Raw genomic sequence first — 70,630 nt, forward strand, 5'->3', positions numbered from 1 at the left:
ACTATGCCCATTTTACAGTTATGGAACATGGGGGTCAGAGAGGTTAAGTAGCGTACCCAAAGTCACAAATGCAGTCTTGGCCCTTGCCACTGCCTAGGGATACTGCTTGTGGAAAAGGCAGTATTGGAGAGCCAGCACTCCAAGCTTTCCAAGGGGCTAGTTCATATGCTCCAGGGGTCACATTTGCAAACCCACAAGATGTGGAAAAAAAAGTGCTGTTTGTAAACAAAGTTCCTTTTGGTAGCTGTTCAATTAGCCAACATGCAGGCCTTGCCCCTTCCCTTGTGGGGACCTTGATCTGAACATGGGAGGAGGCTCAGCAAGAACAAGCTCTCTGCTCCGGGCATAGGCGGGTTGAGGAGCCCAAGAGGGCTCTAAGCCCAGGTTTCCTCTTGGATAAGTGAGCAAAATAAAATTCAACATATTAAAAGCTATCCCTTCTGGTCTTGGCCCTCACTCCATGCCCTGAATGGCCTGCGGAGTGATCTACTCTTTATGCCTAGCTCAGGGGGCTCCAGGAGACCTCTCCAGTCTTTGTTAACTGCAGACCGGGTGTAGCCAGCCGGCAACTGGCTGGAGTTCCTTATTCCAGCCCCGGGTGGGTGGAAGGTAGATAGTTCCAGAAGAAAAGAGCGGCATGGGGGTGGGGACCCATACTGCCACTTCAAAGCAACCCTCTCCCGGTGCCCTCCTAGACTGACTGAGAGCGCATCCCTCAGCCCTGGCCACTCAGCCGCCCAGGGAAAAGGGTGCCCACGTCCAGGTACTTGGCCTCCTGGAAGAGGTTCTCCTGGCTGTCGTGGGGCTACAGTGCCAACTAGGGCTGCGGGGAGGAAACTCCTTCCCTGGTCAGAGGGGCATTTGGGGTGGAGGGACAGCCAGTGTAGTCGTGGAAGATCGAGGAAAGCACCCAGGGGAACAGGCATGTCCGCTGCCTAACTCAGCGGGTGGACTGACCATCTTTGGTCTGAGGTTTCACAGAAATAGGACTAGGGCTCTGGAGAAGCTTGGGTCCGCGGCCCTGGCTTCTACAGAGAAGGAAGGTGTGCGCCTTCTCCCAGCGGGAGGCGGGAGCAAGGAGCAATAACCCTGGCAGACCCTCACATCACCCCTTCCTGGAGAATTAGGGCCGAGGCTTCCTGTTAAACCAGGACACCCAGCCCAGCCCAATCCATCCCACGGTGAGTCCCCGCCACCCCGAGTTTTTCTTGTTCCTTCCTTTTGACAGGTCAAAGCTGCTCAATTTTTCTGTAGACGCTACAAACTAAATGGGTGTCTCGGCCTCGGACTGATGGTGGTGGTGGTGGTGGTACGAAATACAGACTGGCCCATCTACATCACCGTCACTTTATTGTATCGTCACCGTTAACTTAACTATAAATACTACAGTGGGGAGCAAGATGCAGGCGGCCTCTGACCGCGCGGGGCTGCGAGAACCCGCGCGCCCCGCCAGTCCCCAGGCGCCGACCCTCTCGGCTCTGTACACTATTTACAGCTCCACGTTCCTCTTTCTCGACCCCCTCCCGCAAGGCAGCGCGTGTGCAAGAAGTAGCATCGTCTGACTGTGCAAGTCCTTGAGTCAGGCAAGCGCCACGGCCATCCCGCGGCCGTCAGCTGTCCGAGTCCAAATCGCTTTTACCTTCCTCTTCCCTCTTCTCCGGCGACGCCTTCGAGGACGTCTTGTTCCACTTCTCAGCATTTTCCGACTCCTCGGATGAGGACCGCTTCTGCCGCCTCCATTTGGCGCGGCGATTCTTAAACCAGACCTGTTGCGCAAGTGAGCACAGAAGGACAGTTAAGGGGCGCTTGTCCCACCGCCAGCTCACCCGGGGGCTCCGTGTGGCCGCGGGATGATCGGGCGTGGGATCGCGAGCGGGACACCGCGCGCACACCAACAAAAGGAGCGGAGCCACTAGCTCCGGCTTCCGCGTTTTCTCCCGACTTCCTGGGCCTAAAGCGCCCTCCAGCCTCCAGGCGGCCACCGGGAAGTTTTTAAAGTTTAGGGAGCTTGGAGGAGGGCTGGGCCAACCCGCCTGGGGCCAACCCGCCTGGGGCCCTGCTCCCTGCGAAGGACCACTAGACACCGCCGACGGGCTGGGCGCCTACCTCCACTTTCTCCTCTCGGAGATGCACCTTCCGGGCCAGCTGCTCGCGCGTGCCCACGTCCGGGTACTTGGTCTCCTGGAAGAGGTTCTCCAACGCTTCGAGCTGTTCGTCGGTGAAGATGGTGCGGTGCCGCCGCTTCCTGCGGCAGTGCAGCTGGTTGAGGAGCTGCAGCTCGGTGCGCGACAGCGTGCCCACGTTCATGTAGGGCAGCATCTGGTGCGGCACCGGCGACACCAGCACCGAGCCTGGGCCCTCGTAGCCTGCGGCAAGCGGGGCGCACAGTCAGCCTCCTCCCTCGTCACCGCGCGCACGCCCGCTGGCCAGCCCGAAATCCTCTCCCACTTAAAAAACAGCTACAAAGGGGTCGAGGTGCCGGGAAATGGGAGGGATCATCCCCCCTCAAGCCCCAGAGCCAGTCGGGGAATTTAAAAAAAACCACACTTTCCCCACGGCAGGCACTAAATTATGGCCTGGGCGTGGAATCCTAACCCGGACACTACGCGAGTTACTTTCGCTAACTCGCGAAAAGTTTGCAGTAAGGCGTGTGCAAACTCCGCCAAAAGAGGGTTTGCAAGAGGAAAAGTTTGTGCCAGGTGACCAAAGCAAGCGCCACCATCCCAGGGACTAACGACAGCGCTAGGTTGCGAAGGCCCGAGCGAGCGCGACCATACCTGAGGGCGTCGGGACGCAGGAGCACTGCTGGGCGCCCAGCGGCTGCACGGGCCCGCAGCAGGCCGGGCCCACGGGCGCCGCCTGCACGTGCAGCTGCCCGTAGAAGTAGTTGTTGTAGCCTAGGCGGGAGCCGCCGACCGCGGCCGGGAGGCCCGCGCCGCCGGGGGCCACCGGGCGCGGGTAGAAGGCGCCGTAGTCCGAGGAGGTGCCTCCGCTGGCGCCGTAGAGCGAGTCCCCGTGCAGGGCCGGGAAGACGACCGGAGCCGCGGCGCTGGGCGCCACCGGCAGCACCGAGTCCTTGCAGCGCGGCCGGGCGGCCAGGATGTTGTCGATGCTGAACATGCTGGCGGGCATCCCCGAGACCCGCGCCGGGACCAGAGGGCAGCGGGGACACGCAGAGGAAAATGCCTCAAAGTGGGGGTGTCCGCTCTCTTCCTACGGCCGACCAAACCGAAAGAGAGCGCCGGCGAGCGTGCAGCCCCGCGCCCCTCCCCGCCCCCTGCGTCCGCTCGCCCTCCTCCCGCCCGCCCCTCGCTGCAGCGCTCGCTGAACTCAACCCGCGGGTAGGACGAGCTCGGACCAGCTGAACCTCTAGTTGGTTTTATACGGAGTCGACGTCATCCTGGATTTAGTTCCTGGTAATATGCAGATGACAAACAGAACCAGATTTGGCCTTTTCTTCTCCTTTGGGTGGGGGGAGGTTTTCCAGGGGAGGGGGAGAGGTGCCAAGGGGAGGGGGTGACAGAGCCTGAGAAGAGATTGTGGATTGAGAATTAATGAAATTAACCTAATCTTTTCCATTCGGCAGCCCCGCCGCGGGCCGGTCGAGCTGGGCGGGCGGCCTAATTGCCCTGGTTAATCTCATTAATTCCATTGTACTGCCGCAGTTAACAACTCCCTCCGCCCGACCTCTCCGCCCCCACCTTTTTTTCTCAGATTGGGTCCTATTATTGGGTGCGATTTCCTCTGCCTTTAGCTCAAATTCATTGTGGTCGGTTTTACTTTGGGGCTACTTCTTTCGGAATTTGTTTTGTTTTAGAAAATGTGAGTGAGTGTGTCCTTCCTCAACTAGGATTGAAAATTCCGCTCCTCCTTGGGCCTCCGTGTACGAACGGCCTAATTTCAACTCCTTCTCTCTTTTTTAATCTTTAAAGTTCTCTTCCCAATCAGCTGGTTAATTCCCACCCCCACCCCAGCCTTTTGTTTTTGCAAAAGTCAAAATTTGTAAAGCAAAAACGATGAAAGAAAAGGTGCATTGTATTTTCTAAACTATCTCTCTCTCTCTCTCTCTCTCTCTCTCTCTCTCTCTCTCTCTCTCTCTCTCTCTCTCAGGCTTTGGGTCAGAAAACTACCATGACAGTCCCTAGGTCCTTACACAACGAAGACCGAATTCAGCCACTATTTAAAGTTCAAGCGTAGCACTCAGAAGCGATGCTTCCAGCTGCCCCCTGCGTGGGTGTCGGTAGGTTTTGCGCTTTTCCTTGTTGATTCTTATTTTTAGAAGTGGGGTGTCCTCTTCCCCTGTTTTGGGTTTGCAATCCAGATTGGAGCCTTTGGGGTTTCTCAGTCTTCCTCTGGAACAATTGAGTCGCATTTTCCCCTAGGACCTGCTCACTCCCGAAATGACAGGCCCCTTAACTTCAGCCTGGCAGGCCCAGGCTGGGTTCCCCGGGTCCCGGGGGCCTGTACCAAGGCCCTCCCTGCTTGCCAAAGGCAGCCGCAGTGACTTGCGGGTTTCTCCGCACAGCACGGAAGCCTGCTGGAGCCGCGGGAGGCGCAGCCAGTCCACTCTGCGCGCAGGCTGTTGAGCGCGCTCTTCGAGAAGGTAGGCGACAGTGTGCGCGGAACGAAAACAGCCCCTGAGGTCCTGCGGCCTGGGCGCAAGCCCCTGGACTCCAAAGCCGTCTTTCTTCGGGCCTTTGCGCCAGCAACGCCAGCCATTCCAGGGGGAAGGGCCAGCACCGACTGAGACGGGAGACCGCCCTGAGCGGGGAGGGCAGACCCCGCCAGAGTCCCGAAGGAAGGCCGCCTTTAACTCCTACCCATTTTTTCGCCTTTAACTCCTACCCGATTTTTCTGGAACTGATTAGCCAGAGGTTCCCGAAAAGTTGTCTAAAATCACCTCAGTAAGACTAAGTCAGCTACGCTGCCTCTTCCCAAGCACCCGGGAAATGCCACTTGTCAATTCCTTTCCCAAGTCAAAGAGCCGTTGAGCGGAGCTTCGGTCCTGCGGGGGCGCAGAACTCGGCAATGCGCTGGGGCCGCGGAATGAGGGCTAGCGCGCGCTTCTCCTCCTAGTTCCCCGGAGTTGAAGCCCCACATCCTAACGCCCACCGGCTCGTGTGGTCGGGAGACTTGGTTCTTTGCTGTGCAAACTAGAGGTTGTTGGGAGAGATTAAGGCCGGATGGAAATGGGTCTCAATTTGGGGGAAGCCATAGATTTAAAAATAATAATTATAACCTCCCAGGAAGGAGAGTGACCCTCTTCTTTCAGAGGTCAGGTCTACGGTAAGAAAACCTGCCTTCGCTCTCCTAGTAACCAGGGAGGGAAGCAGTTTTTCCATCCTGAGAGACAGCGAATGGGTCACTAGGTCCCAGAGCACACATACTGCCGCCAGCCTTTCTCAGGTTCCGTTGTACAGGGCAATGGATGGAAGAAAACTGGAGGCTGCAGTTTCAGCAGTGAATTTATCTGCATTTGTGCTGGTTGCTGGGCGGGCGAACTTCACGGGGGTGCGTCTTTTAAGATCTTTGCCTGCATCAGGGGGAGGCAGAAGCGAAATAGGATTCTACAGGCAGATTCCTAGTCCATTAGTTGTCGTGGAGAGTGCTCAAATCAGGACCCCCAACAAAACCTCAGTCTCAGACCTACAAACGTAGAACCAACTCGCTGGCCAAGTCCACCCCTCCTGTCTTCTTCCTCTTGATTCTTGTCCTTAATGATCAGGTTGAACAAAATCCTAGATTGTGCCTCACTTTCCTGAAGCCCTCTGGCTAACTACCCAACCACTAGAAGGAAGAGTATCCAGTCTGAACATCAGAGTTGGAATGAATGGAGACACTTTGTAAACTGCCCCTCTTTTGGAGGCCTCGAGATTTTAATTGATCAAACCTAATCCAACATTCATTGAGTCCCTTACAACCTTAATATTACGAAGGTAACTGGCCCAAGGAGGTTGGGGATGGACTAAAGAACATTTTCTTGTTCTTTTCATCGGGACAAAGGAGTGTGCTGTCTCCACCCCTGCCCCCAGCATTAGGGCAGGGTCTCGCGGAATCAGTTGAGTCTTAAGATAAGAGCAAATTTGCAAGCTCTATCCTCTAATGGAGGAGAATTTCAGGGAAGGGGTCACAGGGACCCAGAGCCACACACTACTGACTCTGCCACCTCTCACAGCAGCTCACCCCTGCCTGGCGTACCTCCCCCACCTGGGTGCCCCTCAATCTGTGGTCCTTCCTCTTTGTCCGCGGGGAGGCAGACGCCAGAAAGGCGTCGTCTTGGCCCGGTACCGCACCTCCTCTGAGGACGAAAACCCACAAGTGTCCACAACGCGCCAATCTTGCCCCTCATTGCCTGGCGCAATTGGAATAACAAATGCAACGCAAGCAAATGGTCCCCCTCGTGTTGCTAAGCGATTGTTTGTCGGCCCCACACGCACGGCTCAGCATGGGAGGACCCGGAGCGTCCAGCGGCAGCCGGGAGCGCTTCGGTGGGAAAGGCAGTAAACACGCCGCTGATTTTCCCTATTATCACCCAAACACGATTTCACACAAAGCAATCACCACGCAGAAGTCTATGAAAATGTGTTTGTTGAGGAGTCATTCGCCCCGGTAATAGCCCTCATTTTAAAAATATTAAAGAATAGATCAGTGGATTCCACATGCGTAAGGTATATTTGCTGTTTGGCCTCTGTGGAAGGCGTCTTGCGCTGCGGTCATCGCTAAATTGATTCAAAGAGTGTAGATTAAATTGCTTCTCTGATTTAAAACAGAGTACTCAAGTTTGGAGCGTGTATCTGGGCATATCTCCGCGCCCCGAGATATTTTCATCGTGGAAAAAGCTGTCCCCTTTCTCTTTGCACCCCACTCCTCACAGCTGTATTTTAAAATGCATACCCGGCCCCAACTTCTTAGGATTCGTTTCTTAATTCTCTCACTCTCTTGCCTGATCACAGAGCAGAGTTTATAATCCGATGCATGTAAGTAAGATTTTTCTTATCATGTGCAAAAGGCTGGTGTGTCCTTTTCAAAGATAACCTAGCCCTCAAGGCTGCATGGAGGTCAGAGGAATTAGGAACAATTCTAATGTCTCTGTAGGTCCCCAGTGCGCAGCAAGGAGACCTCAGTAGTTTTCACCGCGCAAATTGATATTCTCGTTGGTGTTTAGGCTTAAAAAAAAAAATCTAATGTTTCAAAATTGGTACGCCAAACAAGCACTACGGTTCTGCTGGTCCCTGAAGGACCCCTCCGATAGCTCTAGCCATATTCCAGGGAGGCTGGTCCCCAGTGGTGCTGACCCACCCGCGCAGCCTCCACCCGTTCAGTCTCTGCCCGCTAAAGCTAACCAGCGACGCATTTGTGCTGGGTCTCTTGCATTCAGCTAAACATAGGGAACTTACCAGATGATTTTTGATAGAAGTTTTGAAACATTCTAAAGAAAAACACCCGAAACCCTAAGAACAAGCTCATCAAGGTGTTAGGGAAAGCACGAAGCCCTGGGAGAGAAGAGGGTGTCGAAAAATGACGTGTTCCCAAGGCCTCAAGGGGGAAAAAATAGCTTCAGTTTTCCTGGGTTGCAGAAATCCACTTTCAAAGTTTGTTTCAAAGTGACTGCACCGTTGCTTTTGCAAATCGCAGAATGCAAATGATGATAATTTGTTCTCAGAGGAACTTTCTCTTGAAATGATTAAGCAAAGTCAGTCATTTGAAAATTAGAGCGAAGGCACAGACGGTCCTGAAGCCCCTTGCTAACCGATATCAGCTTCTAAAGTTTTCATTCATGTAAACCTCATTAATGAAGATCTTTTATTTAAACGTCAAGGGGATTTGAAATTTAGAGTAAATTATGAAGCTTGTATGTCTAGCCAAGTCATGGGTCAAATGCATTTGTGAAAAACTGCTAAAAGAGCATATGGTTTTGAATTTTTCTACAATGACTAGTGTTTAAATAAATTGCTTGTACTGCTTAACTTCATGTGTAATTTTGACAGAAATTGGCCTATAGCCTTTTGATATGTAAACATTTCAGTCTTTTATGCGGCATAAAAAAGACACTTGCTTTTTAGGACAGCTCAGGCAGTCACCCTGTAATTCAGAAAGCCGGCACCTACCATTACATTCTTGCTAGATTTCAACTTTCAAGTGGCAGCCTCAGGGGAAAAAAAAAAGAGAGAAAAGAAAAGAAAAGAAAGAAAGAGGATATTTCAAAAGCAATGTCCATTTGGGATTAAAAGCTGCAAATGAGGTGAGAACGTGCCACTTACTATCTGAAAGAAATGGATAAACCATAGTTATTAAAGAACATTTCTGTCACTTTTCTTTAAGCCAGCTCATCCAAGGGGACACTTAAGCAGGGTTCAGGGACTGATGGGCATGTCATTAAATGCTTGTCTTAGGGTGTTGCTGATCAGTCCAACATACAAATAGGTGTTAAAAATCTAGGTATCATTTCAGAATGTTACCAGCAAAATGGCTTCATATCACAGACCTATTAAGATGCAAACATCAGTCTCGGAGGAGAATCATCTGGGGCACAGAATCAGTGATCTGAGCCATGCGTGGATCTTTCTTGGTGGAAGGTGGTTGCTACTGATGTTGCACAGTTGGGGCAGAGGGTGCAGTTCAGAGCCCTCTGGGCTCCCAGAGTTTTGGGAAAAAAAAAGCATATAAATTTGTGTAAACCCATTTGTTACTAATGTATTTGTCTCCCCCAAATAAGTGCTATCATGAGAACTGGATGCCTTCACCCAGGGGGAGACAGCAGACCCCTGCGTGCGTGTGAGCAGGGACGGCATGTTCACTTCCTGCAGCATGTGCACTTCCAGGCAGCAGGCCTGGATCCTTTCCAGCTGCTCTGAGGTCGTGCCCATGTTTGTTGTGTCAGTCTTGTCAAGTGCAGACTTTTGAGTGACACGGTCCCTTTGTGAAGTTTTGGAGGAACTGGGGAAAAGAACTCTCACAAGGCAGGGGAGACCCTCATTTTTCTCATTTTTTCTTTTGCATAGTTGAGTGGCCTGACTTAACAAATTGAAATCCTCTTTCTAAAAAAAGAACTTGCTGGGACGAATCTAATTAAGGAGAAAAAAGAGGGAGAGAGAGAGAGAGAGAGAGAGAGAGAGAGAGTGAGAGAGTCTGTCTCTCTAGGAAAGACAGGAGGAGGAGGTGTTTTACGTATGGTTCTCAAGCATTCCAACTCATCCAACTGTGGTCAACAACCCCAAAACGGAAGGACCCATTTCATGACATAAAAGAAAGTTCTAGGATTTTTGTTTTGTCTTTTTTTTTCCTCCCCTAAATATTCAATACTCTAGCCTAACCTTTTAAGTCTATTTCAAAATGAATCAGGGTAAAAATTTGGGGGGTGTTACCTGTAAATTTTAAATTCTTAGAAAAATTAATTAGTTCTACAGCCTAGAACTGCTTAACTTTGAGAAACTGGACCCCCAAAGTGTGTTAGGGGTCAAAGTAAGCTGGGCAAGGGAAGTGTTTTGGATAAAAGAAAGACACTCAGTACTTTAAAAATACTTTGGAATGTTGAGTTTGTTTGGTTTCCTTTTAGCAAAAGAATATTATGAAGCAAAACTGAAAATTATAGCAAAAGCTAGCCATGGTGACAGGTAACCGTTAGGTGTCCAGAAAAGTTAACATCTGGAGATATGGGTAGTATATTCTTTTTTTTTTTTTTTTTTTTTTTGGATGGTGCTGGGATGGAACCCAGGGCCTCACACATTGCTACCAATGGCTTATAGCCCCAGCCCAGTGTACTCATTTTTTAAAATAGGACTTGATGAAATGGTTATTTGCTGGTGCATCATCTCGAGACTTCTCGGGGGTATAATTTACATCAGGTAGCATTATTGATGCTTTGGATACATCACAATGAAAAGCATATCCTCCCTCAGCACATTCTGTCCTCAGTACTCCAGCATCTCGGTAGAGCCCGGTTTTCGATAGTTTCCTGACCTCCTAGAGGGACACTTCCATAGGCCCTGAGTACATTTTAAAGAGGCAACTGCCCTGCTTTGTGTGTGTGTGTGCAGAATCCCAAACTTCAGAAGCAGGAGTCAGGCCAGTAATGGGAAATGGGGCCACCTTCAGAGGCCACAGGTACTTCACCTGCCCCATCCCACCATCACAGGACTGGGACTGGGACTCCGTGTTAGGCTGGCGTCACCATCTGCAGAGGAGGCTGGCCCCCTCCCAGCATTTCTGGGTAATTCTGGCCAGTTCCTTCCCACTTAGGCCTGTTTGATTCATGTTGGGGCTTCATTGTCTTTTCTTACCCAGGGGATCATGAAGTTTGGAATATACCAATAGGTGCACGTGTGCACACACACTCTCTCGCACACACACACACCCTCCCTCAACTCCATACTCCTTCATTGTCTACAGTGACTTGGTTCATTGTTTCTGGGCCTGTCAGCCTCAACACCAGCTCCGTGGCTGCCTCCTCTGGAGAGTTCATGTTTGTTACCTTATTAGGGTTGTTTACCTATAACCCAAGGACAAAAACTGAATGTTGCCTGACCTACCCTCTGGATTTGGTTTCATTTAGTGGTAAAATTCTTTCTGCAGACCAGAATTTCTTGGGTTTAAAAATCACAAGTGTCTATCACCCATGTCATGGGTTGTTGGTGATTTGTGTATTACAAGGGAAAGTCATCTGTTCATAGCAAGGACAGTTTGGGGAATTCAATATACTGAATGAGCAAAACCTACGACAGGCCGGGTGCAGTGGCACATGCCTGTGATTCCAGTGGCTCTGGAGGCTGAGGAGGGAAGATCGTGAGTTCAAAGCTAGCCTCAGCAAAAGTGAGGCGCTAAGCAACTCATTGAGACCCTGTCTCTAAATAAAATATAAAAAAGGGCTGAGGATGTGGCTTGGTGGTTAAGCATCCCTGGGTTCAATCCCTGTACCAAAAAAACCACATAGTACAGTTCAACTAAAAAGAACCTCTCTTGTCTACACGATACCATGCACATGCAGGCTTTTTTATTTTTTTTTTATTTTTTTAAATAGCTCTCTACACTTTTATTCCCCTCTTGTGAACTTTGTGGGTAAAGTCATTTCAACTCTGCCTGGAAGGTCAGTACATTATTTGCATGTGAAATGGGGACATCAATACCTGTTTGTGCCCAACTAGTGAGGATACTTCCTCTGAATCTCTAGAGTTCTGCAAGTGTTTGTATTTGAAAGTATCTCCAGTCAGCTTAGAGATGGGAACATAAGTTTTTGATGATGCTTTCCACATTCTGATTTAAGCCGTGGCCATTCTTTTTTCCAAAACCCTCAGAAAGCAGCTTTCCAAGTTAAACTAGGCTAGAGTGATCAAGTGAACGTTTGACTTGAAATAATTTTTAAAATAACTGGCTCACCATTCAAGTGCTTCTATGAGGCGGAGGGGGCAGAAAAAAGAGCTGCTTTTCAAAGCCCTCTGCCTGCCAGAGGTATTCCGCACTTCCGATCAAAGATGGATATTGAATATGTGTGGCGAATGCATACCACTCCGTGTTGCAGGGAAATTCTTTATTGAATATTTCTCGCTCACAAAGCTGGAGTCACTGTAAAATCTTGCTCTTTGGATCCGTGTCGGGTCTGACCTCGTCTTCCAGCATACTAACAAATTGCCTTTTTATTGGTTTGGGTTCTGAATGAGACACAGCGTCTGCATACTGTAGCAAGAAACAGTAGCATCTAGCATCGAGGGTGCGTCGTGACCATGGCTGAATTAGTCCACACCACTGGTCCCTTTATAGAAAATATAGCAAATGGACTTGGCATTAAGTTCTGAAGGTCTGGCCAAAAGGGAGAGAGAAGGAAAGGACCTTGTGCTCAGTGGATGGTCACGTTACTCAGGGAAGCTGGGCCTTGTTACTGTCTCCTGCTGCAGGTAAGGACGTCAAGACCAGGCAGGGGTGGCTGCCCAGCAGGTTGAGGCCTGGATTTGAACTTGACTCTCTTTGGCTCCCCTTAGCTATAATACTAAACAGATTCTTGAAAAGCACCGAGATGACCCATTCCTCAATCTGTCTGGCACTCAATTACCCTTTCCTCCTGCTCTGCCACCATCTCCCATAGGGGCTCTGGCCACGCGGTGCTTCCTGTTTTGTGCTGCTCAGCCCCTGGGCCTTTGCTAGCTCTGCAGACAGACCTGGAAGGATTGCAAGGGCCTTCTGTGGTCCAGGAGGAGCCCACGTAGAGTCAGAGGCATCTGAGCCAGGATCATGCAGGGGTGGCCTGTTCAGCATCTGATTCAGCCCCGCATTCGCATTCCCACCAGCTGACCGCAGGCCTTGGCACCAGGAGCAGGCTGAGGAACTAGTTTGAGGAAAGTGTAGATTCCCCTCCTGCTCCCCAAGTTCCAGGCCAAAGGCTCTTAGCAGCAGAGTGTTAATGAAACGCAGTGGGCACTCTGCTGAGAGAGAGGGCGGGGCTGCTCTGTGCATTTGTCAGCCAGGCAGCTCCTGGGGACTGTGAGTAGAGGAGTGGGTCACCTGCAGGTCCTCAGCCACACCTGTGCACACATGCAGACAACAGCTGCCTTCAAACCCGAGGACCCACGCGTCCCCAGGGAGTGTCCCACAGTTCTCCAGGTGGGTCCTGAAAGAAGAGAGCTGGAGGACTCACCTCCCTGCTTGGGCCCTGTCCCCTTCCTTTTTCCATCTGTGACATGGGAGAAGCAGCCAGGGAACAAAAGAAGTGCCCTCCTGGTTAGATACCTGCCATTCCCCAGTGGGAATTTGATCACTGGCCTTATTTGGGGGTGACACCTCCCCATCACCTACTCAGGTGGACCAGGGAGGAAAGGTGGGTACCTGGTCCAGTGCCCCCTGGGAGCTTCAGGAGCAGGGCTGCCCTACATCCCGCTGCTGCCCACTCCATGGTGTCTCTCTCCTGGCCTGGGACAGCTGGAAAAGGTGGACTCTTAGAGACCTTAGCAATGACATCTACTTCAAGTGGGTCCTCCTCCTCTTATAGAGGGTCTGTTTTGAGACTATGGTACCCATCTCCCTTTGTCTCTGTGTAGACAAAGCAAGTCCAGAAGTGCTCATTGCTTGGTCCAGTGAAAGAATGTCCCCAGTGGCAGAACTAGCCATTCATCCAGTGAGAGAAAGACCCGGGGCTCCAGGGAGCTCAGCCATCTCTGGAGCCAGAGCTCCCCGTTCCCATGGCAGCACCCCTTGGGAGAGTGACCTGAGCTGTGACTCCCATGGGTGACATGCTGGCCAGCAGGACAGGCTTTGCCCCCAGACCAGTTTCCCTCTCTGACACTCTGGAGCTGTGTGAGCTGGAAGTTCCCTGAGCCTCAGTCTTCTCCTCTGTGAAATGGGAGGTCTGCCCTGCTTCTTGGGCTACCCATACCAGGCACAGAGGGGTGCATGGTAAGAGCTCCCTAAATAGCTACATTTGTTTTTACAAGCTTAAGACCCTAGTCATTTCAGGACTTGTATCACAAAGGCCCCCAGCTCTGGCTTAGAAGGAAGTTGGAGTCTCCTGCTATCTGCATAACAAAAGGCTCAAATCCCACCCAGGAGAATTTCCAAGGAAAATACCACTTCACCTTGGAATTTCGACTGTAGTACTTCACTTAGTTCCCAGATTAGAGCCATAGCGGCCCCAGGGTGTTTTCCAGGAACATAGCTTTGCTGATGAAGAAACTCAGGGCCAGAGAAGTCCAGTGACTTGCTCAAGGGCTCAGAGTTGGAGGTGCTAGCCTTGACATGCCTTGCCTGGCATCCTGGCAGCCCTGGGGTCAGGTCCACCAGACCCCCTCCTGGCCTGCCTCAGCTTTGGCCTGCTGCTCCTTCCAAAAGCAAGCCACTTTGCTTTGTTAAGAAGCAAGAGGCTTCCATGGTGCATATCTGGAAGCCAAGGGCCAGGCACTGGGGAGGCTGGGGGTCCTGAGCAAGCTGTGCCCCCTCCCAAAGCAGAGGTCACTCCGCAGCCCAGCCCTGCCTTCCTCTGCTCTCCACACCCTCCTCTCCTCTTCTCCACCCTCTGTCCCAAGCCTGGGCTTGGCAGAGATCAACCTTCTCAGGGTTAAGATTCAAGGTCCCCCAAGAACATCCCCCTGGAAATTCTGCTCCTACCATTCGCAGATCTGGAAGGATATCCATGGTAACGTGGCTTGAAATTTATTTTTTTTAAAGGATACAATTTAAATGTGCCTCGGTAGGGTATTAATTAATTAATTAAATAACCCCACCACAGCCACCGGAGGAGTCAGGCCACCTTATTATACGCACCGATGTGGACAGATCACCAAGACATATGCTTGGTGACAACCACATTCTAGCACAGTGTGATCATGCGTGCGTATTTGTATGTATCCCTGTTCTCGTTCACGTGACGTGGGCTCATAAATATAAATGAGTTACTATTTGGAAGGCCATGAGAATAATGCTCGGCTCATAGTAAGTCCCATATCGTGTTGGAATAAACTCAAGTACGAGAGGAAAAAGTGTCGCGTCTATTGGACTCACAGCAGTGGGCGCCAGTTGTCGGGGAGGCCTGGGACTGGGGCTGATGATGAAGGGGGGGCTGAGCACCCTGTATCTCTAATGCTTTACCTTGGCACAGAAACACCCCATCATGTTTTACTTGTGAAATTTAAATTAAATATACCTCCAAGCCTAAAAAGTCCTCTTCAAAATAAGGAATGCCTTTCCTTCTCCACACAGGCAGTGTGAGAGGGAGCGAGCGCCAGGGGTCAAACAAATAACCTGGAGTCAGGGGCCCACCTGCCCGGCCTCATTTCCTCCACTCGCACCTCATCCCAGCAAATAGTGCTTGGAAATGAGTCCCCTTGCTGATGACTGGCTCCCCTGGGCTCCTGGATAGCAGCTGGGGCTGCGGGAGGGGGGGCTGCCCCCGTGGACAAGTCATGGTTTTAAAGTCTTAAAACCAACCAGATCAGGTTTCAAGCCTTGTCCTTTAAGTGGGTGACAACTTCTTGTCTCTTCAATGGAATCCCAATCTTTACCTTAAGTCCCTTTCAATGCTTGAGAAGCACATGAGGTGTTCGTGAGCATAATGATAAATATTTTCATTGCCGGGTACGGTGGTGCCCACCTGTCATCTTAGCCACTTGGGAGGCTGAGGCAGGAGGATCGCAAGTTCAAATCCAGCCTCAGCCACTTAGCGAGACCCTAAACAGCTTAGCGAAACCCTGTCTCGAAATAGAAAATACAAAGGTCTGGGAACGTGACTCAGTGGTTAAACGCTCCTGGGTTCAATCCCCAGTACCAAAGAAAATAAATAAATAAATATGGTCATCTTTGTGTCTCGGCACCACTAAACAATGCCTGACATGTTGTAGTTATACAGTGCATGACTACGAAACTGGACTGAAAATAGTTTGTAAGGAGTTAAAATAATAACAAAAGTGTTCCCTTCTGTGGTTGTTTTTATGCTGGGGTCTACCTCCGGCCTTGTGCGTGCAGGCACTTTACCACTGAGCTCTGTCCCCAGCTGGCATTGGTTTTCCAATTGTGAGAGTCCCATTTTGATCTTTCAGCCAGGTACCCTGGCACATGCCTGTCATCCCAGGGCCTCCCAAGGCTGAGGCAGGAGGATCGCAACTTCCAGGCCAGCCTCAGCGTTAAGTGAGGCTCTCGGCAATTGCTTGAGACCCTGTCTCAAAAATAAAAATTAAAGGGGCTGGGGATGTGGCTTGGGGGTGGTAAAGCACGCCCGGATTCAACCCCCTTTAGTCCCCTTCCCCCAAATCGATTTTTGGAGTGCATGTTCACAGGGCATCCCACCAGCAGACTGTGCTCTCCTTTGGTGTGTTAGGCATAGTGCTCCCTCCTAGAGAAGAGCATGGCGAGTGAGAAAAAGTCCCTGACCCCATGGAGCTTACACTTGAACAAGGGGGAGGGCCGGGACACACCTGTGTTCAGGCAGGCTGGCCCCTGGGTGTTCAAAGGCAGCATTTCCCAGTGCCCCCTTCTAAGAACTGAGTCATTCTGTGGACCCTCCATTTGATTCAGAAGATTAACCCTTTCGAGGAAAACCGTGAAAAGACAAGGGGGCTCTGGTGCATTAATAGCGTGAATGTCGTGCTGTCGTCAACATTTGTATGTGAGGAAACGAGGCCCCGGGACTTTGGAAGCAAGGACCCAGGTATATGAAGCAGCCGAGCTAGTGTGCGGCCCGAGTCTGCTGGATCCCGGGGCCTGAGTTATTTTCCTTTTTTCCCTTTTTTTCAGGGCCTCAAGCTTGCTGGGCCAGTCCTCTAGCCCTGAGCCACGTCCCCAGCCCTGCTGCGTTCTTTTCACTCAAGCGGAAGCGGTAGCCAGTTGAGGAAGCGATGCAGCACAAGGACCATTTCCAGAAAGGGCTGTCAAGTGGGCGAGACAGGCCTGTGTTCAGCTGGACAAGTTCCCCTGCCTCAGTTTTTGCATCTGTAAAATGGGGTCAATAGTGGTCCTGTGGGGGGTTATAAGGACTGACGGATGTGACCGTGGGTGACTTAGTGGCTCAGCAAATGACGCTGCATGGAGAGGCATGGATCTGCCTCACGAAAGTCAGACTCGAAGGTGACGCCAGAGGGAAACGAGTTGTGTTGCTTGTGTTTAACGTCATGCCCACGGCAGACTCGAGGGGACTCTTCTGTGGCTACATAAGCCTGAAAATCTCTTTATGTAAATGTGGTGATGCTGCAGTGCTTCAGGCCTGTGTTGTCTACGCAGACACTCGTGGATTCTCAGGTGTCTCTCTCTCTCTCTCTCTCTCTCTCTCTCTCTCTCCAGTACTAGGGCTTGAACCTAAGGGTCTTCTCCCACTGAGCTGTATATCGCCCAGCCCTCTTTATTTATGTTGAGGCAGGGTCTCTCTAAATTACTGAGGCTGGCTTCAAATTTGTGATCCTCCTGCTTCAGACTCCCAAACCACTGGGAGTTTAGGCAAGAGAAACTGAGCTAGGTACAGAGGCACACCCTTATAATCCCAGCAACTTGGGAGGCTCAGGCAGAAGGGTCACAAGGTCCAGGCCAGGCTTGGCAACTTAGCAAGACCCTGTCTCAAAATAAGAAATAAAAACAACTGCTGGGCCTGCAATCCCAGCAACTTTGAGAGGCTGAGGCAGGAGGATCGAAAGTTCAAAGCCAGCCTCGGCAACTTAGTGATACCCTAAGCGACTTAGTGAGAGCCTGTCTCAAAATAAATAAAAAGGGCTGGGGATGTGGCTGGGTGAAACACCCCCTGAGTTCAATTCCCAGTACCAAAAAAAATAAACCCAAATGAAACCTGGCATCAACCATTCCTGGGTCAAGTGAGAAATAGTATCTAGCATGATCAGGAAGCCAGGGAGACTCATTTGGACTGGTGAGGTATTTTCCCCAGGCCTTTTCAAGTTAACAGAGTGAAGAACTACAAATTTGGGGCCCCGGGGTGCAGTGTCATGGTCCAATGCTCCCCTGGCATAGCGGGAAGCCCTGGGTTCCATCCAAGTATGAAAGAGGAGAGAGAGAGAGAGAGAGAGAGAGGGAGAGAGAAAGGGAATTTTAACATAAAACATATCATGAGTCTGTGCTGAAGCTTTTAATTCTAAGTTAGGAGATATTTAACCTTTTCAAACTTAGATGTCTATCTCTGTTTCCTACACCAAGAATCCTGGCTCCTAATGATAAGGGAGGATAAGCTGATGAGTCAAGTGCTAGTAAATAAACACAGCTGACGTTTACCCAGGGAGTTGGAAGTGCCAGGCCCATCTGATCTCTCACACACCTACATCACTTATTATCCTTATCTCCCTGGGGAACTAGAGACAGAGAAGTTGAGGAGTTGCCCCAGGCCACACAGCTAGTTAAGGACAAAGCCAAGGTGTAGTCTCAGGCCCTTGGCCCCAGGGCAAGCTACCCCTGTACCTGCCTCCGGTACCATTTTCCCTTGCTCAGGACACGGGCCAGGGGAAGGCAGCTGGGGCCTCTAGGCTACAGCAAGAGTAGAGCTAAAAGTCAAGTGGACAGTGCAGGGCTGGGGAGGCCAGGAAGGCTCCCTGATGGCCCAGGGCTCATCGTGTGGGCTGTGCCCGTTGCAGATGAGGATGTGGATCCCGTTACACACCAGAAGGCTCAGCCTACCCCGGCCTCTACTAAGGCGAGCCTAAGTGGGCCAGGGACCTGATTTGGGCCGTCTTGTGCTGTCTCAAGCCAGCCATCTTTAAGTGTGAACTAGAACTTGAGGGTGAACTGCTGCATGCCTGTGAGGGAAACTCAGGTGAAACCGTCCTGCACCAGCAGAGGACTGGACCAGGTGAGGCTGGCCCTGCCTGGCCCACATGATGGGAGACCGCCAGTGTCCTCCTGTCTGTTGATAAAGGGGAAATCAGGCGAGAGAGAGAGAGAGAGAGAGAGAGAGAGAGAGGGAGAGAGAGAAGGATGTGTTCCCAGGCTCTCGAAGCTACTAGATGGTAAAAATTGGGCCTGGACTTCAAGGTGCTGACTCAGCTTAGGGCCTTTTTTTCAGTATATATATATTTTTTTTTGGTACTGGCCATTGAACCCAGGGGCACTTAACCACTGAGCCACATCCCCAGCCCTTTTTATTTTTTATTTTGAGACAGGGTCTCAGTTGCTGAGGGCCTTCTAAGTTGCTGGGGCTGGCTTTGAACTTGTGATCCTCCTGCCTCAGCCTCCCAAGCCTCTGGGATTACAGGCATGTGCCACTGCATTGGGCTCTTTCAGGTTTTGTAGCCCAAGAACCATGCAGCCAACACAGTGTGTGCCTGAGTTTCTTGAGGTTGCTGCACTGAGGTACGGCAGGCTGGGTGGCTTCTGGTGGCCTCAGGCATCCTTAGGCTCAGGGCATGGAACCTTCAGATGCACCAGTGAGCAGCCTGTCCCCAGCGTTCCCAACCCCCCTTGCCCTGTACTTACTGGGTGTCCCTGCCTTTCTCCCTTTCCTGTCTCCTCTTCTTCACTGGACTTATTACCTGCAAGCATGTTATGTCCCCTAGTTATATGCCACGTCCCACCACTGTGAGCACCACAAAGATGAGCAAGGACTTGTTTCGGTTTTGCTCACCGGCATGCCTAGAATTGTGCTTGACACACAGCAGGCACCCAGCAAATAGTCACCGGATGCACAAATGGTGCACCTCTCTGCTCACAGGGTGCTGTGCCGGGCGGCTTTGGATCTGCATGCTCCCGTGCAGTCCCCAAGAAGGGCCCTGGGTGCGGATACAGAGACTCTGGTCCACAGCCCAGCACAATTCTAGCCTCCCACGCTGATCAGCCCTGTAACCACAGAAGGCCTCCCAGAAGCCATCCAGCCCAACCCCTCTGATTGACAGATGGAAAAACTGAGGTTTGGTGAACAAGACCCCCATTGGCAGCCCAGTCACCAGCTGGCAGACGGCAGCTCGAGCTCAGACCACTGGCTCGGATCCCACTCTTTTCTGTCACATCCTCTGTGGACTGGGTACTGCAGTGACCAAGGGCATGTTAACAGACCCGATTTGTGCTGTCCTGCGCTGTCCCACACCAGCCGACCTTGAGCGCCAAGTTCAGCCCAGGGACTTAATTATTCCAGCTGTTCACTCAGCATGTGTCCTCCATGAATAATCCAGCCAGGACTTAAGGGGATGTGGGTGATGGGGAGAGGCTACGACAGGGACCCTGGCCAGGAGGCTAGAGATGGGCTGTGGGAGCCCGGTGAGATGGAGGGGAGAGTGAGGGCACCCGAGCCCACAGTGAGGGTGAGGGAACAGTCCCCACCCGGGGACCAAGTGAGTGCGCAGGGGGGAGACAGAGCTCCCTGTTCAGGTGCCTGGGTAGCGAGTGGCATCTCACACAGACAAGAGTAGAGGAGGGGGGTCGGGAGCAGCTCCCTGGTAGAGGGACCTGGGTTCCCTCCTCAGCAGCAGATGACATTTCTGAGAGAAAAAAACTGCTGATGCAAAGGTAACATACAAGAAAGGGGCCAGGAGTCCCCTGGGGACTGGGCCAGGCTGGGGTTGGGGTCAGATGGGGAGAGGTCAGAGGCAGAGGTGGACTGTGGGGGAAAGGTGGAAGGGAGTTGCAATTTTTACCTAAGGGCTTTAGAAAGGGGTTAAATGGTTCCAGTCTCTAGGAGGGAAAGGAGGCCCTTGGGATGGGAGGAGGTGGGCCACTCTGAGGAGCCAAGGACCGAGCTGAGGTCCAAGAGAAACGGTCCATTCTCCTTCTCCGGAACTCACTCTAGGTCTTAGCTGGAGAGCCCAAGAGCCAGCCCCAGCCCTGTCCTTTCCTGGAAACCAGCCCAGTGGGGCAGACCAGGGCAGAATCGGTGTGACCTCCAGCCTGGATTTCAGAGATAACGGAGAACCCAGCTGCACTGGCACTGGGGAGGAGGACAGAACTGGTGAGTGTTTTGGAAGAGGCTTAATTAATTTCCTGACTGACCAAGATAATTTCACTCTTATCGCAAGTACTTCGCACCACTGACCCCTCCCGGGCGCTAAGGCAGGAGTGTGCAGGAGGCCCCTCTCCCCTCTGCCCAGAGGTCCTGCGCAGATTCCACCTAGGAGAGGCCTGTTCCATTTCTTTTCTTTCTTTCCTTCACTTTCTTTGTTCTTTTTTTTTTGTTTGGGATTGAACCCAGAGGTGCCTCTACCTCTGCGTTACACCTCCAGCCCTTTTAAAAATTTTTGTTTTGAGACAGGGCTTCGCTGAGTTCTGTATAATTTTAAGAAGCATAGATAAAACCAAGAAAATTTAAAAAAGTTTATAGGTAAAGGATAAAACATCCTCCAGACAAATAATAATGACCATCAAATAAAAGAACTTCTCATGGGAAAAAAATCTGTTGTTAAAGAGAGCCCGGCACAGAGGCCCAGGCGGAAGGATCTCTGCAGCCCAGGAGTTCAAGGCCAGCCCGGGCAATACGGAGAGACTCCATTGCAAAAGCAGCAACCACCAAAAGATAAAGGGCGTCCAGGTGGATAAGTCCGATTCACCAGTTAAACATGGCGTTATAAACTCGTATTCATTTTTACAAAACTGGAAATAACTACAGAAAGAAGTGGTTTAAATCTACTGAGAGGATGAGCACAGGGTTGCACACGCCCATAATCCCAGCTACTTGGGAGGCTGAGGCAGGAGGATCACACGTTGGAGGGCAGCGAGTGCAACTTTACTAGACCCAGTCTCAAAATTAAAAAAGGTCCACGCGCGGTGGTGCACATCTGCAATCCCAGCGACTCTGGAGGCTGAAGCAGGAGGATCCTAAATGCAAAGTCAGCCTCAGCAACTTAGTGATATCCTAAGCAACTTGGACCGTCTCTAAGTAGAAAATAAAAAAAGCATTGGGGATTTAACTCACTGGTTAAGCACCCCTGGGTTCAGTCCCTGGTACCAAAAATAGGGCTGGAGTAGCTCAGAGGTAGAGCACTCCTGAAGTCAATCCCTAGTACCTCAATAAATACCTTCTCTTTAGAAAATAGAGATTTTTTTGTTTGTTTGTTTTGTTTTAATTAAGAGTGTTTATCATTACTATTGCCCTTTTGTATCCAGGGCAATAAAGCAAGGAGAGGATGTAAATAATATAATGGTTGGTAAAGAAGAAATAAAACTGCCATTTATTCAGAGCAGATATGATCATTTACATAAGAAATCCAAAGCATCTGTAAATAATCAAGATTAGTGAGAGTTGAGCAAAGTATGGGTACAAAGTCAGTAAGAAAAACCGCTAACTGCCTCTGCGCATGGATCCTGAAATTGGAGGGATACAGCGATTATCGCGGCCCTGCGGCCACGCCGCCGCGCACGTTCATGAAGGGGTTCCTATTAGAGAAAGAAGAAAAGTGCATTTCTATACACCAGCGACAAGCGGTTAGCCATGTAACTTACAAAACTGTATATATCATTTATAATAGCAAGAAAAGATAAAAGGCTTCTAGGGATTTTTTCCTCCATACTGAGGATTGAACCCAGGACTAGTACCACTGAGCCACATTCCCAGCCCATTTTAGTTTTTACCTCGAGTTGGGGGGGTCTCACTAAATTGCCGAAGCCGGCCTTGAGCTGAATCCTCCTGCCTCAGCCTCCAGAGTCACTGGGATTATTGGAATGCGCTATCGTACATCGTAATCATCCTGGAACAGGATGATTATTTTTAAACATGGAAGACCTTTGGGAAGAAAATAAATGGAGAAACATTTTCAGTTCCTGGCTAGGAAGACTTGCTAATGTTAGCAATCTCAAGTATCTCCAAATTGAGCTATAGACTTAACACAAATTCAATCAAAATCCTGACTGGAATGTTCCAGAAACTCAACAGGCTGAGTCTAAAATTTGTACGGAAGAACAAAGACCCAAGAATAGCCAGAACATTCCGGAGAAGCATGAAGTGGGGCGATTTGCCCAGAAAATTTTGGAACTCCTTGCAGAGGTCTTTGGATTATGGTGGTATGTTGGCACAAGAAACTGACCAGGGAAGCAGGGTCCAGAGCTCAGAAGCAACCCCAGCACCTTAGCCAACTTAGTGGGCAGTCCTGGGTGCTAAAGTGAGGAGCAGCAGCTTATCACAGAGGGTGCTAGGACTTTTTTTTTTTAATTGAATCCAGAGGCTCTTATTCCTAGCCCTTTTTATTTTTATTTTGAGACAGTCTCTTGCTAATTGATCAGGACCTCACTAAATTGCTGGGGCTGGCTTTGAACTTGACATCCGCCTGCCTCAGCCTTCAAAACTGTTGGGATTACAGGCATGTACCACCACGCCGGCTTCAAAGCTTTATAAGAAAGTATAAGGTCATAATATTAGACCTCCAATAAAGAGGTATTTTTCTAAGTAGGAAAATCATGGGAGCTTAGTAAATATAACACCAGAAAATTAGGAACTATTTAACAAATATAAAGATTGGTAAATATAACACCAGAAAATTAGGAACTATTTAACAAATATAAAGATTGGTAAATATAACAACAGAAAATTAGGAACTGTTTAACAAATCCAGCTTCCACCAAATGAACCACCAACCAGGAGAAGGCCGTAGCAACACTCAAACCAAAGATTACAATCCAGGACACACAGACAGTTCCTGCCATCCAGACAGAAGACAGACAGAACCATAGGACAGTTTTTTAGAGGGGATGGGTACCGGGGATTGAGCTCAGGGGCACTCCACTACTGAACCACATCCCCAGCCCATTTTTAAAATTTTAATTTTGAGATAGGGTCTCTCACTAAATTGTGGAGACTGGCTTCAAATTCATGATCCTTCTGCCTCAGACTCCAGAGTATCTGGGATTATGGGTAGGGGAGCAGTGCACCAGGGACTCACCCAGAATTTTCCTTTTTGGTACTAGGAATTGAACCTGGGGTACTTAACCACTGAGCCACATCCCCAGCCCACTGGGTATTTTATTTAGAAACAAGGGTCTCACTGAGTTGCTTAAGGCCTCACTAAGTTGCCAAATGCTTTGAATTTACGATCCTCAGCCTCAGCCTCTGGAGCATCTGGGCCAACAGGCAGGGTCTGCTGTGGCGGCCGTGTCCCTATGTCTGGGTCACCTAGCATTCTTGAGTATGGGTGGTTTACTGGAAATGGGTGGATTACTTGAGATAAGCCCAAAAGTGTTTTGTAAATAGGAAAATAAAAATTCTAGTTTTATGATTACCCTCTAGATAAAGGAATGGGATTAAGATACGGTAAAGGATCTTCCAAACAAATGGAGATTTTATCAGTGGAGGTGAGGCCCATCCCAGTGAGTTCTCCTGCACCATGTAGCTTGGTCTGGCTGTGAGGTGAAAGCCCCCAGAAAGAAGTGGCCCGTGAGTCCCCTAGGCAGGACTTTTATAATCCCACATCTGCCAGCCCGCAGGCTGAGATGGCCGAGAAGCAGGCTGGGAAGTGGGGGAGCAGGGCGCCAGTTTCTGTCTCCTACTGCTTTGGGAGGCATCTCAGACGAAGTTTCAGTCCCTTCCTGTCATTAGTCTCCTCTGCTGTCCTCTTCTTCCTGGGATTCTCCTTCCCACCCCCCTTAGCTAGCAGTTTCCAGGAATATCATGATTTCCAAGCCCCAAATGGGTTTGCAGATGAATCCATCAGAAAGCATCCGCTCTGGGGAGACAGTGTATCTTTGTTGTTTTAGCATTGCTGGGGACTGAACCCAGGGCACTTTGCCAATGAGCGACGTGCCCTCTGGAGTTGCGGGGATTACAGGCATGTGCCACCATGTCCGCTGAGAGGGGTTATGTACTTGGCTGGAGGTCACAAGTTTGTAGGGGCGGGAGTGCATGTTCTCTGTGGATCAGGTCAGGGTTCACAGCGTAGGGAGCAGGGATCGGGTTTGAGTCCACCCTCACCAGCATTCAGACTCCAGACGGGTCCTCTGAGGGCTAGGAGACTCGACTGCTGTCATATGTGAACCGAGGCTAACAGCCAACACTAGGGCATTTTTGGTACCAGGGATTGAACCCACAGCAGTTAACCACTGAGTCACATCCCCAGCCCTTTTTATATTTTATTTTGAGACCAGGTCTCACTGAGTTGCTTAGGGCCTCACTAAATTGCTGAGGCTGGCTTTGAACTTTCTATCCTCCTGCCTCAGCCTCCTGAGCCCTAGGATGCAAGGTTTCTAGTGGATAAAAATTCCTAGAGAGCTGAGCCCAGTTTATGAGGATTAAATTAGTTAATTCATGTAAAGCTCTCAAGGGTTGGGCCTGGCATGGGTAGCTGCTATCTCAGTGATTGTTATTATTCTTGTTGTCATTGATGATGGTGATCCTAGATCATCCAGAGTGGAGATAAACCCCTCCTTTGAGCACCTCAGAGTGCGTACCTGGTCCATGTGAACAGGTCATTCACCATCTGAACCAGAGTTTCACCCCTACACAAACCCCTTTCAACCCATATATGTTTTTGAGGGAAAAAAAAATAGATCTTTTTATAAAAATCTGAATATCCTGCTTCCCTTGAAAAACTAGGTCTGGTGGCCCTGGGCACCTGTAGGTGACAATCAGCCATCTCTTTATTGCTAGCACATGTGGGTCTCCCCACCAGCCTCAGTGTGGGGGGGGTGTCACTTGCTGGTCCCATAGCATTATGGCTTGTGACTCCTGTTAGAAGTGCCCCAGGAACATGCAAGAGAGCATGGATTGCATGGGTCTGAGAAGAGTAAGCAGGATTCTAAGGGAAGGTGACATTTTAGCAGGTCTTTTTTTTTTTCTTTTAATATTATGAGCAGCATATGTACTTAAAAGTATAAAAGGCATACCATAATTTAAATAATAATAAGAAGTGCACACCCATTTACCTCCTATCCAGATGGAGAAATTGAACACTAGCAGGAACTCAGCCTTGTACTAGTGAGGTCCCTGGGCTGCCAGACCGGCCTCACCTGGGGACTGGCTGGACATGCAGCATCTCTGCCCCATCACCAAGTGACATGCACAGCTTGGGCCTGGAGAAGGGCTGCCTTTGAAGTCCCATGTGTAATTCTCACTTGTACCTCTGTGAGAATAATAATTTTTCCAGTTCACAGATTCTTTATGATCCCTCCCTAAAGTCACAAAGTAAAACTTCCTTCTAAATATGCTGCTGTCTTAGCAGACACAAGAAAGGCGGTGCCTCTGAAGAGCTGCGCACCCCGTGTCCCGTGTCCTGGGCCGATCCCACCGGCCTTACCTTCCTGCCAGCAGCCCGCGTCCAGCCGCCTGCCGAGCCCGGTTTGCAGCTCTCCTTTGATGACAGGTCCCGCCTTTCCAAGACAAGGCACAGTCATAAAATCAACTGTCCGCAGCCATTTAGGTCTAGGCATGGTTAATGCCAAAATTGGCTTCCAAATTGACAGTTAATGAGGAAAAATGACGAGAGGGGTGTGTTAACAGATGCAGACTCGGGGTAATAAACAGGCCATTAAAACCAGGTAGTAAACAGCTTGCCAAGGACCATTTATGAATTTATTTTTCTGAAGGGGGAAAAAAATTAACCAACAAGTCATGTCTCTTTGGTGACCAAGTCCAACCAGCAGCAGGAAGAAGTCAGATTCTTGGGGAGGCAGAGAGATCCTAGGAGGGCCCTCGGGCTGGGGGTCCAAGTGGATGGGAGGGCTGGGGTCTGGGTGGTGGGCTGGCTGTGGACGCTCCTGGACGGCACTGGGGTCCCAGCTGCTTCTCATGCCCTTGGAGGTGGGTGTAGGCTGAGACCAGTCCTGGCTCTGCCTCTGGCTAATGCTGACACCTGGAAGACATACGCTGATTTCCCAGGTCCTCCTGCAAAGACAGGGATAGACCCCACTTCTCTGCAGGATCTTGTACCGAGTTTATTTTTATTTTATTTTATTTATTTCTTTGGTACTGGGGATTGAATCCAGGGATGTTTAGTAGCCACAGAGCCACATTCCCAGCCCTTTTGATTTTCTGTTTTGACACAGGGTTTTCACTAAGTTGCTGAGGCTGGCTTTGAACTTGAGATCCTCCTCCCTCAACCTCCCAAGTTGCTGAGGTTACAGGCGTGCACCACCACGCCCAGCTGTGCTAAATTTACTTGTACCCCTCACCCCCCAATATTCATGTCCTTCCTAGAACCTCTGAATGTGGGTTTATTTGGAAACAGTCTTTGCAGTTGTAATCAGGGAAGGTGAGGTGATGCTGGAGCTGGGCCTTCATCCAGCATGACTGGGGGCCTTAGGGGAAGGGCCGAGGCATGGGGAGGGCGCACGGGATGACAGAGACTGGAGCGCTGCAGGCACGTGCTGCCACTTCCAATAGCCAAGAAGAGGTGGGAAGGATCTGCCTGGGCCATCAGGGGCCATGGCCCAGCGGGCACCTGGAATGCAGACCTCCGGCCTCCAGAAAGCAGGAGTGCACATTTCTGTTGTCTTAAGTCATGGCGGCAGAGAGTGGCAGTTTGTTACAGCCACCCCAGGAAGTGCGCCCAGCCTCAGCACTAAAGTCCTCCACCTGTGTGTGTCCCCAGATCAAAGGGATTTCTGGCGGGGGGGCAGGCATGAAGCATTCACATAAGCCAGGGACTCTCAATCAGGGCTCATCTTGCCTCAGGGACAAGTGCAACATTTTTGGTTGTCACAGCGAAGGCATGGGAGGGTTAAGAGCTGTGATATGCCTGGCATCTAGTAGGTAGAGGCCAGGGAGGCTGCCAAACATCCCAGAATGCTCAGGAGAGCCCCAAGCACAAACAATTACCAGGACCAAAGTACCAGTAGTGCAGAAGTGGAGAGCCCCTGGCGTATGTGAATTTTTTTGAAGGGGTGCTGGGGATTAAACCTGGGGTGCTTAACCACTGAGCCACCTGCCCAGCCCTTTTTGTATTTTATTTAGAGACAGGGTCTCGCTGAGTTGCTTAGGGCCTTGCAAAATTGCTGAGCCTGCCTTGGTCTCCTGAGCCACTGGGATTACAGGTATGTGCCACCCCACCCAGCTGGCACATGTGAGTTAAGACTCTAAACCCAGATCTGTGCCTTATCACAATCAACCCCAGAGCCCCACCCACAGATACCACAGTTATCAGAGTCAAAAGCTGCAGGATGATCAACTCAACAGTGTGAAGTGATCTAATCTTTCAAGGCTACCCCTCCCCTGAGTCTTGTATATGAATGTGATCAGGGCCAACTTATCACGGTTTGCCTCGGGTCCACCTACAGGTCAACAGAGTTAGCCTGGCACTAATCTGCTTGAGGACCAACACATTAGATTCAATAAGTATAAAGACCCCAAGATTCAACAGCTGAAAGCCACTTGTGGGGTTGTGCGCCTCTCACCTGTCCTCTGATGCTGGGTCCCTCTAGCTCTGGTCCACAGGGATGCAGCCATTCCCACCAGGCCACTGTGCTGGGCCCCCCGCAGGCCCTGGGAAGGTACCATAAGAGCACACGAGGGGGTGTGGGTGTTAAAAGGCCTAGTTGAGGTAGATTAGATCATTTTATATTGCTGAGCTGGATCATTCTATAATAATATAGGGAATTGGGAAGGTCACCCCTGGTTGGTCCCAGGGTGTCAAAACTAGTGGTGTCTCCTATGGCTCCTGCTTCTCCTTTACCACCCCCTGCACCTGGTGGGAAAGTGCCTCCCACCTCAGGGTCTCCTGAAGGGGCAGTGCAGGTCCAGCAAGTTCCTCTTTTCCTTAAACATTGCTGCCAACTTTTTCAGCCAGAGCTGTGACCTCTAGGATCAGGCCCTGCAGAGGGACCTGCAAAGAAGAAGATTCCACAGTGGGTCGAACCATGGGTGTCTTTAGGTGGGGGTCTTTGTACCTGTGATTAAGTCGTGAATCTTAAGATTATCCAGGTGGATCTAAGTTCAACGTCCAGTTGTCTTTCTAGGAGATGGAAGAAGAAAGAAGAGCAGGCCATGTGCTATTGCAGACAGAGCCTGGAGCCATGAGGCCACAAGGATTCTCCCTGGGGCCTCCAGAGGGAGCACCTGAACTTGGGACTTCCTGCTGTAGAACTGTGAGAAAATAAGTTCCTCTTGTTTTAAGCCACCAAGTCTTTTCAAATTGTAGTTTGAGACAGGGTCTTGCTAAGTTGCCCAGGCTGGCGTTGAACTTGACTTGTGATCCTCCAGCCTCAGCCTCCTGAGTAACTGGGATGACAAGTGTGTGCAGCATCCTCTGTGGGTCTTAGAACGTGGAGGAGCGATCAGCTGTTTTATCACTATTCTTCCTCACACACTAGAATGGAACCTCCCTGGGGACAGGGAGCAGCCTGGGTGGTACTGAGGCGGAGCTCAGTCACAGTGGAGGAGGGCTGGGGTGTGGCTCAGGACCTGAGTGCTCACCCGGCAGGCGTGGGGCCCTGGGCTCCGTGCCAGCCTGAAGAAAAATAAAAATAAGAAAGCAATTGGTGGAATGGTCAGGTGGCTCTGTGTCTCCCACCAGACTTGGAGCTTTCTGGGGACAGCCTCTGTGCCAAGACCCCAGGGTCTAGCAGGGATCAAGACTGAGCCTGCAGAAACCATGTCCTCAAAGCAACAGTGGAAACAAAAACAGGGGGCGGCAGGAGCCCCCCGGGAAGTCTTCCTAGGACCGTACCCCCTTTCTGGGCTTGACGTACGTGAATAAAGATGCCCTTAACAGCAAAACGCAGAGATGTTGTCACCAGACCAGAGAGCCTGAAAATAGAATGTGGGTCCCCTGTGCTTCTGCTCACGAGAGATGGTGCAGCCACCCTGGGGGACGAGGCTGTTGTGTGTCCCAGGAGCAGTTCCACCAGGGAGTCCTCAGCCCCGGGGACACATCGGGTGCAAAGGAACCTGCATTTCCCATCAAGCCAGCACCCCCATTGGTCACTTTGGCCTGAAGGACAGTCCCCATTGTTCTCTTGAGTCCACGGGTTTCACATTTCGAGACCTCCCTGTGAGTCCAGGGAGGGGTCAGGCACCCCGGGCTTGTCACCCCAGGATCTGGGTCAGGGAATGGGGCTCAGGTGGGGCAGGGTCACATGTGGCTGGAGGTCTCCTCCGCCTCCTCGCAGCGCTGTCTTCAGAGGTCAGTGCCCTTGTCAGGACTCCCCACTGACTCGGGACCTGACTCAGGTCACCGCGGGCCCCATGTGGCTTCTGCTCATCCTTCCTGGCCACCCCTTTCCTTCCTCCCCCAGCTGGGCTCCCTGGGACCCAGGGTGTCTGCTTGCTGGGTGCGCAGCCGGGTATCCAGGGGCCTGCACCCACTCTCCTCCCTGACTCCTCCAGCTCAGGAATCACCCCGTCCAGGGAGCTGCTCCGACCCTCCAGGCCGATGGAGTGACTTTCCTCGAACTTACACAGCCAGACCCCTGAGGCCACCCCCAGGGCAGGCGGAGGTGGAGGTGGACCACCCTTCACACAGATGGAGGGCTGCCGGGTTGGGACACTGGGAGCAAGTGGATGCATACACAGCAGGGGCGGGGGCTCGCTGAAGGTTCTAGAAAGAAGAGGCAGAGACATGGGCAAAGCTCGGAGGATGGGGTGGTGGGGGTGAGATTCCAGGGCTAGCAGTGGAGGGGAGCTGTTTCTACTGACAGAGGGCTGCACCCGTGGCCCTGCCCAGCTGGCCCAGCAGTAAGGGAGCAGGAGCAAACCAACCAGAAGCCACAGGTGGGGGGAGAAGGCTGGTGACACCATCTATGCAAATCAGCACAGGGCACCAGGAAGGGGAACAAATGAGGAGTGACCTGGGGACCAGAGGAGAAAACCTAGCACAGAGGAGTAGAGTAGCACAGGTCACGGTATCGGAGTCACTGCCTGGAGTGGCTTTAAGTTTTCTTATTTTTTTAAATGGTGGCATCTTGCTAAGTTGCTCAAGCTGGCCTCAAACTCGCCATCCTCCTATCTAAGCCTCCCAAGTAGCTGGGCTTACTGGTACAGGCCCCTCATCTGGTGGTTTGCATTTTCAAACTCAGGGGCAGGGGGTTTAGACACTTGCTTAGCAGGTATGAGGCCCTGGGTTCCATCCCAGCACCTAAAAAAAACAAAGCAAAACAATAACAACAAAATCCTGAGATGCCCCGGCCCTCCCCCACCTCAGATAGTCTGATTTAGGTTTGTGGGAGATGTGAGCTCTGGTCCCTTCCCAGTTTTGCTGTGACCTTGGGTCAGTCAATTCCATATTCCAGGCCTTAGTTATAGGGGTATGGAATCATCCATCCCAAGTGGACTGGGCTGGCCTCCAGGCTCTACCACCCGCATGGCTAGCTCACCTAAGCCCCAAAGGCAGCAGAGGAAGCTTGGTGACCAGCGGTGACCGTCCATTGCCCAACCCCTGACATCCCTCAGCTCTTTGCAGTTGGCAAATGTGATGAGATCAAGTCCCCTGCCCAGAGCCACTGACTGCCCTCCAGGTCAGCCTATGAATTGATGTTCTCCTGACACTAAGGGAGGGCCTCTCTGGAGCCAGGTTTGGGGGATGGGATCATGGTCCTTCGGGCTCATTATTCCCGAGTTGTCACTGTTGATAAGCCACCACTGTGCCCCTAGAGGTTAGGGAACTTGCCCACATTCACATGGGCAGCCTCTTCCTTCTGGCATCTCTGCCAGCACTGGACACCTCCACCCCCAGGCCAACTAGCTCCCCACCCTGCGGCTGGCTCTGTTATCCTCGGTTACCTTCTGAGACGACTCTCCCTTCCCACCGTCGCCACCTTCTCACGGTATCTGCCGCAGTCCTGCTTCTGACTCCCTGTCTCTGGGTTATACTCCTCCTGCCTCCAACTGCGGGTGCCCTGAGGACTCTAAGAGCCCCCCCACCCCACCCCCGGGCACCTGGCCATCTCGATGAACTGAGCCATGGTGCTCTAAGCCAGGCTGGCTGGTGGCTGGCAAAACTCTGAGCTCAACCCTTGGAGCGACGCATCACCCTGGCAGACTCCAAATTGAAAAGCCCCTTGTAGGGTGCTCTGGAATCCATCCCCTTCCCACCTTCCCGATGCTGCTGTTGGTTAGAGGTGTTGATCCTGAGCCTCAGGCCACTGGGGACAGGAGCAGGTAGGTCTACACTTGAACCCAGGTTGGTCTGAATCCGAAGCCCAAGTGCTCAAGCTAACCATTCCATGAGAGGGCCAAAGCAATGGTGAGGAGCATATTGTGCTTTAAACCTGTGTGTGTGTGTGTGTGTGTGTGATTTTTAATACTTTCCATCCCCCAAGCCACAGCTTCTCCCACAGTCATGCTGCGGTGTCCCCACTGATGTTCTCAGAGGCCACTACAAAGAGCAGCCTCATGTTGGAAGCACAGTACTGAGTCACCCAGCCCTTGGACCCTGGTATTCATCTGAGTCAGGCCAAGTTGTAAGTTTCCAAAGCACTGAGACGCTCCTTGGTTGGCATGGCCACCCCTGGGGACAGAGCCTCCGGCCTTCAGAGCTGGGGTTGCCCCCTGCATTGCGTGTGTGTGTGTGTGTGTGTGTGTGTGTGTGTACACACGTGCATGTGTGTAGGGCGGAATACTGGAGTCTGAGCCCAGGGGCATTTTATCACTGAGCCACATCCCCAGCCTTTTTTACTTTTAATTTTGAGACAGGGTGTCCCTATGTTGCTGAGACTGGCTTCAAAGTTGGGATCCTCCTGCCTCAGTGCCTCAAATCGCTGGGATTATAGGTGATCACCAGTGTGCCTGGACCGCATTGCATTTCTGTGTTCCTGTGTGTGTGTGTGTGGTGGGGCTAGGGATAGGGCCCAGAGCCTTGCACATGCCACACAAATGCTCTATTACTGAGCCACGCCCCCAGCCCTTCCCCAGGTATTTACTTAGAATCTAGGCTCTGTGAGTAGAGCCGGGAGCGTGGCTGGTGATGTTCAGCCCTCTTGCAGGTGACAGGAGAAAACATATTACAAAGGAAAGATAACTTATGAATGTGATAACATTTGAAAAGAATCCAACATACATGACATAATGATGCATATGGGGAAGAAACTGGCCAGGCACAGTGGCACACACCTGTCATCCAAGTGGCTAGGAAGGCTGAGGCAGGAGGATCACAAGTTCAAAGCCAGCCTAAGCAACTTAGGGATACCCTGAGCAACTAAGCAAGACTCGGTCTTAAAATAAAAAGGGCTGAGGATATGGCTCATTGGTTAAGCACCTCTGGGTTCAATCCCTTGTACCAAAAAGAAAAAAACAAGTGGTTGTAGATGGCTTCCTGGAGGAGGTGACATTTAAAGGTGCAAAGGAGCAAGTCAGGTGAAGGAATGGGGGAGGCCAGAGCAAAGGGCCTGAGGGCAGGAGGCAGGAGGAGGCCAGTGCAAAGGGACAAGGTGACTGGGTTTGGGCAGGGAGGGGAGAAAGGCAGGCGGGAGCCTGGTCACTCTGAGCCTTGAGAGTCGTGTTAAGTGTTTGGATTTTGTTTGAGGTGGACGCATTCATCTTACTAAGTAGCCACAAATGCACAACTCTGAGTGCTCGTTACTTGCGTCATTACTCAGGGTTGTTTTTGCAGCAGGCAAGTCGAATGGATGAGGTCCTCCTTCCATAACGGGAGGAGGTTTGTTTCCTGCTTGCTAAAGTAGTGGTTCCCTAAGCCACAGACACACACACACACACACACACACACACTCAGTCACTCACTCACTCAGGAACACAGAAATGCAGTGCAGGTCCAAGCACACTGGTGATCACCTATAATCCCAGCGATTTGAGACACTGAGCTCCTCTTCCATGATGCAGACGGGCCTGTCCACCTGTGAGAACTGGGAAAGGAAACCAGGGGACCATGCTCAAAAAAAGTAGCACACTCTGCCTGCTACTTTTGCTCGAGTAACGGGCCTTTTGTCTCTGACCCCAGAGTCTTCTGTCTTTCCATCTGTTCCTCTTAGCAGACATGAAACAGAGATGTTAATTTGTTAGCCTGAAAGCACAGCGAATCCTCAGATGGCTTTTGGAAGGGGTGTGTGTGTGGGGGGGGGTGGGGGCACAGGGCAGGCAGGTAGAGGGCACAAGTGGAAAGGACGCAGTGAAACAGTCAGAAGGCTCCTATAGAGGTCCAGATGGAAGAAGGCAAATCGGCCTAGAATGCGAGCCGGGGAAATGGAGGGCAGCAGGTTGATCTGGGATTTACTCTGGAGGTAGAGTTGTCAGTTCTTGCGAAGGATGTAAGAGATGAGGGAGGGAGGACTGGGAGTAACCCCTGGGAGTGTGGACTGAGCAGCTATGTGGATAGTCGGGCCACGAGTGAGCCGGGGAAGATGGAGGACGAGCTGTGTCTGATGGACTCTGTTTTGGCCATAGGAAGCCTGAGATCCCTACGGGGTATTCGAGGAGGCTTTGACGGTCTGGAGCTTGTGGGGAGGCCTGGGACGGAGATGTGGAGTTGGTGACATGGAAAACCACGTGCTGGTATATTGGCCCCACCCAGCTAGGAGCTAGCCCATTTGCGTGTTCTGCAGAACCTCCTAAGCTTTCCAAGTGGAACCAACAGCTAGAGCTGGGGGCCCTTTTCTGGTCCCGGTGGCCATCCGTGTTCTCACGTCCAATGTCAGTACAGAGAGAGGCTCTGGAGCCAAATAGCCAGCCTTCAGGATGCTGAACTCTGAGCTTCACCGGCTGCTCTTAGTGCGCCAATGAGCAGATGGCTCAGCTGCTTTACACTCCAGCTGTCAATCTCTCTAACAAGGATACTGGTGCCCACCTCTGGGTTTTCACAGGTATTAAACGCAATAGCTCATACTCTTTTTTTTTATTTTTTAATATTTATTATTTTTTAGTTCTCGGCGGACACAACATCTTTGTTGGTATGTGGTGCTGAGGATCGAACCCGGGCCGCACGCATGCCAGGCGAGCGCGCTACCGCTTGAGCCACATCCCCAGCCCCGCTCATACTCTTTAGTACCATGCTGACCATAATAAGCACAATCCACATTAGCTGGTATTACTGCTGGGGATTGAATTCTTTCCCCCGAAAACATCTATATTGAAGCCCTTACCCCAATACCTTAGCACATGACTGTATTTGGAGGTTAAAGAGATAATTTGGGTTGAAATGAGGCCACTCAGGTGGACCCTAATCCAATGTAAGTGGTGTTTTTATAAGAGAAGAGATTAGGGGCAGCCTGGGTGTTCACGCACAGAGCAAAGGCCACAGGAGGACACAGTGAGAAGACACACATCGGTTGGCCAAGGAGACAGGAGGCAGAGTTTGGGTTTGAGGGTCCCCAGAAGCTCCTGTGTGGATGCAGGAATACTCAGAGTGAAATTATTGGGTTGCTGGACCCATGACCTACTCAGTCCATCCCAGTCTGAATGGTCGGACCGGGTGGTAACTGTAGGCAGGCGGGGCATGGCCGGAGGAGGTGGGTCACTGGGGGCTGCCCTGACAGGGTTGGTCTTCCTGCAGCCCCCTCCCCGCTCTCTCTTTTCTGGCTGTCTGAAATGGAGCAGTACCCTCGGCCACACCCTTTCACTTTGCGCTCAGAGCCTTGGAGTCGGCCATCTGTGGACTGAGACTTCTAAAACCATGAGCCCTAAATAAAATCTTTCTCCTTCAAGTTGTTCTTGTGGTACCTGGCACATTGCTACACATTTGTAATTCCAATGTCTCTGTCTCAAAATTAAAAATAAAAAGGGCTAGGGATGTAACTTAGTAGTAAAATGTCCCTGGGTTCCATTCCCAGTAACCCTCACCCCTCACACCCTCCTCCCCCCCAAAAAAAAGTTCTTGTTGAGTATTCTGGTCACAGTGACACAAAGCTGGCAAAAATCCACAGGAAACCAAACCTGCCTGTACCTTGATCTTGAATTTCCTACCTCCTGAATAATGAGAAATCAATCTGTGGTACCTGTTACAACGACCTGAGCAAACCAACACTCGGTCTCTTCCTCCAGTTTGTGATCTCTTACTCTACTCTGGGTCAGCCACTGATCCAGGCTCTGTAGACAAAGTAGTAAACAAAACCAAGTCTCTGTCTTCATGGAGCTTGTATTCTGATGTGTGGGGGGGCAGATAGTGGACAAAGAATCAAATGGAAAACAGCGAAACAGGGTATCCTGGGGACAGTGTTGTGCCACCAAGGACCTGTTCTTCAGAATAGTAACCCCCATCCTCCGGGGAATGTTGACTGTCAGTGAATTTCAGGCAAGTCTCTCTGCTAAAGGCTCTCAACTGGCTGGTTTATGTGGTGATATAAAGGTGGTGCCTCAATTTGGGACAATTCTGAAGGATTGTCCCATCTCTAAAGCTTCCTGTGGGAAGCTGAGGCTCTCGTGTAGTAAGAGTTAGAAAGTGTTGGCTGGCTGGCTGGCTGGATAGATGGATGGATTGGTGGATGGATGGATGGGTGGGTGGGTAGATGAGTGGGTGGGTGGATGGGTGGGTAGGTGGATGGATTCATGGTAGGATGGATGGTTTAATGGCCAAATGGACAAATGAACACCTGTTCACACTCTCTTTGGACCTCCCAGTTGACATCAGCCAAACCTGTTGTGCCCGTAGGCACGTGGGTTGTGCTTTTCCTATGCATATCTTGCTACTGCCTGGCCTCTTCCCCTTCGCTGTCTGAAGAGCATCCTGATAGTATGGAGCCCACACTAGCTCTGGAGCCAGACATTCGGCCCCAAGTTTGACTTGGCCATCTCACCTCAGAGGATTTGTTGTACAGATTAAATTGAAAAAAATGAAAGTTTATGTAAAATAGGCCAGGCCTGGTGGCACACACCTGTAATTCTAGAGGCTTGGGAGGTGGAGGTAGGAGGATCGCAAGTTCAAAGCCAGTCTTAGCAATGGTGAGGTGCTAAGCGCCTCAGTGAGACCCCGTCTCTAATAAAAATTACAAAATAGGGCTGGGGATGTGGTTCAGTGGTCGAGTGTCCCTGAGTTCAATCCCCAGTCCCTCCACCAAAAAAAAAGTTTATGTAAAATACTTACATCATACAGAGCACATAACCCATGCCTGCTGAGGGTCATTTCTCTCCTCTCCTTCTCTCTATCCTATTTTTTTACACATCTTGTGCCTCATGCAGCCTGAGAGCAGCAGTCACTAAGAATTAAAAACTGTTCAAACTTTTTTTTTTTTTTTTTTTTTTGGTGCTGAGGATGGAACCCTTGCACAGCTAGGCGGGTGCTCTACCACTCATACAACAAGTCTCACTGAAACTAGTCTCAGTAAAGATAATCAAAGGTGAAATCAGCAACTAGGAAAACAGAGGACTTACAGGTACTAACCATAGGCAGATGCAGTTGCTGGTGCTGAGCTTCCTGGCAGACTAGGTACAACGGGATCACCTGTGTGCATAGCTCTTATCAGGAAAGGAAGAATCCACTGGTCATTCCAGGAGACCAAAAATGGATTGTTCTACGTGCAATGGAAGAAATCAAATCGCGGACTTCTCAATGTCTTGCACTGATAGAGCTTTGGAATGCTGTGCTCGCCTGATCCTAGGCAGAATTTCTCCATGTAGCCCAGACTGAGGCAGGGGGAAGGGAGGGTTGGGAAGAGAGGAAGTGGGCTTTGAGAAGAAATTATTATTATTACACATAGCAGTGGACTTAAACTAACATCTCTATCTGACGTGCCGCTTGTGGAGAAATGAAACTCATATGCACACTGGTTGGAAAAATGCTTCCACTTAACTGCTTGTGGACAAAACGCTTTATTTATAGACATCAGAAGGAAATTTGGCTTCCTTGCTCTATAATACGGCAGGGAACGGGGCCAGGTAGCTGCTGGCTCCAGGATGCTCTGTGTTCCTTCCATCCGGCAGGAATGTGGAACCACTTTCCCTGGAAACATGGGGGTTCTTCTCTTTTACTTTCTTAAACACTTTAAATTTTTTTTTAGAACACTGAAGAACCTGCTTAGTCATGAACATAAGGGGTCAGTAGCCCCCGGTGTGGCTCAAAGGTGAGGGACCCTGCCAGACTGTAGTGCTCTGGCTTTAATTAACCCTCAAGGACATAAGATGGATAGATTATGGCCCCTCTGCTCCCAGACTCTGGACACACTGCAGAAGGCCACGTGATGTTCCCATGCATTTTCTGGGTTAGAGGGGAAGGGGAACTTAGGACATAGCAGAGAATGTGATTACTGCCCAATCCACAGGCGCTGTGCAACGAGACTGTCCCCTAGGAGGGTGGCCTTGGCTCCACTGTGCTCGGAGGAGGTCACGGGAAGCCAGAGAGAATTGTTGAATGTGGGCCACGGCAAACCCCGTTCCAAGATGGAAATGGGATTCAGGCCACAGCTACAGTTTCCTCAAAGGGTGCATCGGATCAAGGAGAGGGGGCTGGCCAGAGGGGTCTGGGGGGGGGGGCAAGGGAGGCCATATCCACAGTGCTCTAGAGTTTGCACAGAATGTATGGACAGGACTTTACAGTTTGCAAAATGCTCTGAGCCACTCATTTTTTCATTCATTTCTTGTCAGTAAACATTGATTGTGCAGCTGCTGTGGGCAAGGCCTGAGGTACAATGGGCCGGTTTCTGGGAGGACAGGAGTCAAGGGCACCTGCCAGTTCCACCTTCCTATGGGAGCCACATGCCACGTCACCACCCAGGTCCAGGCCCCTTTCCCGGCAGCCTCCCCAGGTGCTGGCCGTGACTCCTTCCTAACAGTCTCCCTGGTAGCAGCAATGAATTCCCATCAGGCTGTTCTCCACAAGGAAGCCAGAGGGACCCATTTCAAGCAAGCCAGCTCATGTCCCTTAAAGTAATTCAGAAATACACCAGGTGAGAAAATAGCGTGTCCTCTGCGTAGACCTCCCGGAGCCTGGTGACGGCTGGCCCCTGGTCCCAGCTATTGAGTCAAGTGTGGTGCTCAATGATGCTGAGGAGTTTTTTTGTTTTGTTTTGTTTTGTTTTTTTGGTACTAGGGATTGAATCTAGGGGTGCTCTACCACTGAGCTCCATCTCCAGCCCTTTTGCTTTTCTTAAATTTTGAGACAATAAGACTGTCCTTGAACTTGTGACCCTCCTGTCTCCACCTTTTGAGTCACTGAGATTACAGGCGTCACCACCACGCCCAGCTGTGGAGGTTCAGATGTGGTTTAACACTTTAAGTAAAGGGCTTTACCCTTCATCACGTGTGTGGGCCTCGGCCAATTGATGGCGGCCTGAGAGCAAAAACTAAGGATTCCAGGAAAGAGAGAGATCCACCCCAAGGAGGCAGCACCAATTCCTGCCTTAGTTTGCAGCCATGTGGTGTCTCCTGTGAAGTTTGTACAACATATGGACCAGTTCCTTGAAAAAAATCTCTACATATATATGCACACACGCATGTGCACACTCATGCATACTCACAAACACACACATGCACATACACACACACACACACACCTACCTTGTTGATTCTGCTTTTTTGGGGAACCCTGACTGATACAAGCTTCCTATTTGATTTACAATAAATGTCCCAGCCTTAGTACATTCCGGGAACACACTTCCCAGAGGTCTACCACGGCCCCCTCCTTCCCTTCTCCTGATGGCCACTACTAAAATATTGCTTTCCCTGACATCTAAATACTGCACCCTGCCACTCCCCACACCCGCACCCCTTCTCTTCCTCTTGAACTCATTACCCTCGGATGGAATACGTATTTACTGTCATTTCCCCTTGTTTTCTTTCTCCCCTTTGAGAATGGAAGCAAGCTGAGGGCAAAGTCTCATCTGTCTTGATGGATGCTCAGCCCCAGCCCCAAGCTCCGTGTGGCATCTGGTCAGCCGAGCCTGCCACACAGAAATCCCATTGACTGGGTGTCTTGAACATCAGGACCCTCTCTCATTTCCGGGGCCTGGGGTCTGGGGTCAAGTTTCCAACAGCCTCCCTTCGGGGGTCTCCCTCCTGCCCCATAGACGGCCCTCCTCACGTGGCCCTTCCTGGGTGCAGACTAAGGCAGTAGAGAGACAGCGCTCTCTGGTGTCTAATGGAGAGAAACCAGTCTCACCAGGCTGCAGGCTTATGACCTTGGTTGACCTCAATCACCTCTCATGACCTTATCTCCAGGTGCAGTCACACTGGGGGTGGGGGCTGGAACATACGAATTTGGGGGTACATGATTCAGTCCATCACTGTTACCAACAACTTCTTATTGAACAGATAAAAGGGCAAAGTGTTTGGAGCCGTGTGATCACAAAAATAAGGGATGTGGGGAATGTGAGCTGGAGGGACCCCCCTCAAAAGGCAAGGGCAGAACCGACGAAAGCTGAATGCAGGCCATCCTTGACCCTACAGGTGCAGCCAGGTTTATGATACCAAGAGAAGAGTGTTCACGGGACCTTGATCCATAGTTGTCCCCAATTGGAAACGCCCAGTGTACATTGACCAGAGAATGGCTCATCACACTGTGGAATGTATACATAATTAAATATTCTACAGTAATAAGAAAGAAAAATTATTTATTTTCGGCACTGGGGATTCCTCTACCATTGAGCCTCAACCCTGGTCCTTTTCATTTTTTTTGTGGTATTGGGGATCGAACCCAGGGCCTTGTGCATGTGAGGCAAGCACTCTGCCAACTGAGCTATATCTCCAGCCTTCCTTTTTCATTTTTTATTTGGAGACAAGGTCTCACTAACTACTAAGCCTAAGTTGCCAAGCCTGTCCTTGAACTTGCCATCCTCCTGCTTCAGCCTCCTGAGGAGCTGGTCACATCGCATGGGGCTCCAAGAACACACTGGGGTGCATGCAGCAACACAGAGGAATGTCACAAGCAATGGTGACCAGAGTAAGTTCTGCCCAGGTTTGAAGTCCCGGAAATGGAGCCGTGCTATGAATGGAAGCACGCAGTTCTTCCCTGTCTACACTTGGTGTGATTTCATTTAAACGCGGGTAGAAGGGATGGAGAGAAATCAGAGCCACATAACAACGCTTATCTCCATGGGGTAGATGCCACTGGGTGGGGTGGGGGGACCCTGGGGGCCCACACATGTGCTTGGTCTTACTCATAGTGGAGAATTCACACACACACACACACACACACACACACACACACAGTACCTGTCACGGTGTGTCCCTGAGGTCTGGGTACCTCACTGGACTGGGGTCACACCTCCCTTGAAGCTTAGTCTAAATAATAAGTCAAGAGCTGGGACTGCAAATCCGAGTGTGGACCAGGGACGGGGCAATCGCTTTCTTGCCCTGGCACTGAGGCAGTTGCCTGGCGCACAAGCTACCTCAGTGCATTGTGGCTAGAGGAATGGATGGAAGAATGGCATCCCTGACCTCCTGTGACAAGAAGCACGGAGTGGAAGAGGAAGCAGACCAAACGTTCAGGTTAATAAGCCACAAATACCCATTTATCTATCCAATTTGGGGACAGTAGCAGAGTGCTAGGTGGCCATGATTACAATTCCGGCCCCTGTTTTGGTTGACAAATTAATCTGCCCAGGGTTTGGAAAGTCTGTCCTCTCTCAGGCCGGCAGCCTCCTCTGACTTCCAGGGAATAGACGAGGCCACCTGATTTCCATGTAGATTGCTGAGAGCCCGATGTAAATTGATGTAAATCAGGGAAACCCATCAGCAGCCACGGCAGCTCATTCCGCATGGCGGGGTCTCTCCCGGGCACGCACCGGCCGGCGGCTCCTGGGTACCCTCCCAATTGGCGCAGGCAGCCTTTGGGGGTGGGGGTGGGGGCCCCCGAGGAAGCCAAAGGGGAGGCTCAGGGGCTCCTGAGCCCTTGAGGAAATAGCGTTTCCCAGGAAGGATGCAGTGACAAGTCTCCAGCTGAGCAGCCGGTGTCCCCAACAGAGCTGGGCTCTAATGGACGATCCGCCTGCTGCCCGCGAAGACAGTTAGGGTTCTTATGAAGGCAATATGCGCTCCCAGTCGCAGGACTAGGCTATGTGGACAAGCAGAAAGGAAAACAAAGGTCCACAACAGGCTCCCTCGACTCCTGGGCCATAAGAAAATGAGCTGACATTTACATACGTGTCCTTCAGATCTATTGTCCTGTACAGAGAACATCAGATCTGTACAAATGTACGCTTCAGTGGTTTGTCTTCCCCTCTCTCTTTTTTAATTTTTTATTTTGTGGCACAGAGGGTTGAACCCAGGACCCCAAACACACACACATGCTAGGTGAGTGCTCTACCTCTGAGCTCCACCCCAGTCCTTCTGAAAATTGATCGTGGCTCAGAGGTACAGCGCTTGCCTAGCACGCGTAAGGCACTGGGTGCAATCCCCAGCACCACATTAAAAAAATAAATAAAATAAAACAAAATAAAGGTATCATGTCTATTAATAATGCCCAGGCTAGCCTCCAACTGGCTATCCTCCTGCCTCAGCCTCCCAGGAGCTGGGACTACAGGGTGCACTCTGCTTGTCATCTGTAACTGTCTCATCCCTCCAGCTTCATGTCATGATTGTTGTTGTTGTTGATTGTTTTGGTTTTGTTGTTTGCAGTGCTGCTCATGGAAACCAGAGCCTCGTGTGTGCCAGGCCCGTGCCCTACCACTGAGCCACGCCCTCCACCACTGATGAATGTAGAAATTGAACCAGGATAAATGAGGTTTATCCAGGGGCAAATTTGCAGAAACTTAAACTCTAGGACACCTCACTGGCTCAGCCCTTTGCCTAAGCTGACATTCACTAGAAGAGGCACCTTGATTTCCAGCTTCCAGTCCCAACAGCTGTTAGAAAATCAGTTTCTGTCATTTTGAGCCCTTCTGTTATGGCAGCCCTCCGGGGATCAGGGGCCCTCAAAGCTCACCACCATGCACAGGAACTACTGGGGAGACTGAGGTGATCTTCAGGAACAGGGGGGTGAGTGAGGTCCCAGATCAGCCAGAAGGAGCTTGCTGGTGGCCTCTTGCTGGCCCACAGCAGAGGCCCCCTCCCCAGTCTGCCAACATCCCCGCAGGCCGTGCTGGATTAAAAAGAAATGCCGATTCTCGTTATTTTGACTTCTCTTTCTCCCCCACGTCCCTATGTATGTTAATTACGTGTCTATATATGTATGTATATGTATAAATGGGATGGAACCCAGGAGAGACCCTCCACCACTGACCTACACCCCCAGTATTTTTATTTTGAGATGGGGTCTTGCTAAGTTGTTGAGGCTGACCTCAAACTTGCCATCCTCCCCCCTCAGCCTCCCGAGCTGCCAGTATTACAGGCGGGTGCTGTGATGCTGGCTGGAAGCCGTTTGCTGAGTGTCCATTCAGGGTTGGGCACTGTGCCCGATCTTCACCTTGGTCATTTGTCTGCTTCTCACAGTAACTCCAGGTAAGTAATGGGATCCTCATTTTACTGGCAGGAAAGCTGAAGGAGGTTCAGTACCTCATTGGAGGGCCCAGCCAGCAGGCCACAGGGCCAGGGCTTCTGCCTAGAGGACACTGATGCCAAAGTCCAGGCTCTTGTCCTTCTTGCTGACCTCCAACAGAGGCTTGAGGGCTTCATGTTGAGATTCAGGTCTCACCAGAGATAAGACTGGAGCTCTCAATGTCCAGGACAGAGTCTGGAAGGTTCTCCCAGAGTCCAGCTTTCCCATGGCCCTATAATGCTATGCATTCCCAGAGGGCAAGGCCAGGCCTGTCCACTCCCCGCTGTTACGCCACCACCCAGTGGGCATCTGCAGGGCACTCAACAGGAGAAAAAGGAATCTGTTCTTAAAAAGAAAGGTACTTCAATTTTTTTGTGTGTGAGGGGGTGGGGGTCCTGGGGGTTGAACCCAGGAGTGTTCCACCATTGAGCCCCATCCTGGCCCTTTTTATTTTTTATGTTGAAACAAGGTCCGGCTAAGTTGCGGAGGCTGGCTTTGAACTTGTGATCCTCCTGCCTCTGCCTCCTACATCGCTGGGGTTACAGATGTGCAGCACCGTGCCTGGCTCAATTTATTTAAAAAATTGGAAAGTAGTAAAGTGTTCACAAAGGTGTGGGGAAGTGGGAGAGTTCCTACAGGGCTGCGGGGAACACAAACACATCAGGCGGTTCCCCAGCCAGCTCATCCCAGTGGTGGCACTCCTAGGTACAGACCCAGAGGAATGACAACAGGTGTTAACAAAACAAAGGCCTGGTACATGAATGTTCACAGCAGCTCACAACAGGGTAGCTGAAGGATGCATCCCCACATCCAGCTAGTGAGTGACAGGCGGAACCAGGGACCATTGTTTGGCCATAAAATGACAAATCAGAGACTGAGCTACTACGTGGAAGAACTTGAAAACATTATGGTAAATGAAAGAAGCCAGGGACAACCAGCCCCGCGGTGTAGGATACTGGAGTGTGAGATATCCAGCCCAGGCAGATGCAGCAGCCAGAACACAGCTGGTCTTCGCCAGAGTTGGGGAGGGGGGAATGGGGGGTGACTGCTTAATAGGCATGAGGTCTCTTTTGGGGCGATGATGAAACTGTTTTGGAACTAGTTGGTGGTGTCATTGCACAACCCTGTGAACGTGTGCAATGCCATTAGAACTGTTCACTTTACAACAATGGGTTTTAGGTATATTTTGTCACAATAAAAAAAACCTTCCAAAAAATCCTCAATGGGTTTCTCCTGCACTGCCCTCTCTCCCCTCCCTGTCACAGGTGACTGCTGGGAAGCATGTCACCTGCTCAGTCCCCAAGCCCCAGCCCTCTAGTGTGGCTTCCATTGTGGTGGCTCTGAGGTTGCCCTGGTAGGTCACTCTTGACCCTCCCAGTTTCCCTGGCCTCTGACCCCTCACACCACACAGTGTTCACCAAGAACCACACACACACACCTTCTGTTCCTGCTGGGACTCATTGGGCATTGGAAACTTGCAGATCGACACCTTGACATTGACCTTGAGCAAGGTTTCACTTTCTTGGTGGGAGAGACAGGAGAAGCCCAGCAATTAGGTGCTGATGGCCATCAACTAACTCATCGGGGAGACAGGGCCTCTTGCTCAGGCGGGCATCTGATGCAAATGGAATGTATATTCACGAGAGTCAAAAGGTAATTTGTACATGTCTTAGATTGTACCCTGCCTTCCCCCCATCAATTTTCCTCTCCTGCGAAAGGTAAAATTAAAGGCTTCAGAATATTACACCTTTTACTAGTTACCAGGTGACTGAGAATCATGGTGTCAAAGTTATTGACAGGTTGGCAAGTTGAACTTGGGCTTGGAATATCATTTATCACAGCTATAATCAGGGCGCTTTGTAACCATGTTCAGAGACAACAGCGATTGGTTTAGGGAAAACATGGCGAGGTGAAAACTCTTGTGAATAATTTTCGCCGCGTGTCTGCTGAACACTCTCAGCTCTGGGGTTCAGCTCCAGGGGAAACCTGAGCACTCAGGAAGCCTCAGAACTTCGCAGCCTTTCTCCCCAAGGCAAACAGGGCTCAGGTCCCACTCTGCCACCAGCCAAGGCTGGGTGGCCTGCTCTGAGGTTTGCTTTCCTGATCCGTAACGTGAGGAGAGTGACGGTTCCTGTAACACGGGCTGTTGTGACAGAGGAGCACATTTCTTTATTTGACATATCTTTGTTTTGTGCTAGGCACTGGGGGCAGGATGGAGACCAAGGCTGCCAAGCCCTTTTCCTTGCGCCATTCTAGAAATACTAATGGCAGAGTCCAGGGCCGGGGCTGGCTGCCCACTGTGTTTAGGAAATGCCAGTTAATATGATGATGAGGGGGGCGGGTTGTTTCCCTCTTGATTGCATCGTGCACAAAGTCTAGAGCTCAATCATTTATAGGGAAATAGACTTTATTTTTTAGAGCAGCTTTAGGGTCACAGCAAAATTGGGTCAGAAATACAAGGAATCCCTGGGTCCCCCACCGACACATTCCCAGCCTTCCCAGTGAGCAACGTCCCTCACCAGAGTGGCACCTCTGTTTCAACAAAGGCCACAGTTTACTTTTGGGTTCACTGTGGGTGTTGTGCTCTGGGTGGGGCAAATGACTTGTATCTGCCATTATAGTATCATGCAGAGCAGGCTCACTGCCCTAAAAATCCACTCTGCTTCAATTCCTGCCTTTCTCCTCCCAACCTTGGCAACCCAGGACCTTTTTTTTTTTTTTTTTTAAACTGTCTTCTTAGTTTTGCCTTTTGTAACCTTTTTCTATCAGCGTCTTTCACCTGATGATGTGCATTTAAGCCTCTGCCACTTCTTCTCGTGGCTCAATATTCATTCTTTTTGGCACTGAATTATATTCCACTGTCTGGATGGACCACAATTGAAAGATCGGTTCCTTTTTCACGTGTGCACAGCTGTGTAATCACCGTCCAGATCAAGAGAAAGGACAACTCCAGCCACCCATGCTTCCCTGTGCTCCCTGCAAAAGGGTGACCCCTCTTCTCACCTCCGCCACCAAGTTCTGTCATTTTGAACCTTATATAAATGGAGTTTTACATAACCACTGCTTTTATTCACCTTAGATCTGAGAGGTTCCTTCACAGCACAGAGCATGGTTCAATTCTTCAAGCCTGCATTTCATGAAAACCTGTTGATTCTACATTATATCCTAAAATAAAAGCACGTACCCTGGATCAGACTCTGCCTGAGGGACCACAGATGTGCCCAGAGGTGGCTTTATGCCCAAGGAGCACAGAGTATAAGAGTTAGAAGTGAAACATCACAACTTTCCCCAATAGTGAACTGTCTCATCACATATAAAACAAGAAGTAAATGATACTTTATGGGAGAACCACTAGGAAGGAAATGTCTTCGTTCATTTAAACTGACTTCAAGCTTCTGGGAGGTGGGTAGAATATGCTTCCTGCTCCTGGGGAGCTTGCGGCCTGGGGCAGGAGGCAGGTGCAAAGTGAGGTGTCCTATAATGAAGGAGAGAACAGGCTGTGGGGATCTGGAGTAGGAGGGCCCCCTCTCAGCCTAGGGGCGGGGGGAAGGCGGTAAAACACGGCCAGCGGCCTCCCTGCGACAAAAGTTTTTCAAAATAATGGCCATGGATTCCCCAAGGTGGAGCCTCACCCAGCTCCTGAGGATGAATCCTGATTGGTCAAGCCAATCCGAAGACACCCACTCCCCTACCAGCCATTGGTTAACTCAGGGCATGTGACCCAACTCTGGCCAATTAGATGCAGGGAAAGTCCTAGGGAGTGAGTAGGGATGGAGGAGCTTCTGGGGATCTTTTTTTCTCACTGATTAAAACAAAACAAAAACCCTTTTTAGGGAGGAGTCCTCCTATTTGCTGCCCCTGGGACTCAGCATCCGTAGCTGAGCTGCCTCGGAGCTCATTAAATGGCCGCTGAATTAGCCAGGACTTCCTCCTAAAAATGTGTGTGTGTGTGTGTGTGTGTCCATCCGTCCTATTTCTCTAGAGAACCTGATTCACACAGGTACCCTCCAGCTCTGCAGGGGGTTGGATGGGGGAAGGCAGAACATCCAGGCTCGGGCTGCCTTCCTGATCAGCACCAGCAGCTTGCTCTGAGCCCATTGGACACACGGAGCTTCTGAATCAGGTTTCATTTGTAAATGACAGAAACATTTGCAACTATATGTTTTTATTTATTTAGTTTTAGACAACAGCACCAGAGCGGGGCTCTTTGTGTGGAACCCACAGCACTAGAGATCTTTGGCTGGGCTTGAAGAACCCGGGGAATTTCTGAAACTGTAAGCAGGAGTCTATGCTATTTGCATATTACAATTTTTTTTGGAATAAGACCCCCCGTGGCTTCTAAGTGTTCTAAAGGATTTCTGGGGCTTCCTGGGACAAGGACATGACTGCTCAAACAAGCTTGTGTGTGTCAGGGAGCTTGTCAGGTGCAGAAGCTGACTCAGGAGCCTTGGCTTAGCCTGAGACTCTGCACAGCCCTCATGCTCCCAGGGGCTGCTGCTGCTGGTCCTCTGAATGGCCGGGCTCCAGAGCCAAGCTGCCCAGGGAGGTAGACACTGACCACAGGTGGCCACTGAGCTCTTGATTGTGGCTCATCCAAATTGAGATGTGCAGGAAGTGTGAACCACACACTGGATTTCAAAGACTTATGACCAATGAAAATGTGGTGTACCTCCCTAGCCATTGTTACACTGATGATATGTTGCAATGACGATATTTTGGGGGTATATAACATATTCAAAATATGTTATATGAATTCATTTCACTATTCCATCATCATTATTATTATTACAGTAATAAGGATTGAATCCAGGAGCTTACACAGGTTTTGCAAACACTCTACCACTGGGCTACATCCCCAGCCCTTCTTATTATTTTTCATTTTGAGACAGGATCCCGCTAAGTTGCTGAGGCTGGCCTCAAACTTGTGATCCTCCTGCCTCTGCCTCCCAAGTCACTGGGATCACAACTAAGTATCACTGTGCTCAGCTTTCTTTCATATATATACATTTAATTTCCCCTAAGAGGGGCTGTAAAAAAGTGCATTTTAGGGATGGGGATGTGGCAGCGCGCTCACCTGGCATGCATGAGGCACTGGGTTTGATCCTCAGGACCACATTAAAAAATAAAATAAAGATAAAAAAAAAAGTGCAGGTTACATTTGCGGCCTGCTCTGTGACTCACTTCACACTTCCGTTGGCTGTTGGTGGTTAACTAGCAGCTGGTTCTGGAATGAAGACGCATCATGGGGCAGGAGAAGGAGCCCTGGAATTTGGTCCCGGCGCCAGTCTCCGTGGTGCAGCTGAGCAGCCTGGAGACTCTGCACAGCCCCTTCCCCGACCACGGCTGTTGCCTGGGAAAAGTTCTATGAAGTCCTCCCTCAGGTCTGGAAGGACGTGTGGCACCGAGGGGACTTCACCTCCTTAGTGCCACAAGCTCTCCAGAGGCACGGGGTGAGGTTAGGGTCCTGCAGTCGGTGGCCGAGTGCCTGTGTTCACCCGCAGCCTTGCACATTGCTGCCCATTGACCTGGGGAAGGTACTGCCCCTCTCTGCTCATCTTTGGTTTTCCCATTTGTAAAACAGGCATAGAATTAATGCACATCTCCCAACATTGACGAGAGGAATGGAAGAACAAATACTTTGAAAGGCTTAGACTATACACAGCAGCTCTCAGTTAACAGGGTCTATCATTTTCATTACAAACCAGGGTTAAATTTCACATTCTGCCCCTTCTACATGGGCTAAGCAGGGCCATTTACTGAGCCAACCCTTGGTTTTCTTTTCTGTAAAATAAGCACGTCGTTATCATTGAATGATAAGACAATGTACTCGAAGCAACTGGTGCTGGGCGGGGCACACAGCAGGCCCTGAATAAGTGGTAAATTATGGTCATCCTCCACTTCTGTATTTCAGTGTCTGTTCTCGGGACCAAGAGGTGCTGTGTTCTCTGTGTTTAGTCACCCTCACTCATCAGCATGGCCTCCAGGAACACACCTGGGTCAACTCCCAGCATGAATCTTGTGGAGACTTATCTTATGCCCCATCCAGAATCTGACCAAAAGTTTTAAATACAAAATGATCGCTTCAAAGCGGCTGTCATAGCCAGGGACCTCACAGATGGCTGCAGTGGGTAGCAGTACCTGAAGCACTTGTGAGATTTGGGAGCTTGGAAATTGCCCTTTAGGACTGTGTCCCCCCACTCCCCCAGGACAGTGTGTTTGGACCTCTAGTTCTGATCTATTTTAGGCTTGCTGTTCAACATGACATTTCTGGTTTGGCTTTGCCAGGACGGTGGCCTCCAGAAGACTAAGCGGTCACCCTGTGTGGGGCAGGGCATCTCTGAAGCAAGGGGCTGGAAAACAGTTTGTGTGTCCAGGGGAGCACCTTGCATGAAGTAAAGAATGGGCTAATGGACTGGTCCCTGCTGCAAAGACAGAACCCATTTGTTCCAAGAAGCCAAGCACCACAAGTCCTCAGACCGGTGGTCTTGGCAGGTCCTCTCTGCAGAGCTTGCCGGAAGGTTCAGGGCTCATCGACTTTTCCAGGCAGCCCTGAGACCACTCATCTACCTCTTCACTAATGCAAGAAAGAGAAATGAGATTCTCCAACACTGAAGGCACTGTGGCTTAGAGCCTCCTTGTTGAGGAAGCTGGGTGTCTACCTAAACTTGTGCACAGGGAGAGTTCAGAATGTATCTCAGCTGCTGGACACTCCAAACAAATGGGGACATTTTGTTAAGACTAATTCTGTCAGGGAGCACTTGTCTTCTTCAGGAGTCTTCTGAGAATAACAGGTTTTTTTTCCTCTTGGGACTAGAAAATATTTATTGCCTTATTATAATTATAAATGCAGTGCATACATAGATAGGGTGGAATTTGAAAGATAGTGTTCAAAAAGAAAAATAGTTGGAAATTCTGTCAGATGTAGGCAATTTTTCATTTGATGATAGGTCCTTCCAATAACAGTGTCTGAATGTTTCTCTTACAAAAGAGGATTTCAGGGCTGGGATGCAGTTCAGATAGGGCCTGGGTTCTATCCCCAGCACTGGGGGAAACAAAAAGAAAGAAAGAAATAGGAGGAGAAGGAGAAGAAAAAAAGGGAGGATGAGGAGGAACACTTTATTAAATCTATATCTCACTAGTGGGATGAAAGAAAATTTACCCTGTACATTCAGCTTTGTATTCTGTGTGTGTGTGTGTGTGTGTGTGTGTGTGTGTGTGTGTAATTTAAAATCACATTGTAAAACCTTTGTATCTTTTGAACAAAAGAATTACAGGTGTTGATTGGCACCTGTATTTGTAAATACAGGTATTAAATGTTACATAGTAAATACATATGATGAGGGGCTGGGGATGTGGCTCAAGCGGTAGCGCGCTCGCCTGGCATGCGTGCAGCCCGGGTTCGATCCTCAGCACCACATACCAACAAAGATGTTGTGTCCGCCGAGAACTAAAATATAAATATTAAAAATTCTCTCTCTCTCTCTCTCTCTCTCTCTCTCTCTCTCTCTCTCTCTCTCTCCTCTCTCACTCTCTCTTTAAAAAAAAAAAAGTAAATACATATGATGAAAAAATCCAAGCCACAAAGAGAAAGTGTGATTGAAATTATAAAAGCAAATCAATGCCTCTCTGACAGCTGTCTCTTTCTTGAGAAATTTCAAGACTGTACAAATGAATGTGTAGGATGCACAGAAATTAATGTGTGGGCTGTTCTATTACCTTGAGCTCAAGTTTCTGGCATCATGAATTGCCAGCACTTAAACATTTCTATTTTGTTAAATGTGCAAAACAAAACCCCCAAACTCAGACCTGGTTCCCTAAACTGCACGGTGTGATCTCTTCTCACTCCCGTGGGAAATAAGACTTTTATCAGCTGAGAAACATTCCCCCACACAGGCCACAACATGCTTATCCAGGCTGCTGGACATCGGGTTGCTTCGTTTTCCATGATCCTGCTATGAAACACACTCCTCTGTGACAAGCCAGAGCCCAGCCTTATGTTGCTGTCCCTCGCTCATTTTTGACCCTAGCTTTGGGGTAGCTTCGGAGTGGTGCTCTTGAGTCACAGGCCTGACCCTAAGGTTCTTGATACACCTTGCCAAATTTCCTTCCAGGAAAGTGGCAGCAGGGCACATTGCCACCAGCAACAGGTGACAGTAGATCTTAGGATCACCACACTGGTTGAGGAAGGGCCTTCAGCCTCGTCCCCACACCAGCTTTAAAATCCTCATATGATGAAGAGACCGAGATGCCCATGCTCTGGGGGACTGCACCTAGCTAGGGGCAGGTGAGCCCGATTCCATACCATGCAGGGGCTGTTGGGGCTGCTGCACTGATGTACAATTCCCTCCTCTCCAAGGGACCCGTGATGGTTCTCAGCCATCAGTGACGGAAGAGCTGGTTGTAGGTCTGACCCAGTCTGGGCGTCTCGTCTTTCAAAGTCTGCATCCCACTCTGCTCCAGACAGCCTGGTGGGGTCGCTTCCCTTTCTTAGCAGATGTACTACAAGTTTCGGCCTCAGGTCACTTTAAACCCCATCTGTGTTAAGTGTGTTACCAAAAGCAGTCGTGTCCTTCACTGTCCTCTGCACACAGCCTGCTCATGGAGATGCAGGACATTAGGTCGTCCCTTTGTCCATTTAGTTTTGAGTCAACACTATTGGATGACCGCCAACCATGCACCAGGCACTGCGGGAGGCACCATGGAGGACAAGACCCACAGGCCCTTCCTCCGGGAGCCCGGCGGCTGCTGCTGGAGCCACATCCTAGGCTAGAGACAGACAGAATCCCAGGAGAGGTGAGCGGGAGGTGACACTGAACTTGAGGCTTCAAGGATGAGTGGGAATGGCGTGATGGAAGGGAAGGGGAAGCGTGTGTCCTTGGGACAGGCGAGCGCTGGGGCTTTCCAGGGGCTGGGGACAACAGTGGGCTGGAGTTCAGGACCACAGTGGCAGGAGGCCCAGCCCGGGTGGTCTGCAGAGGCACGTGAGGGAAGAGCCCCTGAGTGAGTGCCATCCACACCTGGATGAGAGGACATGGAGCCACAGAGGGACACCGCTGGGCCGCTGCAGTGGTGATGGTTCATGCAGGGGAAATTCTCCTGGCCTTGTGCCTCAGTCACCCTAGGGCGTCAGGTGAGCCTGGCACCAGGTCTGACCATGCGTGCTGCCAGCTTCTTATGCAGGCCTCATTGACAGTCACCTAGAGAATGCCAGGCCCTCCTGAGACCTCTGTCACCTGGGAAGGCCTCGAGACCCACTTGTCTAAGGTGTTCCCTCTGGAAAGGGGCGTGTCACATTTAAAGGGCGAGACCCAGGGGAGGTCCCGCGCCAACCTCCTCTGGGATATTGACTCCTGAGCTGGAGAGACTCTGAGAGCAGACCCTGGGCCAGTCTCCCCCTCCCCATGCTGGCTCCGCACCTGTGAGGTGACCCCTTGGCCCCTCCCTCCTCGTCTTCCCACTCATCTAGCTGTCCTGGTGTGCACAGTGAGTGCCCCGGTGCTAGGGAGGGATGGTGAGAGAGGTTCCTGCCCAGAGAGCCCTTAATTTCCTGATAGTCTGTAAGCGGGGGTCGCAGCTTCACAGAACCCCACTTTGCCGAGGACTCCCTGTGTCTCTCCTGACTCTCCAGCCCAGGACACTGTCACCCTGCCTCTCAGACCTCATCTGACAGCCCTTGATGGGCTCCTCTTGGCGGGGGGAGATTAGAGGCTCAGTCTGCTGCTGTGCCCCAGAAGCAAAGGCCATTGGCTCAGACAGATGCCTGGCGTCCTCGACTGCTGCTGAACGGTGTGACATTCCTGCCCCTGGGACATTCCCAAGCCTTCCCACCCAGCTCCCCCACCTCATCAAACCCCCCTGGACTGTCACACCCTGGTCTCTGTGCGGGCCAGGGACGGGTCGTAAGTGATTGTCAGAGTGAATTTCCACAGCCCGAGAAGAGCCGCACACAGCGGCCAAGGCCAACGCCAACCCTGATTACTGTGGTTCTAACATGAATTCTTTCTAGAAGGGTCTTACTCACTGGCCAAAAAACTGTTTGCTTTTTTTCAAGAGCAGGAGAAAGTAAAACAAGATCAAAGAACAGAAAGAATGGAAAATTATCCTGCACAGACCGCGGAGGCGGGCTGTGCGCAAGGGAGTCATGTGCGTTACCTCCGCGGTAGCCCATTGTGCAGATGGGCTGTTTAAGCCGAGAGGGGACAGTGCCCAGGGATGTCCAGCCAGTGAGTTTCAAGGCTGGGAATCAAATCAAGTGTGTTTGCCTCCAGCATTTTTCCTCTTCACTACCTGGCACTCAGATGAAAAGAGGTCTAGAACAGACGGATGGAATCTTGGACGCGGCTTCCACATCCCTTGGTCGCGGCTGGCCGGGTCTCTCGCTCCAGCTAACCCGTGTGAGCTCCCCATGCCGCTGGTGCTGGAGGGCAGAAAGACTCCCCAGGTATGTCCCCAGAGCTTAGAACCAGTAGATAAGACAGACAGCCAGCCAGCCAGCCAGACACACACACACACACACACACACACACACACACACGGAGCAGGAATAGAAAGCCGTGGCGAGGGACAAGGTCATATTGAAAGGATGGAGACTCCCAGGGAACAAGAAGGACCTCCTTACAACTCTGACGATTTCTGTCCTGGGGATGGAAACCCTTTTATTTTTTATTTTGAGACAGGGTCTTGCTAAGTTGCTGAGGCTGTCCTTGAACTTGTGGTCCTCCTGCCTTGGCCTCCCAAGCAGCTGGGATTACAGGTGTGTGCTACTGCGCCTGGCTTTGGAGATTTTTCTCCTTGACTGTATGTGCTGAACTAGGTCCACCTTCAGAGGACATGAGTGCAGCCAAACTTGCCCATTTGGGGGGACGATGCATCTTATATCTTTCTGAAAGTCCAGGGCCGAGTACAGACCTCTGGGCTGGCTGGGCTCCAATGCCTGACTTCACAGAGCACGCAGAAGAAAACCCACTCTGAGGCTTGTTTCTGCAGATCCAAGGGGAGTTACCCATGTGGGTTTCAAGAAAAGGAGGGAGGGAGGGAAGCATGTCAGTTTACTGTCACTACATAACAAATCAGCACGAATCAGGTTACTTACAACAACACAAAATCATCTCACGGCTTCAGTGGGTCAGGTGTCTGTCTGACCACAGGTCAGCTGGGTCCCCTGCTAAAGGCATCTCAGGGCAGAACTCTTGGTGCTGGCCAGGGCTGCACTTGTCTGGAGTCCCCCTGGGCCTGCTCAGGGCGTGGCAGGATTTGCCTCCTGTGGTCTCAGCCTGAGACATCAGTCTCCTCACCGGAGCAAAGAGCCATGCTCTGCTACTGGAGGCCACCAAATTCCTTGCTATGTGGCCCCTTCCACCTTTGAGCTAGCAATAGGGAAACTTTAAGCTAGGAACAGGTCAATCCCCAATTCCAGCCCCTTACTCCAAATCTCTGACCTCTTGAACTATATGTTAAGGGCTCCATGATCAGGTCAGATCCACTAGGGTTTCTCCCTTTCTCAAGGCCAACTAATTTGGGACTTTAATTCTATCTGCAAGATTTCATCACAACCATGTCCAGGTTCCTGTTTGATCAAAGAACTCAGAGAGACATGTATACACCAGGGGCCAACAATCTGGGGGGCTGTGTTTGAATCCTGCCTACCAGAAAGATAGGAAGGACAAGATGGAGACAGAGGGAAAGGGGCTGGGAGGTTGCCAGCTGGCACAGACTCTGAAGAAGCTGTGCATGGAATCAGTATGGAGGTTCCTCAAAAGGCCAGGCATGGGCACCATTCTACCACCAAAGAATTAAAGTCATCTTGCTACATGACATGTGCACACCCCTGTTCATAGCAGCACAGTTCCCAGTAGCCAGACTGTGGAACCAGCCTAGGTGTCCATCAAAGGATGAATGGATAAAGAACAAGGGGTCTCTATACAGGATAGAGTTTTATTCAGCCATAAAGAAAAATGAAAGGATGTTATCTGCAGGAAAATGGATGGAACTGGAGACCATGTTGTCAAGAAAAATTAGCCAAATTCAGAAGGTCAAGGGTCCTGTGTTTTTTCTCATATTAGGAAGCTAGAGAGGAAAAGGGAGAGGGAGGGTGGGGGTGGATCTCATGAAAACCAAAGGTAGATCGTAGAGGAAAGGGACCAAGGTGGAGAGGGAGGGGTGGGTAAGTGCTGGGATGATCTTGGCCAAATATATGGTTCTAGTATGTGATGAATATGTGACGTCAGATCCCAGCCGTATGTGCAACTATAATGCACCAATAAAAAATGGCGGGGGGGGGGGGGAGAAGCTGTCCTTTGGTGTGGTCTGTGGAAGAGGATGGGACAGCAGCTCCACAAACACAATTGTCACTGCTGTAGTTTGGACCTGAATTGTCCCTGTTAAAAGTTTGGTCCCAGCTTGGAGCTATTAGGAGATGGTGGAAACTTCAAGAGGCAGGGCAGAGAGAGGGACCTTCTGGGCACTGGGGGCACACCTTCAGAGGGATATTGGGACTCCAGCCCCTCCCTCTCTTGTTCCTTGAGTCCCTTCATGAGGTGAGCAGCTGTGTTCTACCAGGTGCCTCCTGCCGTGCTCTCTCCCCAGGTTCCCCAAAGTAACAGGGCTCACGGGCCATGAGCGGACACCTCCAAACCCGTGACTCTTATTATCTCCATTATCTCAGGAAAGTGGGCTCACACAGTCACCGAGGCCAGGTGGTGGGCTGGCCCTTGGGCAACCACATATCCATTTGCTCAGTTACTGGAACCTGAATTTGGCCACAAGGCCAAGGAGGAGCCCATCTGCGCAGGATGAGATTCTGGTTCACTAACCTTTCCAGTTGCCTCAAGTTCTCTCCTTCAAGCAGAAAAGAATTCAAGGCGGTGATGTACATTGGTTTTCTCTTACCTCGAAAGCAGTGTGTGTTCACTGGAGAAAGGAAAGATACCACAAAGCAACAAAAATAAAAGACCCCACACTTACTCCCATCACAGAGAGAGTCACATTTAGGACCTTGTGTGTCTGTTTGTCCAAAATGGGGGGATGTTACTGTATCAGGTCGTTGCTCATCAGCTATTTTTTTTCCTGCTGTTACACGGTTCTCGGTTGCGTGGACATATCGGGATAGCTTTAACCAGTGTCCTGTTGTGTAAAACGTGGGAATGAACACCTGAGAAGGAAGTCTTTATTTATTTACTTATTCATTTATTTTGTAATCTAAAAAGAGCATAGAATGTGTCACAAACTTGAGTATCGTCCTTGCCCAGGACTGGGGCCACCTTGTTCACATCCTTCCAATTTTAGTGCATGGGCTGAGCACTGATGGCTAAGTCTCCTACTCATTTATGCTAGTTTCCTTAGCATAAATGCGTAGGAGAGGGATGAGAAGGGCAAGTGACTGTCTGTATCTCAGTTTCTTCACCTATAAAGTGAATTATGGAGGCAGTTAAATGAGAAAACACATATCAAGCAATTGAACCAGGTCTAGCACAGAGTAAATGCTCAATAAAAGTCGTTACTAAGCAGTATCTTTTGTTTTAAACGATTTCAGTTTTAGTTGTAGATGGACACAATACCATTATTTTGTTTATTTCATACTTTTTTTTAATGTGGTGCTGAGGATCGAACCCAGTGCCTCACACATGCTAGGTGAGTGCTCTTCCACTGAGCCACAACCCCAGCCCCCTAAGGAGTACCTTTTTAAAAATGTGTTTTTAATGGAAATGTGGCTAGTGTGTATTGCACACATGTGCAGCCCCCTATTCAGTGGCAGAACCTGGGCCTCCACATGCTGGTTCTGGTAGGAAGCCCAGGGTCTGTGATCCTTCCCCAAGACAACCACCAAGGGTTTCCCTTCCCTGTGAGCCCATGCTGTGCTTCCCATCGTTTCCCTGGGGTGAAGGGGTGTGACCTGCCAGTTTGGCTTGGTCAACAGAACAGGCAGAAGTGCCTGAGGGCCAGCCCGGGGCCAGCCTTCAAGAGGACTGGCACTTTCTCCCCTTAGAAGCAGACCTACAATCAGTTCGGCTTTCGTGTGACCGATGGTGTGAAGACGCCCCTGCCAGCCAGGTGGAGAGAGAGAGAAGACCAGCCAGCCCCACTGGCCTGGCCTCCCCGCTGAGATGGCCCTCAGGGGAGTGAAGCCGCCATGTTGGCCTCTGTAGCCCCAGACACCATGACGCCATGGAGAGCCAGGACCGCAGGGCTGAGCAGAGTCTGCTGCTGCGTAAGCCACCAGGCTTCCCCTCGCTGACACCCCAAAGCCAGCGCTGACGGCTCTTGCCCAGCTGGGGACTCCAACCGGATCCTGTGAGGCTACAAGTCCCTGCAGGCCACCCAGGGGTGGCTCATCCCAGGAGTGGCACCTGCCCCCCCATGCACTTTGGATTCCTTTGTAGTGGGGTTGCAGGTGCAGTAACGGCGGAGGGGGTAAGACCAGTGTTTCTGGGGTGGAACAGGGCCCCCCAGGCCCAGGGCAGTCCCACAGAACACCTGCCATTCACGTAAGTAAACCCTTCGTGCAGGTATCTGAGCCCACAGCCTGTGCTCAGTTGAGGGGGGATTCTCCTAGAGGGTGTTGGCATGTCAGGTTGGAACACAGCTTTGGTGGTCACCTGCAGGCGGGGGCACTGCTGGCATCAGGTGTGGGGAGGCCAGGGATGCTGCTCGACATCCTATAAAGCCCAGGACAGGACAGAACGCCACACACACACACACACACACACACACACACACACACGCGCGCGCACACAGCAGGGCGTAACCCAGGAGCCTGGGAAAGCCGGTCCTCCTCTATTTTATGTTTAAACTCGGTGTTTTGTGTTAGATTTTCCTGGGGTGAAACTTCCCCACACCTCGGTGGGAGTTTATTATAAACTCACCTCCCTGGGCACCACGGCTTCTGCTGGGAGAGGACAGCCCAGGGCTCATGTCTGTCCCCTGAGACAGCTCTCGCTGGCCACCTGCCCGACAGAAGCCAGTTCTCTGTTACTTTGTGCCAAGGCCATGAATGAGCTCACCAAAGCCAGGCGATTTCTATTTCATTTCTTCTTCGTGTTGCTCTTTTAAGTGACACGTGCAGTCCAGTTAGGTGGCCTGGGAACTCTCATTTCAAAATTAAGAGGCAGCCACCAAATGCTACAGAAGAATAAGGGAAGGTTGAACTAACTGTCCGAAGGGGACACAGAGTCAGACAGGTTGACGGCTGTTTCTCCAGAACACATCCTGGTGCTGTCCCCAGAACCAGAGACCGATGAAGTGACCTCCACCTCCCCAAGGTGGACATCCTGGCAGGGCAAAGAAACAGCCCAGGCTGAGCTGGTCCAGAGGTGTCACCTCGCCAAGGGGTTCTTGCTAAATGCAAGATGCTTCGTTAGAACAGTTCCTGGTACGTAGGACACACTCCATATGTTTATTTACTGTTATTTTTATTATTTTGTAGGTCCAGGGGAGTGAGGATAAAGTGGAAGAGACTTGCCAGCCTCAGATTTGCAGTTCTCCTACCTCAGCCTCCTGAGTCACTGGGATTACATACAGTGCCCAGCCAGAAGCCTGGACTGCCCTGTGGCTGCAGCCAGCCATCGGGTGCTTTTCCAGACCGGGCAGGGCTCCCCCAGGCTCTGATGGCTGTAACCCCCTCTGGGTTCTGTGTGGCCAAGGAGCCTGGACCCCTGCTTCACCTACGTGGCCGCTTCACCAGAACCTCATCTGCCATCAGGACCTTGGGGAGCGGCGGGGGCCCTCTGGGTCAGTGACCTCACACACCAGAGCCACCCCTCCTCCTGTGTGAACCGCCCCCCTCCCCAACACCTCAGGGCCACATCCTCCAGGGCTCACGACTCTGGCCTCTTTTGAGCCACGTGTCCCTGTGCATCTGCAGAGCCCTGGTCCAGGGACAAGCCCCACTTCCCCAGTTTCCCTCCCTCTGAACTCTTGGTGCATTCCATTGTTCAATCGGTTCCGTTTAATAACATAACGAGCACCTGCCAATCACCACCCTGCGCATGGCCAAGACCTTGACAGTGACTTTGCGTCATCGTCCCTGTGGAAATGCTCACGGAGCAGCGGTGTAATTTGCACTTGAACCTGTTCACAGGGTCCTACTGTTTGTCATCTTTGGGCTGCAATTTTTCTGTTTTTAACCTGGTGTCTCTGGGGCCTACTGAGCTTACTCCTCTGCTCCAGCCCCTCCCGCTTTGCTCCCTTTCCAGGCTGCTCTTTCCCCTGGGAGCTCAGTCTGCAGCTCGTCCACCTGAGCTCCGTGGTCAGAGGTTTGCTGGCCTCTGAACGGCCACATCCTGGCCTCCTGGCCGGGATCCCCTGGGCACAGTGGGCTGGGGGACAAAGGCTCTTCCTTTCTAGGTGGCTTGAGCCTACAGTGGGGCTCAGTGGCAGGAGAGCTTCTTCCACCCCTGTCCCCGCTGTGACACTCGGCAAGCTGGGTCACCTCAGTCTCAGTCCCCTCCTCTCCACACGGGGACCCTCTCAAGGGTCCCCTGTGTAGATCCTTGAGAGGGTCCCCGTGTAGAGCACCCTTCCCGCTCCCCTGTGAGGCACAGATGCCTGGGGAGCGGGAGGGCGCTGTGGGGCTGGGGCAGTGGTGGGTGTGGGGTTTGTCCCAACCAACAGAGCCACGCCGGGTGGGAAAACAGACACCGTGCAGAGCCTCGAGCCGAACCAGCAGTGGACGGGAGAGGCAGCTCGTGTGCACGGGGTCCCTGCCACGTGGGAAGGACAAGTCCTCAACTCTGGGCCCCACATGACCCTCCCCGCCTGTGCTCCCTGTCTGCATTCCCACGGGCCCCGTGGGGCATGTCCACCCACATGTGCAAGACGAGCCACCCCTGTCCCCAGATGCCTCTCCTCCAGGGTCCTCCTCCTTTAAGTGCATCCTTTTCTCCCCTCGCAGATGTGACCCTGGGCCCCCCACAGCCCTCCCAAATACTTTCTTAGATGTGTCTCTTCCACTTTATCCTCACTCCCCTGGACCTTCACAATAATAAAAAGAACAATAAATAAACATATGGAGTGTGTCCTACGTACCAGGAACTGTTCTAAGGAAGCATCTTGCACACAGCAATTCTTTTAATCTTTACTACCTTATGAAGTGGGCTATCATTACTATGTTTGTTGGTTCTGGGGATTGAACTCAGGGGTGCTTTACCACTCAGCTACACCCCCAGGCCTTTTTGGCTTTTATTTTGAGACAGGGCTTCACTAAGTTGTTTAGGGTCTCACGAAGTGGCTGGAGCTGGCCTTAAATTTGCAATCTTCCTGCCTCGGTCTCCAGAGTCACTGGGATCACAGGCACACGCTAGTGCACCTGGCCTCGTTATCGTTTTATTGTTATTTTCCTCCTCATCACCACTGTGCAAATGGAGGAATAGAACTCAGAAGGATTAAACCAACCCAAGGTCCACAGTTTGTAAGAAGAGGAGCTGGGGTTTGAACCCAAGTTGCCCAGACTCAAAGCCCACAGTAGGACCAGCATCCTGCACCACCTCCTGCAAGTTTGCAGTCCCGCAGCGGGGTGGGCTCTGCAGAGTGTACCACCCCAGGAGGACCTCTAGAGGCTGTATCTAGTGTCCTTTGTGAGGCCCAGGGCACTGGAGGCAGGTACAAGGCACACCAAGATCTTGTTGATAAAGGAGTTGCCAAGTGCATCTGGCGGTGGCGAGAGAAGAATCAGCTGTCTGTGCAGCTCCTGCAGTGAAGTGCAGCCTGAGGCAGACTGGGCAGGCGGTGCACAGAGTCACCTCCCCCCCCCCCCCCAGTCCCAACAGCATGATCCTGTTAGCAAGGGAACTTACCTGAAAGGCTGGGAGAGGAGCCCAGAGATGTTGGAGGGCAGCCAGGAAGCCCCAACTGCCCAGGGGTTGCAGCCAGCGACAGGTGCTGAGCTGGAATCTAGACATGTGGCTTCCCTGGACTCAGACCTGTCCCTGGTGCCCACACCAGCTCTGCCAGGCCTGCTCCAGGGGCTTTTACACCTCCCTCCCCAGAGCCTGCCCTTCCCTCTGCACAGGGGCTCAGGGCAGGAAGGAAGGACGGTTCTATTAACCCCTCCTGCCGACAGGCCCCTCCTGGGCCCCTGCAGATTGCTTACCAGCCCAACAAGCTGAAGTGTGGCCCTTACTGTGACTTTAGGGCCTAGAAACAGACGGTGCTCAGCATTTCCCAAGAACCAACCGCTGCTTGCTGAGAGCAAATTACCTGTTTTCCATCTCACTAAATACACACGCGTGACATTCACAACCACAAGAGTGAAATTGTTACAGAAGCCCATGACTACCCAAGAAGCCCAAATCTTTTTTTCGATTCTTATCCTTAGGGAAGACTCCACTGGAAATGCCTGGTCAAATGCCTGTGTTTTCCCTCAAGATAGCTCCACTCCGTGCAGTTATGCACCAACTGGATACACACTTAAGCTCATTGTTTTTTTGTGTTTTTTGGGAGATGCTAGGAATTAAACTCAGGGCCTTGGCATGATGAGCAAGCACTGTGATACCGAGCCACATCCTCAGCCCTTTTAAGTTGTACTTTGAGAGAGGGTCTCACAAAGTTGCTGAGGCTGGCCTGGAACTTGCCATCCTCCTGCTTCAGCCTCCTAAGGAGCTGGGATTACGGATGTGCACCACAGCATCTGTCTGGCTAACTGGTTTTGTTTTGCTCTTGATTTTCAATGATTTTTGTTCCACCCGTTTTGACCTCTTCTCATCTGGTTTCTAAAACATCCTGGACAGGGTGTGGGCTTTGGGATCCGATGCCAGGTTCTTGCATGTCTCTGGTTCATCCTAGATGCCAGGACACTGGAGAAGCCACCTCATCCCTGAGCCCAGATGCTCTCACCTCCGAATCAGGATGATCACTCCTACCTGGCCAGGTACTGGGGGTGCAGGGCATGGGGACAGGTGAGAAAGACATGGCTCTAGCTCCCTATGCCATGTCCAAGGGCAGGAGGGGGCTGCTGACCACAGGCTGGACCTTGTGCCAGAGTCCTTCACGGAGCACAGCAAGTCGCCTTCCAGGCCTGGGAGTGCCTCCAATGAGTCATGCCGGTCACCCTGGACACCATTCTTCTGGGAAGCCTCCAACAGAGCCCTGTTGGCCTGCTTCCTACGCTGGGCGTGAGCAGCGGCCACGTGACAGCTCTCACCTCACTCAGGGCAACAGGCAGATCAGAACAGAAATACCTCTCGGCCGCTCTTGGCCATGACCTGAGTGCATGACCGCTCCCAGCTGAGCCTGCACCGCCCTCCCCCTTGTAAGACAGAAACAGGGGACATTGCAGAGCAGCCAAGTCCCTCCCATTCCCAGTTGTCCTCAGTGTTGCTTTGGCCAGGGGATGCTCCCTAAGTTACTAAAGTTGTTCTCCAACTGGGTGCGTCCGTGGGTTCCAAGGTTTCTCTGTTACAGATAATACCGTGGGGGCGGGGGAGGCGGTATTGCTGTGTGTGCTTTGACTTCCAGGGCTCCACGGTTTGGCTACAGGATGACTTGTGGATTGGCAAAAGCGTCTCAGTAGCTTCTAAAGGTACCACCCAGAAATGCCCTGGCCACCTCTGTTCCAGCTCCACTCGGATGGCACTGGTGGAAAATGTGTTCTCCTCTCTCAGCATAAAAGAGCACGGCAAAAGTTATTTGAGGCTGGGTTTCTTTGAGTTATGGTAACATAAATAAATCTCCTGCACATGTTCGTTTGTGTTCCCTGTGTGTGAATTCCCATTTTTTTTCTTTCTTTTTTTGTGTAGTACTTGGAATTGAACCTGAGTGTTCTACCACTGAGTGACACCCCCAGTTCTTTTTATTTATTTTTTGAATTTCGAGACAAGCTTTTGATAAGTTGCCCACTCTGGCTTCAAACTTGGACTTCTCCTGCCTCAGCCTCGGGAGTAGCTGGCGTTATGGTCATGTGCCACTGCACCCAGAAAATGGTCTGGGTTTTGCTGATTATTATTTTTCTGACATTTATATTTGGACATGTGAGCAAATATTTGCTGTAAATAATGCATCTGTTCTAGTTCGAATTGTAAGCCCCCCAAAAGATATGCTGGTGTTTTCATCCCATACCTCAAAACAGGATCTTATTTGGAAATAGGGTGGTGACAGAAGCTGTGAGTTGAGATAAAGTCCCAACAGAGCAGGGCAGACACCTAAGCCAATAGGAGGGGTGCCTTAGAGGAGAGAGGACGGAGACAGGCACAGGGAGAAGGCCCAGTGACGCAACCACGCACCAAGCAACGCTGGGCTGCTGGGAACCACGGAGCCGGGACAGGCGGGAAGGACCCTCCTAGGTCTCCAGAAGGCGCAGGGCCCTGTAAAGCCTTGCTCTCAGCCCTCTAGCGTCCAGAGCTGTGGGACAACGAGTTCTGTTTTGTCTGTTGAGCAGCACTGGGTTCGAACCCGGGGCCTTGCACATGCTAAGCCAGCACTCGGCCACTGAGCTACACCCTCAGACCCAGGTTTCTGTTTCTTAGCCACCTTGATTATGGTCCTCTGCCATTGCAGCCCTAACTGATAGTGTCCAGTGGAAGGCCACCCACAGAGCAGCGTTTAGAGCAGAGTGGATGAGTAGGTAGGGGATTACCTTAGTTTAGAAGGGTTAAGAGCCAGGCCATCTGGGCTCAAATCCTATCCCTGTCACTCAGTAGCTGTGTGGTTTCAGGAAAGTTACACAACCTCTCTGTGCCTCAGTGTCCTCTCCTGCGAACAGGGGTCTCCTGGTCCATTTGAGCTGCTAAACCCCAATACCATAGCCTGGGCAGGAAATCCAAGACCCAGCTGTGGGCCCGTCCAGTAGGTCTGGTGAGGGTCTGCTTCTGGATCCTTGATGGCCTTTTCTTGCTACGACCTCACATGGTAGAAGTGATGAGGCTGTTCTCTGAAGTCACCCTAATAAAGCACGAGTGACGTTCCCCCGGGGCTCCACCCCATGATCTATCACCTCCCAAAGGCCCACCTCCTAACACCATGACAGCGTTGGGGTCAGCACACGAATCTGAGGGGGCCACAAATGTTCTGTCTATAGCAGGGGACAGGAGAGTCCAGCAGGGAATGGCCCCTCCCTAGAGCAGGCGGCCCTCTGTCCCTGGAGGCGTGAAGGCAGGTCCTCGCACCGAGCAGGGCCCATGGGGATGGACATGACGCTCCTGGACCTTGGGAGTTTAGAATCCGTGGCCAGACTCCAGAGGAGCACCCAGGCAGGGGGTGAGCAAGGTGGGGGTGTCACCAGTCACCAACACAGGGAGGGAAGCAGAGGGAGGTCACCAAGGGGTCCAGGACAGCTTCCGAGCCAGGAGCCTGGGTGAGGGCTCTGGAGGGTGGTTTGGATTTGGACCTTTAGGGACGCAGAGGAAGGACCCTGACTAGAGACAGAGAAGTCCGTCTATCCCTGGGGACCATCAAGGACAATCCCATTTGATGGCTCTGTAGGAAGAAAAGGCTGAACCTGTGAAGGGGCTTGGACCTCCTGTGGGTGCCAAGGAGTCCCTAAGAGAACCAAGCACGATTGCTAAGACCCTTGAGACCCCAGAGCTGCCTGCACCAGCTGCACCACAGGATCAGGTCCCTGCGCTGGGCTCCACGGCCCGCTTTACCCTAGTGTGTTATTTCCTGTTTCCAGGTTTCTGAAGGGACCAGGATCATGAAGAGGTCGGTATCTGCGGGTTGGCAGGTGACTCTCTTTTTCCAGATGAGGAAACCAAGGCACAGAGAGGGGAAGGAATATTCCCCAGTAAATAGCAGGATTTGAAATCTCCCAGCAGATGTGGTCTCTCCCTGGCCTTCAGCCTTGCTCCCCTGGGCACAGGTGATGTGGTTAAAAGCAGGGTCTGCAGCTGGGCCACCTGCCCTGGGACTTTGGGCAAGGTTTTACTTCCTCTGTGCCTCACTTTACTCATCCACAAAATGGGGTTGTTTGGGGAATTAAAGGACGGTTACATGAGAAATGCCAGATGGGTAGTAGATGCTCTCAGAGGAACAAAGCAAGTCCTCTGAGAGGTGCCAACCTGCCGGTGATGTCCCGGCCTGACCTCGGGATGCAGGTTAAAACCCGTCACCACCCCAGGCTTCCCCAACTACAGGGCAGGGATAAGGTAGCTCACAACTGGGAACCCTAGTGGAGCTCTGTGAGTTTTGAGAACCTGCGGGAAGCCAGGAGTCTTTGAGAATACTTCGCAGAAAGCTTCTTCATGTTGCTCCGAGTGTTTCTCAGCTCCCCAAAGCCCGCCCATGAGCCTTGGTTTGAGGACTCCAGAACTTGGGAGCCCCCCACCCCGGCAAGCTTTTATCTGACTCTGACAAGAAGGGGAGGGAGTGGGGCTGGGAACCAGTGGACAGCACCAAGCGTCTGTCTGTCTGTCTGTCTGTCTTCCCTCCCTCCCTCCCTTCCTTTCTTTACTGCAGATTGAACTCAGGGCGCTTAACCACTGAGCCACATCCCCAGCCCTTTGCTATGTTATGCATAGAGACAGAGCCTCGCTAAGTCGATAAGTCGCTGAGGCTGGCCTTGAACTGTTGTTGGTTCTCCTGCCTCAGCCCCCGGTGCCCAAGGGTCTTTTTGTCCATTTTTTTCTCCTTGTTCCCTTTGTTTCCCGACTCTTCAGTTCTGTTGCGATGATGGGGTTGGAAAGAGCCCAAACCCCAGGGCGGATGGGACCTAGACTGGCCTTCCCTCACCCACCCCCTAGGTCTCCTGGCCTCTTCCATTGCCCAGACAAAGCCTTCCTTGGTGCTGGGGCAGTGAGGAGGGCAGGTGATCCAAGGGAGGGGGGACAGGAGAAACCCAGGCTGCCCGGATGGGCTCCACTCTATCTGCCTCTGTGGCCAGCTTCTGTGCAGCAGACCATCCCATCCCGCTCGGTGGCAATCAGGGGATTTATCGGAGGCCAGCGGACAGGAAAGCACCACCAAGCCAGGCCCGTGCCCCTGAGGTGTCGCCCCAGCAGAAGCAGCAAGGCGCCTGGGGTTGGTGGTCCCAAGCCGGCTGGCGAGAGGAGGAGCTATAAATCCCGGGGCGGGCGGGGGGGGGGGTGGCACGTGGGGAGGGGGGTGGTTTTCCTGCCCCGCCACGTCCCGTCCATAAATGGTCCCGCCACTTGGCAATCTGCTCTCACCGTTTTTATTTGGGGTCGTTCCCAAAGGCCACGTGTCAAGGAAACAGGGTTGGGGACACAATGGTGGCACAGTGACCAGCCGCCCAGGCCCTGGCTAATCACTAGGAACACCTGGAGGAACTCGAAACCAGAAACAAAATCCCTGCGATTAGGGTTGCAGGCTTCTGGTGGTCCTGGCTAATCTCTTTCAGGTGGAGGACCCTGTGGGGGGGCCCCTGGCCACCTCCCCAGGCCTGGAGCCCAGGGCCTGGGGCCCGCGGCTGGAAGGTGTCGAGCCATGTGCTTTGGGAGGTTGGCTTGGATATCTGTGGTGGCAGGTGCCCTGCAAACGCTGGGGCCACCAAGACAAGCCGGGTGTAGGCAGGAACCCATGTCGGAGATCAGGTACTGATCTGCCCACCCGGCTCCATGGAGACTCGTCCTTGTCCCCCCAACCTGGCTGCTCCAGGACCAACTCAGGAGAGCGATGGGCTGCCCGGCTTCCTGGATACATAAGTAAACAGTGATCGATTTCACACCTTTCAGTAGTAGCACATAAATATGACGGTAAATGAAGACGGCACATAGATGTAGAGGAAAATTAAAAGCACAAAGTCGCCCTGTCCGGACCGGATCACGTGTAGTATTGGGAGCTTCTCTCCGTCACTATCTAGAGGGGAATCTATGCCTGGTCTGTAGGTTTTTTCCCTAATAGAATCATGCTGCACACACCGTTCGAAACCTACTTTTCCTACTCATCCATGAATCTTCAGTACCTTTCTGTACCCTGAGTCTCTCTCCCACCCCACTGCAGGGGCTCGCAGCCTGGAACTGGCGGAAGCCTGGTCCTCCGCCTGATCTTGGGCCTCCGTCTTCTGCCAGTTTCCCACACTCAGCCTCCGGATTCCTTGGGTCCACTTTTCATCTTGCTAATGTCATGAACTCCCACCTGGACACCAGTTCAGGGGACAAACAAGAACAAGTTTTAATGTATTTAATGAGAACTTTGCTCCGGCTTTGGGCATGCCGCCGCCTCCGAATCCACAGGCTCCACAGCCACAGGGCCAGTCCCCGGAGGGTCGAAGGTGCCTGGAGAAGACTGTTCTGCACTGAGCCTGTGCAGGCTCAGTTCTTGTCAATATTCTCTAAACAACATGGCAACGATTTCCACAGCAGTCACCATATTTAGGTATCGTGAGTGATCAAAGATGACGGACCCACACAGGGGAAGGTGGCGGCCTTAGGCCAATGCCATCCTGGTTTATACAAGATGCTGAGCAGCTTCAGAAGTTTTTGGTGACTATCATATTGAAGAAGGTGACTCTGGGGATTCTCAGTTTTGCACTAGCTAAGACTGAGCCTTGGAGACGGTTTTGACTACAGTCACAGGTCAAGGAATGCCCTCGGCAGGACCTGCACCCAGACTGTTGGTCGCAGGACAGGGCACAGTAAGAGGGATCAGGCAACTTGGCCTCCAGGAGGCAGGCCAGCCTCAAGGAGGCTGTCCATGGAGGCTGCAGCTTTACATCGTGTTTTCTCTAATGGGTAAAGAGTTTTGTTTTCCTAACAGCCAAGGATGAAAGCCACCGCTTGCCTTTTGCATTTTGGTTTTGGAGAGACTCCGACCACCCTAGAAGAGAGGAGAGGAAAGAATGTCACCCAGGTGGAAATGGCTGCCCGTCACCAGAAGGGCATTGGGGCTCCCTGAGGACAGTCTCCTTGGCAGGGCTGGCCGGGCGCCTGTGACTTGGGCAGTGCACAGCCCACACTCAGCTTCCTGTCCTGCTGCTGCCCCATAACTTCTACCCAAGCAGTGTCACCTGCTCTGGGCCCTGCACATCATGAAGCTGGTCCAGTCCTCCAGGTGGGGACACTCTGTTTCCCCTAGCTTCATCCCAAATGTCATTTGGAGAAGTCTGTCCATTCGAGCCTCCGTGGTACAGGCTGGTTCGGTCCCCAGTGGGATGTGGCTTGTTCAGGGTCCTGCAGCCACTTGGGACACAGTTGGGACCCAAACCCTGGGTTCCAGGTGCGCTGCAGAGCAGCGTCTGACGGCAGGCCCCCTGTGGACAGCCAGTCCCTCAGCGGTGTGACCACTCTTCCCCACAGGAGGGAAGGTCACGGGTGGTTTGCAGGTGCCAGGGAATTTCTGCCTGGTGACACTGCCCCTGTGGGCCTGCCACCGTGCCTGACATGCTCTTTGGAGTCAGCAAGGGACGAAGGCCTTGTTTCCTGTAGCCACACCTTCGGAAGTGTCTGTGGACTTCTATGAAAGCCACACACAGTTTCTCCAGCACCTGAGGAAGACCTGGCACCCTAGTGACTTCGGCTGCCATCGCACTTCATTGGGGAAACACTGCTGAACAGGACAGAGCCAGGCCTGGCCTTCAGGAAGCCACATCCTCCCAGCACAGGATCCTCAGGCATCTTTCCCCATTCAGGATTCCCTGGCTGAGACGTGCAGTCCTATGTGAAGCTGCTATGTCACTGGACCACCCTGAGCCTCAGTATCTTCTTTGGGGAAGTGGGGAATAACACCTACCTTGCAGTGTCCTTATGAAGACAAATGGCTAAAACATAGATGGCAGTGTGTCCCTACTGATGGGGAGGATCAGGACACCCAGAGGGAGCAGGCAGTGAAAGAAGGAGGACAAGTGAAGAAATGCTTCTGCTTTTCCCCGGCTCTGGTTTAGTATAGAATGTCCATACCTTGGTGCTTGAGGGACTTTGGAAATGACCCCTCCCCCGTCTTCTAACAGAGTTCTGAATTCCTGGACAGAGACCCAGAGCCATGTCCTCAGGGTGAGAAACCTGACTCTGTAATGACACCAGCCTTTCTGGGGGGTGGCATCACAGGCCACCTGCCTGCAGCAGAGGTCCCCATGGCATCCTTCCTGAAGTCTGTGTGCCATTCACTGTGCACCACGTGTGCACACTTATCAGTGCACACACACGTCAGCACACCCCACCCCCACTGCCACATACACCAATGTCCACTCACTCAGGTGAACACCGACCCGAGAGCACACACCTACAGACACACACCCACACCTGCCCTCTTGCACACGCACTCACGTTCACACTCACAAACTCACTCACCTGCACATACACACCTACCCACACATACAGACACACACCTACCCTCTTCCACATTCTTGCTTAAATTCATACTCACACAGATTGATGGACACTCACATCAATTCACAGGCACCCCTACCAGGCACACACACGCATGCACACACACGCACACGCACGCACACACACGCACACACACACACACAGACTCGCATGAAAAGGCCACGGGTGCTTTGTACATGGAACTTCTCGTGAGCATTGAAGTATAATCTAGAGGCTCCGGCTCTGGGCTTGGTCCCCACTCTGCCTCCTCCTAGCCAGGTTGTCTTGGGGTCACTTTAGCTCTTTCTGTCTCAGTCTCCTCATCTGTGAAATGAAGCTCGGTGGCCCCTACCTCAAAGATCAGTTTGGGGACCACTTGGTACAGTGCAAGGTACACAGTAAATATCAGCCAAGTGCTCAATAAATGCCAGCAACTAGTGGTGCCCTTGGTCAGCCAGGCCCTGTGGGCCCCGGACATGAGGGCTTCCTTTTCAAATTTGCAGTGACCACTTGCTCAAACATCTGTGTGCTCTGCATCAGGTCAGGACCAAGGGGCCAGATGATGGCACCTGCCTGGGGCCTTGTTCCTTAGGGAGGGGGCAGCAAGCTCTGGGGGCTGGAGCCTCCGAGCTCCTCTGACTTCCGAGAGCTGGGGACGGTCCTTGCTCCCTGCGGCTCCGTCCTCCACCTCGCTGCTCCCTGGGCTCGTCACACACTTGGCGATTTCACCCTTTGTCGACCCGAGAACAGGCTCTGCATTGTCTCCCGGCGACCCAACTGCACCCCTTTACATTTTTACCGCTAAATTGAATCTACCGCCCGTAATCTAATTTACATGTGAAGGCACACACAATGCCAACCGACCGAACGCCAATAAAATTTCTAGTAAAAACCCATAAATGGCTCAGTGCTTGTGTTTATGGAAATCTTAGCCTGCTTCTGCCCCAAGAACCCTGCAGCCCAGCGCCCAAATCATTCCCATATGACAATGAGACTCGCATGCCCCTGGCAAGGGGGCACCAGGCTTTCCCCCAGGGCCTGCACTGGGGACCCCCAAGGCTGGGCCCCATCAGTGGGAGGGGTCAGAAGGATCACAGTGGGGTAAGCTGGCTGGGGTCAGGTGTGCCCACCTGCTGAAGCCAGGCTGGGGCTGGGGCTGGGGCCCACCCTAACCCATCTTGCCCCATGTTCCCACCTCTGGCCAGACAAGCGAGGCCTTGCTGATGTGCTGATCATCTCACCCGGTTTTTGGGACGACAGAAGAGAGATGACAACTCCACCTAGTGACCCTCCCTTCTGCGGAGTCGCCCACCTGCTAGGCCCCTCAACAGGCCTTTCACCAGCTCATTCAGTGAAGACCCCTGATTTTGGAAGCAACTCTGGGAGGGTACAGCCTTCCTTTTAAGTAGGTTGAATAATTACACAAACAAAGGCAAACCCCTGGAGAGGACTCAGATGGTGTCTGCGCTGCTCCAAGCACTGGTTTATACCCTGGGGTATCACCACTGCTGCGTCCTGGGATTTGACCAGATCAAAAGTATTAGGAATAGCCGGGTGCAGTGGTGCACGCCTGTAATCCCAGCGGCTCGGGAGGCCGAGGCAGGAGGATCACAAGTTCAGAGCCAGCTTCAGCAACGATGAGGCACTGAGCAACTCAGTGAGACCCTGTCTCTAAATAAAATACCAAATAGGGCTGGGGGTGTGGCTCAGTGGTCAACTGCCCGTGAGTTCAATCCCTGGTACCCCCAAAAGTATTCAGAAACAAAGTCACATCAGCCCTGAACATGAACAGACTTGGCTCTCATGGAAACAATTCAGTCTAACAACCATTAATATAGCATT

General features: G+C 51.5%; 1 protein-coding gene and 1 long non-coding RNA gene across 2 annotated transcripts; one reads left to right on the forward strand and one right to left on the reverse strand.

Annotated features, from left to right (window-relative positions):
- Window positions 1–1,344: 1,344 nt before the first annotated feature.
- On the reverse strand, window positions 1,345–3,898 carry GSC (goosecoid homeobox). The gene is made up of 3 exons (XM_081293230.1): window positions 2,778–3,898; window positions 2,107–2,366; window positions 1,345–1,766 (listed from the first exon to the last, which is right to left on the reverse strand). The coding sequence occupies exons 1-3, from the start codon at window positions 3,130–3,132 to the stop codon at window positions 1,611–1,613; spliced, it is 771 nt and encodes a 256-aa protein (XP_081149356.1). The 5' UTR covers window positions 3,133–3,898; the 3' UTR covers window positions 1,345–1,610.
- Window positions 3,899–18,055: 14,157 nt separating this feature from the next.
- LOC308648471 lies at window positions 18,056–28,426 on the forward strand. The gene is made up of 3 exons (XR_014021838.1): window positions 18,056–18,256; window positions 20,186–20,344; window positions 28,267–28,426. It is a non-coding gene; the product is annotated as an uncharacterized lncRNA (long non-coding RNA).
- The last annotated feature ends 42,204 nt before the right edge of the window (window positions 28,427–70,630 follow it).

The sequence above is a fragment of the Spermophilus citellus genome (assembly GCF_964194105.1).
Source record: "Spermophilus citellus genome assembly, chromosome: 4".
In the NCBI taxonomy this organism is placed as follows: domain Eukaryota; kingdom Metazoa; phylum Chordata; class Mammalia; order Rodentia; family Sciuridae; genus Spermophilus; species Spermophilus citellus.

Excerpts from the sequence above, each read along its gene's own strand:
- GSC (XM_081293230.1), bottom strand. The coding sequence starts at position 3,132 with ATGCCCGCCAGCATGTTCAGCATCGACAACATCCTGGCCGCCCGGCCG. Across the intron at positions 2,367-2,777 it reads CTGCGTCCCGACGCCCTCAG|GCTACGAGGGCCCAGGCTCG; the intron begins GTATGGTCGCGC and ends CGCTTGCCGCAG. Across the intron at positions 1,767-2,106 it reads TCCGAGAGGAGAAAGTGGAG|GTCTGGTTTAAGAATCGCCG; the intron begins GTAGGCGCCCAG and ends CTTGCGCAACAG.